General features: G+C 37.3%; 5 protein-coding genes across 6 annotated transcripts in view; 4 read left to right on the forward strand and 1 right to left on the reverse strand.

The window, feature by feature from the left end:
• Positions 1-1,970: 1,970 nt before the first annotated feature.
• LOC108677697 (nonsense-mediated mRNA decay factor SMG8) lies at positions 1,971-15,207 on the forward strand. The gene is made up of 20 exons (XM_018165962.2): positions 1,971-2,145; positions 2,537-2,696; positions 2,978-3,094; positions 3,468-3,619; positions 4,281-4,442; positions 4,875-4,976; positions 5,619-5,749; positions 6,128-6,322; positions 6,816-6,916; positions 7,292-7,369; positions 8,143-8,292; positions 8,894-9,084; positions 9,730-9,956; positions 11,340-11,708; positions 11,863-11,963; positions 12,256-12,361; positions 12,764-12,904; positions 13,269-13,449; positions 13,670-13,792; positions 14,355-15,207. Exons 1-20 carry the CDS (start codon positions 2,093-2,095, stop codon positions 14,551-14,553), a joined length of 3,039 nt encoding a protein of 1,012 aa, XP_018021451.1. The 5' UTR covers positions 1,971-2,092; the 3' UTR covers positions 14,554-15,207.
• A 1,006-nt stretch (positions 15,208-16,213) lies between these two features.
• On the forward strand, positions 16,214-22,647 carry LOC108677693. The gene is made up of 8 exons (XM_018165958.2): positions 16,214-16,821; positions 17,714-17,863; positions 18,359-18,456; positions 19,056-19,217; positions 19,523-19,649; positions 20,200-20,367; positions 20,591-20,826; positions 21,221-22,647. The coding sequence occupies exons 1-8, from the start codon at positions 16,737-16,739 to the stop codon at positions 22,307-22,309; spliced, it is 2,115 nt and encodes a 704-aa protein (XP_018021447.1). The 5' UTR covers positions 16,214-16,736; the 3' UTR covers positions 22,310-22,647.
• A 1,148-nt stretch (positions 22,648-23,795) lies between these two features.
• LOC108677695 lies at positions 23,796-30,752 on the reverse strand. Of its 2 annotated transcripts, none has more exons than XM_018165960.2 (2): positions 29,997-30,752; positions 23,796-26,527 (listed from the first exon to the last, which is right to left on the reverse strand). In XM_018165960.2, the coding sequence occupies exon 2, from the start codon at positions 26,519-26,521 to the stop codon at positions 25,553-25,555; it is 969 nt and encodes a 322-aa protein (XP_018021449.1). In that variant the 5' UTR covers positions 26,522-26,527; positions 29,997-30,752; the 3' UTR covers positions 23,796-25,552. The 2 variants fall into 2 exon arrangements, with proteins under 2 accessions (XP_018021449.1, XP_018021448.1); XM_018165959.2 differs by lacking the exon at positions 29,997-30,752 and adding an exon at positions 29,149-29,204.
• An 8,991-nt stretch (positions 30,753-39,743) lies between these two features.
• On the forward strand, positions 39,744-59,423 carry LOC108677687 (glycerol-3-phosphate acyltransferase 3-like). The gene is made up of 10 exons (XM_018165947.2): positions 39,744-39,987; positions 42,452-42,619; positions 49,571-49,696; positions 50,278-50,412; positions 52,598-52,834; positions 54,893-55,126; positions 56,973-57,088; positions 57,416-57,553; positions 57,820-58,050; positions 58,360-59,423. The coding sequence occupies exons 1-10, from the start codon at positions 39,835-39,837 to the stop codon at positions 59,075-59,077; spliced, it is 2,256 nt and encodes a 751-aa protein (XP_018021436.1). The 5' UTR covers positions 39,744-39,834; the 3' UTR covers positions 59,078-59,423.
• A 6,136-nt stretch (positions 59,424-65,559) lies between these two features.
• LOC108677685 (signal transducing adapter molecule 1) overlaps positions 65,560-66,496 on the forward strand; it is a 16,713-nt gene continuing 15,776 nt past the window's right edge. The window contains exon 1 of the mRNA XM_018165945.2: positions 65,560-65,709. Coding sequence (XP_018021434.1) covers positions 65,661-65,709 — 49 coding nt within the window. The 5' untranslated portion in view covers positions 65,560-65,660. The remainder of the gene's footprint in view (positions 65,710-66,496) is intronic.

A 66,496-nucleotide genomic window follows, 5' to 3' on the forward strand; every position in this document is an offset into this window, starting at 1 on the left:
TTCATTTTGCATTAGAACCAGTCTTTCATTTTCCTTCATTCAGAGTAGGGTTGTTGCCAGTTAGTTAGAAGCAGATAACAGGTTTATCTCACCTGTGGCACGAGACATTTTAGACCCGGCAACAACGTAAAGCAATCAGAACTCGAGTTGCGCATATGGTGATCTTTTTATAGCCATTCATTTCTTGGTACATCCTTAATGTGTCGGAATATGGTGTGTTTACTCTAGATTAAAGCATGGATACTACAACTAACCGGGCTGGGAGCGCACTGTCAATGTGGTACTCTGACTAATCTCTACTCTAGAGCCTATGCTAAATTTTGTATCCTCTATAGGCTTTACCTGCTCTGTGCCTTAACATTTAGCCATGTTATTGTTATCTTAAACCATTTTCTTTTATTTTATTTGTTTCTCTCTCCAATTTGTTTTTCACTTGTTATTGTTCTTTTTGCTGTTATTATTCTTCTTGTATTTTTTTTCTCGTGCATGTGCGTGTGTGTGTTTTCTGTCTCTTACAGATACAGATGTTACATGTCATATGACTATTAGGCACAATATCACAAAAACTATACCTAGTTTAGGCAAGGGGGAAGGGGCTGCATGGACCAGTTTCCACTGCTCCTCTAAGAATAAATGAGAAGTAGAAGACAGATCCAGCTGCAGCTGGATCCAGCTGCCTCTCATCCAGCTGCAGTGCCTTTTGCTGCTTGGCATTCAAGTGCGAGTGTGCGACCAACATTCCTGTGGGCCATGGCTTGGTGATTTGTATACAAACTGAACTACAATTTTGTGAAAACATCAAAATAGTTAGGTGGTTTTGCTTAATTGTTATTCATTAATGCCCAGTTATCAAAATGAACCAATATCATGTGATGTGTGGTGCAGGTGCTCCCTGATGGCTGCTGTAACCTTGCTGAAATGAAAAACCGTAGTTCTCACTTCTCACCAGACTCACCTCAATATGATTTTCACTAATGATTGGAAGTTAGCTTGAAAGTTGAGTTAGTTAACTGTAATGAATGTGCAATAGCTGTTTATCAAATTTTGCATAAACATGGAACTTGGTAAGTCAGTAGTCTTGTCAACTTCTCTATGGTTGGACAACTCCAGGACTTGGAGTTGTCCAATCATGGACCACCCAGGTTCACCCTCACTTTAAATTCTAGAGAATCGGGGTCAGACTGTCAACAAAAAGCCACCTGAAAGGCTGCAAAGGAGATAAAAACGCCTGTGCACTTTGACTGTTATCTATTTTACCAATTTGTAAAGCTTTACTTTATTTCTTAAAGGCCCAAAATCTTGGGAAACACATTTTAGCTTGACACATGCAGATATACTATAGTTAGAATTTGAAGAAAATTTGAGCCCATGATGCCTGATGGTGCCATGGTGGGAACTTTTTTCAAATTTAGACCACTTGGTAATTGGTGTGGACTGTGTACTGTGGAATGACTTTATTCTGAGTGTGTAAACTGCACTGTAAAATTCTATTGGGAAGAACTTCAAGGAGAAGTTTCCTAAAGTGATCAAGTTAGAATAATTTCTTCACATGTGTATTATGTGAATTTCAAGTAAAAATAGGCTATTTTTCCTACTTTTCACTAAAGAAACTCAGAAATGGCTGTAAGAAGTCAAGAATGGACCAATTTTTACCACTTTGGTTAGGTGGAAAGTTAACACTAAACACAAATAAAAAATACTAGATACATATTAAGATTATTAGCTTACATCCAAATAAATTAATATTTGCCAAAAATGGTGGCTCTCTACTTGTTAATGATATTTTATTATACATTATCTTAGAATAAAGTCAATGAACTGTGTTTATTATTATTATTCTACAAAGCATTTATCATGGTGTCTGGTTCAAACAAACTTTGTGTGCATGTTAATTGTTACACATAAGTTTAATAGCAAGCAAAAAGAAGTGTTTCAACTTATTCTGCTAAAACAAATCTCCTCTCCCAGTCTCCACAGTTACAATCATCCATACAGATCTTGACAGTCAATACTGTAACATTTAATACTTTAGTTTTAGCAGCAAAAATATCCTCTTTATTTTTTTGGTGATAAGGATAGTTAACTTGAAGCAATGAAGGAAATTTTTACTGGTCCTTTTCAGATACCTTTCAAAATAGATAATGGGTAAGTACTTGATAATCTGTTGATTAAGTTTTAATCAGAAAAATATAAAGTACATACCTTTTGATAAATTAAATGAATTTACTAAGGGGATAAATTTGTTATATTATTAGTTTTCCTTACTACTTTGAATCATTATTTGCATATATTATTATTGACAAATTATATCTTTTTTAAATATTGGATGCAAATGTCTCAACTTATAGATTAGAAATATAATATTGTAGGATTAAATATCTGATGAAAAATAAATAAACATATATAAATGCATAGAATATTTGATTCAATCCTAATTATTTTGCCACTAAACCAGTTTGTTTGTTTTTTCTAATTCTTTGCTATCTGAAATAATTGAATTTTCCACTTCTATTATCAATTTTGTATTCATGTGCAGGTCACTAATTGTAGGTGATGAGTCTGTTGCTGTCGTGTCCATTGTTGGACAAAGTGAACTGGAAGATGGTTGTGACAAGGCTGCTGTTCTTAGGCTGATGCTTGGCTATAGCATTTCTAAACCTCTGCATCTGCAACCTCTGCAGTTGGATGATTCTTTGGTACAGAATATGATCCTCTGAGAAAAAAACTAGTTCTAGCAAGCTAGGGCCTATATGTACATATTTACCAACTTGCTCCTCACTGTTAGGAACATTTACATAGCTTCAACTTTGCTTCTTTGGATCATGAATATAACTATGTTGATCCTAGGTAATTCATTATTAACATTTATTTATGTAACTCCAATGCAAGTTTTATGAGCTATGTAACAATGTGGTTTGTATTCAGTTGTTATTTTCCATTTAAAATTTTTTGTCTCCAATAATTGTCTTTATGACAGGTTCTCCTAAATGGCTGGTATGATAAATCATTGCGTGTTGTATTTCTTCATCTGGTGGGCTGCCAAGACCAGGCCTTCCTAAACTCAGAGGCAGTCAATGATTTGTATGAGAAGAAGGTAGGTAACAAGATAATTACTTGATTGCACCATCTTTATTGAATTAGTTTTTTATTGTATAAATGTGAGTTTTTGTTGGAAGTAGTTTTAATATAAATTTTTCATTTGGATTATAGTTTTAACTCTAATCCTTCATCATAAATGCGCTGTAATACCTCTAATAAATTTGTATGATTTATTGTACGTTTCCTCATAATGCTACTTCATGTTCATGTGATCAAAAGCTCTACATCCATTTTCTTCCATAGCATTTCATGATTGACATTTCGTCATTGACATTTTATCATTGACATCATATTTTGTTGCATTATAGTTAGTTTCTATTAGGGTGTCATAATTGAAGATGTACAATAACTCATATTACTGTTGACAGGACTCGGTAGCAGCAACTAGTCTCCTAGATCAGCAATATAAGCGTGCACTGCTCTTTGTGTTCTCCATGTCACATTTTGTATTGTGGCGCTTTACAACGCATGTTCTGGACACAACTTGCATTACCACTTTAAGATCTCTGCATGAGATTAGGTGAGACATCTTTGCTGCATATATGCATTATTGAATGACAATAAATGAATGATTGCATTATTATGGTAAAATTATAATAACATCTATATTCCAGGGCCCAGGCATTATCATCAAATGCAATTTTCCTAACTTTTTCTATTTTTAGTTGTTGAAACCTTAATTATTGAGTTCTATGTTCCAGGTGAACCATATTAATAAATGTAAAAAATGCCATTTACCCATTGTTGATTATTGATTCTATTAATTTACTAAGTAGTTGCCATTACTAGTACAAGCTTCCTGATATCCAATATTTGTTGACATGTGCTAGTTCTCATACAATATTTCTTTATATTTTTTGTTTAACTTGGAGGTATTTGCTTAGCAGAACTACGGTAACACAATATTTTAAAATTCGCCACCCATTATACATGAGAATTTCTATCTCACATTATGATGCTCTCCATAATTTCCTATCAGCTTTGCTCTTGCCTTATAATACATACCCAAATCAAATAATAAATTTCTTATCTTATCCATATTTTCTAGTTTTCCAGTTATTTGCTATAAATTCAAATATTTAAAGATTTTTCAGGAACATTGTGGAAATTGAGAGTCTTGTTATATCATAGTTACCATGATTGTTCAGTACGACGTAATATACATTGGCTATTATTGACAGAACTGAGGTGCTGCAGGCCGTGTCTTCAGCCCTGCAAGAAGTGGGCGATGTTCCACTCAGTTGGGTGAACTGTGGCCGCCTCTGCTGCCCGCGCCTGCTTTTCCTATTTTCTGATGCTTTCCTGGATGCTGAAGAACTGGCACATCAACTTGGCCCTGAAGGGTCTGTTTTAAACATAATGTATTAATTTTTTTGCTGTAGTTCTGAAGTAATTAATATGTTTGCTTGAAATGTTTCACATGTTGATTTGCTGATGAATGTTGTTTTTCTTGCTTAATTTATCAACTGGAAAAATTGATCTCCATTGTGGCTTGGAGTTAACATGGAAATTTATGAGACAGTAAACAGTATAATACGACTGACCTCGAACGTAGGAACTGTTATCACATTTGCATTCTTATTCTTTTGTGAGAATTATGCAGCTACATATTGACTTGTAGGGAGAGAGTGATGATTTATTTTCGGAGTATTTATGAATGTTTTTCTGAGGGGAATGGTGCTGCTTCACAACCGGTACTACTTTTCCATACTTCACCCATGCAATTGCGGTTAAATAATAATTGGATTAAATAAGTCCCGATATTTTCTTTCCAGGGAACCTGTGAGTGTAGACAACGCCCTGCGCACCGTGGAACGAAGCCTTGAGGACCAAATTTACAGACTTATGAGACGAACTTGGATAATCACAAACAACACGTATGTTATTTTAGTTCTGTGTTTGTTTCTATGTAGATTAAAATTCGTCACTTACCTTATAATTAATTAGATTCTTGTTGAGCAATGCATTTGTTGTTATCACTTTTAATAGCATTTGATTGACATAATTATTTATTAATGTTTAACTCCTTAATTTTTTTCATTTAATATAATTTTTTTACTAAATAATTCAAAAAGAGAGGCTTAATGTGAATTTAAATTCATTACTTCATTAGCACATCCAAATACTCACACTTTTGGTCATACTTTTGATCTGCTTGAACCAAATTTTAAAATTCAGTTTTCTGATTTGAATCAAAATCAAGTGTATATATAATGATTATTTGCATCAGTTGACACGGGTATCATAAAGGGAAGTTGATTTTTGCAAATTATCAATAAGTAACCAGAGATAGCCCATCCTGTACATAATTTGGGAATTGAATATAACTTTTTTGCCATTTTTTAAGATATGTTTCTGTTCTCGTTTAATTGCTTCAGGTAACCTAACTTGATTCGCAGCATATTTAATTAAGTCTAGTGGTGTGTGATTTTTCTATAAGGTTAGCTTTCCAAGTGTCGATTCATCATTATTATTTTTTTTAATAGTAAGAAATTATGCAGAGCATTCATTATTTACAGGGCAAACGCTTTAGTGTCATTGCCTCCACGCAAACAATATGTGTACCTCGTCTCCCGGCAGCAGCAGTCTATACCAACTCAAGATCAAGCCCTCTCTGCCCTGGAGCAGCTCTGCTCTGGATCTTTTCAAGGTATGTTATTATGTTGAGAAACATTAAATTTTAATCAATTGTTGTGTAAAAATTAGATTAGAAGTAAAGCATTTAAATGATGAATTTTTTTCAACATTTAAAAAGTAAATTTAAATTTTCTTTTAAATTTTAATGTTGACATTTAATGTAACATTTATTTTAAATATTTAAAGTAGATAGAAGTTTAGTGTCAGGAAAACCAGTCATTTCGGTTTTGGTGCATATGATTGGCAGCGTCGGCAGTAGCCAACCTAAAGTTGTGCAATCTACACGTCGTGATTACCGAAAATAGTTAATTTGTTATAAATGTATTGGTTTATTAAGAGTATAGTTAGTTTTTAATAAGTATAAGTTCTAAGTAATTATTTTGTTTATCAGAATCAGCAGCAGCAGTTGACCTGATGCGGTGCAGCTTGCACGCCCTGGACAACGCACAGCTGCTGGACGACAGCGGCGTGGCGCAGAGGAGCGGCGGCGGCGCTGCGGTCACCAGGAAGAAGCAGCGCGCCCTGCCTGACGTGCTCGCGCTCAACCTCCTTAACGCTCACATCTCTGACCGCGAGACTAATAACGGTGAGCTCGTTGTTCTTCACCATTGATATAGTTTTATGAATTGATGAATTTTTATTAAATATTCAAAAATTGTGGAATATGAGAATCAATAATTTTAATTTATGATAATGTCAATATTAATAATAACAATCAATCAATATTAATAATAATGAAAACACCAACGTGCTTCATTTTAGTGTGAATTAGCACCTGCATAGCAATGCGATCATTCAGGTTCCCTGAATCCCACAATATATTATTGACAATGATCAACTTGATAAGCACGACCCACTTAGTTGAAGTTTTCAAGCCTTGAATTTTATTTAGTTCAAACCTTTTATTTTCATTGTCATAACTTTCAACTATTCTTAGATTAAATTTCATTGATGAAGCTATAACGGCCGTTTCGGTATTGATTTATTGTCATTTGATAACCATTGAAGTCCTGATCATCTCAACACACACAATAATATTTTTAATAATTACCTATTGATTATAAAATTTGTTGCCACAGAGCGTCGTTTTTCAAGTTTCCTGCAACAACACATCAGCTCAGCTTTATCAGGAGGATTCGATGACAACGTCGGACGAAGCAACACTGTCCCAGTATTTGTTGTGAGTTGGTTAGGCTATTTTGTAATGTTGTGTTAAAAAATGCCTAATACAGGGCTTTTGAGCTTCCAGCGCTAACCAAACCCTCGCGTTACTTAGTTATTGTTTTCCTTATATTTGAATGTCATTTAACTAGCAAGTAACTTAGCACTTAGTTTGGATGGCTTAGCGTGAGAAAGCATAAGAAAAAAAAAATTCTATTTATAGATAAGTTTTTGTCAGTTATTCACTCATGGAAATGTCGTCTAGATATTGTTAATCGAAGGAGGTCTTCACATGTTGTGACTGATTTCATAAAATAATGATTTTAATCATTTTGGCTCAAATACTTGTAAGCCACCGCATCCTGAATATGAACCTCTTATCATTCCGTTTCAGTTACCTAAACTAGCAACGTGGCTCTCGGCTGCCAATCGTCTCTACCAGCTGTTCATCACTCCGGAAAAAGATGAAACGGTTTGCATTCTAACTTAGCTAAGTCGTGAATTAATGTCTACATTTCATTATAGTCTACATTGTATTATTTTCTACAAGGTACGAGAGTCTTCATGTCATTAGTGAAGTTAATAAGCTATCCCATATCCAAGCCTCCTGGCTTGGTAGTCTTCCATGCTAACGTTCTCTGTCAATGAGAATTGATTCTAATAGAATGATGGTCTATATCTCATTGATGAGGTGAAACGCACTGAAATAGTTGACTCATGGAATTAACACATTGTACACCTCAAAGCTTTTTTTTTTTTTTTGTTTTGATGTTCGTCCTGTCGCCTGCACCATTCATTTGTGATTCGTATTTCAAATTCCACGGAACACGAGGTGAAAGTTCCTTAATATCTCTTAGGTGGGAATACTGAAATTCTTAAAGCACTAGGGCTTTATTGTATTTCATGAATAACTTATTGAGATTGTAACTTCATTCCTAAAATATATTTAAAATCATATGAGACAAACTTTCTTATCTTCATAAATTATGATCGAAATTGTTGAAGTAAAAGTATTTAGTTTTAATATGCACGTTAATCATCATAAGCTACAGTTTCATTTTTTTAAAATCGGCCATTTGCAATGATGCATTTCCTACAAACTAAATTTTTTAGGACTTGAAAATATCAAAGGGTAAAAATGATCATTAATCACATGCACTGATGTTTATCTACCAACCATATATAATGTAATCATATATCATTATTGCTAATTTCCAATTATAATTTAACTTTCCAATGTTACAGTTGTCAGCAGACGTGCTAGAAAGGCTCACCCTGGAGAGCAGCGAGCTGAAATTCGTACGCAACACATGTCGTAAAGCCTACGAATCTGCCCTGGGCTTCTACACGTTCAACGTCCCCCAGCACTACCCCGTCCACACGCATCAGGACAAGGTTTTTTTCTTTGTTCTGAAATGCGATTTTTTCTTAAAATTTCCTAGGATTTATCCTCACCAAATAAAAGGAATAAATAAGGAATAAATATTTGCAATTTTTAATATAATGGATTAGCCTATTTTCAACTGAACTTGAAAATTGCCAAGCTAATTTAGTAGATCTTACCCTCTAAGTCAAACATGTTAATCATCAGAGATGGTCATAAATCTTAAATTTATACTTATATTATGGAAGCCGAATATAGCGAGAGCTGTTTTAAATTTGGCTGAATCAACCTTCAATGAAATTTAGTTTCGTTTTTTATTTTATAGCTATTGTGCAATTGTAAATTCGTTCCAATGCCTTGTTTCATTTCAATTGTAAATTTGATTGCATCTCATACTATAGAATTTCCATTGTCTGGATGTCTACAAACACTTGAAGTCAATATAGCGCACCGCATGATATCTTAACTCCATAGCATTTCTGAATAGTTTCAAGTACATTTTTGTCGCGGAAGTAATTGTTAAATGTTACAGCATCAAACTCGAGGCGAGAGGCTATCGCTTCATTTTCCTGTTTAACTAACGTAACCTCTGTCTTGTGTACGATCGCTCAGTTGCTGGAGAGCATCGCGTGCTACCGGCGGCTGAGCTGCGCCTGCGCGTTCACGAAGGAGTTCGAGGAGCGTCTCGTGCGGGAGTGCGAGCAGCACTGGCAGGATGGCCGGCTGGGTTGTGAACAGCTCAGCCTCACTGGACACATCTGCCAGTGCCCACGCCAAGACCACCCTACTCTTCTTCACGAGCCGTGAGTGTCTTACGTATTAAATATACCAAGTCTTTATATTAAAGCAGGAAGACCATCACGCGACCCTCCATGAGCCTTCAGTTGCCTGCGTGTTTAAGATACTACAGTCTTCATATTAAAGCGTGTCGACCACTCCACGTTTCTCCACGAACCGCTAGTCTCCTATGTGTTAGAGATGCTAAATTCGTCATAGGAATTGTACTGAAGAACTTTATTAAAGAGTAATCTCTGCTTTTCCCGCCTTACTTCTTCCTCCGCTATTTTACATCGGATTCATTTATTAGTAAAGTGTGTATCTTAAAGTTTATGAATGAAAAGTAAAAAAGTTTTCATTCATGAGTAAAGGTTCATGACCGAGAACTTGGGGACGCATCTTGTTTTGTTTGGTAAAATTGAAGATTTCTAGTTGAAGTTTTCATTTGACCATGTCGTACATGAAAACCATGTACGACATGTTGTTAGAAACTTTAACATGTGACCAGGTTAAAGTTTCTAATGTAACCATACATTTTTAGCATGTATACTTAATCATTAGCTAGATTTTTCTATTCTTCTGTCGAATCTTGATTAAATGTATTTAATTATTAGCAAATTTAGTTATTTTGTTTGGCTTTCAGTATTGTTCTTACGTATTTATAATTTTAGTTCAGGTAAGGAGTTGCCGGACCACAAGTTCGGTGCGCAGTTCGTGAAGCACTGCAACTGCGGCCACTCGAAGGGACGCATGCAAGACTCGGTGGTACTGCGCGCCCTCAACCACGACTTCTATGCTCAGCTGGAGGAAGTTTGCTGTGGTCAACTTGAGCGATATTGTTTCCCTAGTCGGGAGAACTGTGAGCCTCATGTCATGGATGGGCCGTTTCTACGTCCCGGTAAGCAGATATTGTTATACTTTTATCTATTTTATGAAGTAGGTTTTTTAATGAAATATTTATTTCTATCTATTTTATGAAGTAACAGCTGCATGTGAATTAATTACAGTTTTAACAAAGTAGAAAAAAACTACATGTCCTGGATTCGACGATTGATGCGAAATATCTTAGTTTGAATATAAGTAAAGGTTGATAGTTGGAAATTCCCACTTGAATTATTCTCAACAGGCATCATTCCTCGAAAATGCCCTACTGCTGCATTAGAAGTCATATTTTTTCATTTCCAGTTCATAAAAACGTTTCACGATTCATTAATATGCTTTCGGCAATACTAGACCTTGCATGACAATCGTAACGAGATAGCTGCCATTCACTTCGAAAAAGTCTCTGCTAACGGACTAAGTAATGATATTTTGTTAATGAAGATCCTTGAACAAACGAATAGTGTTTTAATGGCACTGATGCTCTGGAAAAACGATGCTTGTGGACTAAGGAATGGTAATTTGTCGATGCAGATCGTCTAGAAAAACGATGTAAGACAAACCGACCACAGGTTTTTGAATGACCGGTCGCGTCATGTAAGAAGTTCTGATAGGTACCCTTGTCATGCCCACCAATGAACGGACGCTATTTTGTAAGACGCTTCCTCACTGATAATTAAGTAAAGCTTCGGGCAGGACTGGATTCAAAACGCAAATAACAAAGCTAACGTGAAATATTTAAAGATGAACAGCAAACAAAAGCAACAAATCAGGCACGGCAATAGACGAAGCAATGATAATTCAGACGCACATGAGAACTATTAGTTGATTCGGATGCTTTAGGAATACTTATAAATCGGACGCGTACAGAGAGATGGAGCTGAGAATGATGAGGTCGTAGATACAGAAAACCTGGAATAAATATGTGAATTATACAAAGCTAGTATTTTGTTCACGAATTTCATAGTATAAACAATATATTTTAGCACCAACAAACGACACGATTTACCCTGGTGTAGGAATGAAAATCCTATAGCAGAGGGACGCCGGTCATGATCAGCAATATAACGGACAGCTACCAAAAATTAAAGCCCATGTCAGAGCTGTCAAGCTTGATTTTCGTGGTCTAAATTCAAGTAATAGGAAATTTTCGACCTAATATATTAAAAGATGCCGACGTACAAATGAATAGTAATTTGTTGGTGCAGGTCCTCGGACTGAAAAATGGTCATTTGCAAATACTCTGGAAAAACGGTGCTGATGAACTAACGAATGGATATTTTTTTTCTGACGAGTTTCCGGATAAACGATGCTGACAGACAAACGAATGGTAATTAGTTAACACAGATCCTCTGGAGAAACGATTCTTACGAACTAACGAATGGTAATTTTGTTGGCGCAGATCCTCCGGATAAAGGCGATAAATCCTCCATGCCTCGACGAACGCAGTCGGTGTGGGAGCGGATGTCGGTGCCCGAGCTGCCCGGATCAGAGGACGGCTCTGAGTCTTCTGCTGACGTTAGCGAAGTGAGCAAGATCAGAGACGAAGATAGCTCTGCTGACGAAGCAGAGCATTCATTATCTGATGACCATGAAATTAATGAAGACCAAGACAAAGAGAAGCAGCCTCTCCAGGACGATGAGACCGATGACCATGGTTCACACGAGCAGTTACCGGACGATGGTTACGAACCTCATCATCGGTCTGCGGAAACTGCCTCGAATTTAGCTGCTGCTATGGCTGAACTCCAACTTGACGATACTAATGACGGTGATTTCATAGTTAATTTTACTCTTTTGTGGAACTGTTATTTATAGTCCCAACCATTGTGTTTTTAGAATGATTTTCATCTACAACATTTGTACACGTTTATACCATAAATAGGTCCGCAAAGATTGTAACCTGAGCGCTTATTTGATTTCAGGAAGAGCCAAACAGGAACAATCAATTACTCGGGTGCATTCTCATCAGATCTTCACTGCTGACGAAGATGCGGTCCAGAAATCATCGTCTAATCATTTCCTAGTAAGGCCTTAATATTGTAAAGTCCAAAAAAGTCAAATTAACTCTAAGGCGGCAGATTTCGCGTCTGTGATTGGTGGGTCTGGCTTGATTAGCCCGTCACTGTTTGGCTGACTGAGTAGCAGACTCGTAACTATTGTTACTAGTTCATATATACGAGTTCGTACTAAATTGATAGTACGGCCCGTGGCTAATTCTTTTGTTGCCTCGGTCCCTCTATATGCCTTCGTTTTCCGTAAACCTATATACTTAATTACTACATTTCTTGAATTTAAATAATTTCCTCCATCACCAGCTGGATCCTATGGTTTCGTCCGACTCGCCTCCTGACTTTGTGCCGCTGTATTCGTCCTGGTCGTTGGTGTGTGTCGGTGCCTCGTCGCTCTATTCTCATACTATAGGTATCTGCTGTTCTCGTTGATTCTTTTCCACTAGATTCCATAATAGAAATACCTTTATTTTTTTAATACCTTAAGTACCTCTTCAAGGTTTCTCTTATCTCTTAACCTGGAATGTAAATCTGTGAAATTTTACATTTACTGATCTGAAGCGCTAGAAACCTCTCCCTACTACTACTACTACTACTACTACTACTGTGAAATTTTACATTATTATTCTCGAAAGGCTCGGTATATTCCCAAACTCAATTTATCCTTTTTACGATAAAACTTTTGAGCATCTTTTTGTCATATGTCCTTAAATTTAAAACCGTTTGTGAAAATTTATCATTAACTGAATATAGTTTAGTGAATGTTATTCTAAGTGTTTAATTGCAGAATTATAATTCTTTGCTTCATTATCAGGTATCATCGACCAGCCGGGTTTTGTAAGCAGTAGCAATTTTTTGTTGCCGTGGGACTACACGGTAAAAGTACACAACAGGAGCGACTGGCGAGCTATAGAACAACGGCTCGGCAGAAAATCGAAAGAAAAAATAAACATCAGTAAGTGAAGCATTCAAAATTTAAGTATATTTTTTCAAAGGATTCCAACTTCGCAAAATTGCAAAGACGAGTCGAACATTTTCTCACAAATGTCAAGTTTCGCAAGAAAACCATTTCGTAACTAAATTAAATTGTTGAATATAATAGGAATAACAGATCTCATTAGTTTATAGTTACTGCAGACACGTATGTGTGCGATTGTTAAAGGCTTCATTCAGTTCGTCTTCATATTTGAATTTTTTTTAATATTGATTAATGACATTTATTTACACATTTTTTGCTCCTCGCGAACCGTTACTCTGTCTGTGCCTAACTTTGACTTCAGTGCAGGGGCTCTAAATACAATATAATTTCTCCTCACCAGAAGGCAACGAGTTCTCAGTAAAAATCTTCATTGGCACCGAGTACGAGTGCAGTGCCGGCCACAGGTTCCTAATGTCGGGCCCCAAGACTCCTCTCTACTCGAAGCAGGGACACCCAACCATCTCCGGACGCACCATTGCTTTGTCCGCTATTTGTCCGCTTTATCATCCTTGTATTTGTCGGTATGCTTTCAGGCTTCTGTTTCTCAAGTCTCTTGATTAGATGTTCAAAACTGGAATATAAATCTGAATAAAGAACAGAAACTACAAGATTTATAGTTTCTGATGTCGCTTAATGATGAAATAAAGTTGGCCAAAAATCTAAAAGCAGATCAACAGCGACGCGATTTCTATAAGAAAAGTTGTGATGATCAATTCAGCTGAACATTTCTCCCTCCAACAGGGAGACCAAGACGCTAGGACTGCACTTGGCTCAGCTAACGCGGCTGCACGTGGTCACCCCCAAAGCGCCTGTCCATGTGATACTAAACCCTCGTATCCAGCCCGGCTCCGCCCCTTGCCCTACGTAAGTACATAACTGAGAGAAGTTCCCTGTCCTGCATTCAACTGTATTGGTCAGATTCATTGTTTATGGTCTCAGTCCTTTAAATTTTACGTACATATATTGGTCCGCATGAAACTTATCACTAGAAAAGGGCCATTCACAACCGTATTTAATGAGTAATATAATGGCGGTTGTAAATTTCATACATATCCTGTTGTGGAATCAATGAATTCTCTGTAATTCATTTACTGATAAATGCATGAGTGCCTCATGATTTTAATCATTTGTCATACAAATTTTTCCCTCCTTGAAAGACAAGTATTCTTTTTGTTTTAAGAAACATATTTTGTCGTTTAGCGTCTCTTTTTATGCCCCATATCGTCAAAATTAAGAAAATAAGTAAATTAATAACCTCAGTTTCAAAGGAATAGTTCAAGACTTGCATCATCGGAGTATTCCCTCGATCGACTGCTTATTGGTCAAGATCCAGTTATTTATATCTCTGAACTATCGATTTTGTGGCACTCTATAATCATGACGAATTATGAGTTTCCTGTGTCTCATAGCCCACTATTTTGTACAGGTATTTTCCGATTGCTGGTGGTGATTCAGGAATAGAGCTTCGTCCTGGCCACTATTGGGTGATGCGGTTGCCTAGTGTTTACGCTACCGACGCCGGGCCCTTCTATCCTCCCGATCCCAGCCAACAAGTGGGCGTCGAGAACGGGTGTCTCCTGCCTGGCTGTTTCTCTGTGTCTGAAGTCACGTTCAAGATCTTGTAGGGGGGAGGCTTCGCTTCAACGACGCGTATAGGACATGTTTTTCACATAAAAAATTAATTGTAAAGTCTCGCACAGTATCCGGCTTCAGTTTACGATGTTTTTCTTATAAACGTTCAAGATCTCGATAGGAGAGGCATTAATGATATTTGGAGTTAGCTTCGATTCAAAGAAGTGCATACGGGAAGTTTTTCGTCATTGGCCTTTTGCATTAGGTAATTTTCTTTCTCCTGGGTTACAGGAATATTAGGATTCGACTTATTTGTTGGGGACTATACTATCAAAAGCGATATAGACATTTTTCGCTTCTAGAGATGGTAAATTCAAATACCGAGGCCCCGCAATTTCTGAGGATTAAGGTCGCTTCTTTAAAAATGTTCGTTTTTGCGAGTAAATGTTGAATAATTCGGGAACTTTTTGTCAACACTGTACATAGGGAGTCTTATTTTCAAAATCGTGAAAGCTGAATTTTCCTTCTCGCTGAGGCTACACGTTTTTTGGGCATAATTCCCTTATACCATAAGCTACTTACGATAACTCTTCCGAGTGAATGTAAATGGATCCCCGGACCAGCTTCGTCTGGGTTTTATTTGTTGTGTACCTGATTGGTTTGTTGAAAGCAATACAAGTCATTATACGTATTGAAAGAGTTACGTACTTGGTCTTTCAATTACCTTGAAACCGCTCTTTCAGGTAACATTTCATTGATGAAATTGTTGAATAATTCATGAAAATTAACGAAATGCTGAAAAACATTTCATTAATGAAATGTTACCTGAAACTCTGAATTTTAAAGTGCTGCCGGTACGCATAAGTTTTCTTTAGTCTACAAGAAAATAGCTTCACAAATTTCGGATAGTAACTTTTCATCCTCAGACAAATCGACCAAATTAAATCGGAAATCAACTCTGCAGATTTTGCCCCATCTCTCTGCAATCAAAGCTGGCGTTAACTGAGCAAATTGTTGATTGTTACATGTTAGCCATTACTCCCATTAGGCAAAAATGAAATCTGCACGTTTTTTTTTTTTATTATTTACTACAAACCCTTGATTTCTTTTCCTTTTTAGCCCATTTTCTCATTTATGGAAAAAATGCACTATTGTGCTCGCCATGTCCGTCTGTCCGTCCGTGACTTCATGTTTTTGTCGACGAGAAACTGCGCTCTCTGTCACTCACTGCAGTGAGTACTGAGTTCTAATTTTTACACTCTTACGAGTAATGTTGAGCATCGTAATCCACTTCATTAGCTGTGACACTCTCCGTGCAGTTTCGGCTTAAAATAGTTGAGAATTTACGGATGCATATGTTCCGAGAAAACGTGGGTTACAGCGTTACGCTTGGGTAGCTCGCCGAAAAGCAGATCAATAAGAACGCGCGCAGCGACCGCTTTGAAGTGGCGACGATGCGCTGCTACCCTAGCAAACTGCCCTCCAAGCGATCGATAATGCAAGAGATCTGACGTGAACGAACACTTTCCCCCGTTCACTGATATTAAATTATAAAATTACATAAATATTTCAATTGCACGATGAAAATGATGTCACTAGCATGACTATCTCAGTCAAGTGTTGTTTACATAAGACATATGAGCAAGTTTCGTGCTAGGTGGCGGATACACGAGAGTCGTGATTGGCCTCACTCCCACGGGCTCGGGTCCCGGGACTCTGCGAGAATCCGTTCAGTAGTCGCATGTGACATTCATGTGGGGACTTCGCACAGCGCGTTTGAAGATTTGCACTCGTTTTTAATCCTGTGAAGAAATGGGATTGGGGATCATAGGTGACCGTGAAAATGCAGTATGGGCTGTTTGAGATATTTAATTATCGAATGACGCACTTCTTTTTTTTTCTGAGTACTGGAGTAATTGATGTTGTGAAAGACTTGCTTGCTTGTGCGTCATGCCTTCGTGCGTAGCTTATTGATGTGTAAAACTACAATTTGCCGGATCTTCCATTCATACGTTCTAATAATGGGGACATCCTACTTCGGTGGCAGCATCCTGCTTGAAGTAAAACAAGCTACAGCCACTGCCTGGACATTTATTGAACTTTGTTCAACCCCTTCAAATTGAAACCAAAGTATTGAGCAGTTTTAATGAGATGTTCACGGAAACGAAATTGTGATCTTAATTACTTATATTAATTTATATTATAAATTTCTCAAAAAATTTCCTGACGACTCACGATGACGAAGATTGTACAAAAGTTAGGTTTGGTTGGTTTAGCCGTCATCGCCATCTCAGCTCGATGCGTCGTCAGCTACCAAATCTGTGAGTATAAATAAAACTTGTTTCATTTACCTATAAATTAAGCATAGTAGGTATTCGGATTCCTTTCCTTTTTCGTATTATTACATCGAATTGACAAACAATTTGTTCTATTTTACAAAGGTAGCAGTTGAGCTTGGCGAACACGAGCCATTCTAATTTAATTTATTAAGTCCGGCTTCTTGTTTCGACTGCTCATTTAACTCTATGCGCTCTGTTAGACATATGAGCCTCAGTATGAAACTACAATTTCATACTTTCTGATTTTCGTCCTGAAAAGAGCTTGAACTACAACGTCATTACGACAGGTATCTTTTCTACATTTTCCTTACTTTTGATTGATTTTCAAGATTACTCTAAAAAAATACGAAAGCATTGCATTACTGACTTTTATTTTTATCGGTAGCGTATTTGATCGCATTGCTTATTATGAATTAGAGTAAGTTTGTGGTGGCTTATCGGTGCGAATTACTGTCGAAGAGTATTCAATCAAGTTTTTTTTTGCATCGTCATGTGTCGTTGAGAATTGTGATTGCAGGACAAGAGGTGTTTGTAAAATTTTATATTGCACTTTAGGGCTCATGGTGTTATTTATGTTGCGTATTAGTTTGTTGTGTGTTACATTCATAAAAGTTTTAGATCGTTTGATTTTATTGTGGCAGCTTATTAGGTCTCTGAGTTTTGTTGCGGCGAATTAAAACTTGGAATTTAGTTATAGTGCGTTAGGTCATTAGGCATTTGTTGTATTGTACTAGGTAGTTGGTGTTATTGCTATAGTGTATTAAAGCAAAAACCAATAAGGTGTCATTGATGTGGCGTATCTGGTCATTCAGCAGTACCATTGCAGCGTATTGTTGTGGTATTTTATATTACTAAAGCATTTTTTTGCGCTCAGATAACCTAGAAGACCCGAAAGTATGTAACGCCACAATCTGGCTGGACCGCGGCCCCAACTCTGCGGCAATCCTGCGCCTCACGTCACGACCTGCGTACGATGACACGCCGAGGTTCTGCGTCGTCACGTTCAAGGCCTCCAAACACGCTTGTCAGTCCACGATGATCAACAAAATTGTCGTAATAAAAAATCATGTTGACGATAAGCAAAATGATGATACAGTCATGATTTTTGTACGAAAATTTTGAGGCATACATTTTATCGTACATTCTCAACATAAATATTTTGAAACTTCTTGAATTGTTGTTAAATTATTATACATTATCTTTCACAACCTTCCTTATTCGATTTTAGAACCGGTGATACAGAAATCGAATTATATATTGAATTAGCAAACCCTTGGGATTTAATTGCTTGATTTGTAGTTTCTTTCTTTTCAATCGTGCTCTTACTATAGGAGTATGGAATATTTAGGAGGATGTTTTGTATATACTCAACATAAATTGTACAGTTCCAAGTATTCAATTTTTTTCTATTCACTTGCATTTTACAAACCTTAATAATCATCAATAATATACACGTTTCGTTACAATATACTTTCCTGTTGGAAACTATTTTTATGAAAGAATTTTCCTGCTTCAATAGGGTCTGGTCTGTTGGGTGTGCTGGAGAAAATAGACCTGCGTAAATACGACGACGTAGACCACCCCCACGCCCCGCCGGTCTGCATGGACTACATCTCGGTTAGTCTCCTGGGGGGGAATTAAAAAACGCTGGTTTTTAGTGTTGTTTTTTTTTTATTTGTGAAAATAGTTATTAACGCCTTATTAAACCCCACAGTTAATAGCATGTATACTTTTAAATGATGTTCATGCCTATACTATAAATTCCTTTTAGTAAAACATTATATTAGTCCGAAAAAATGCCAATGGACATGCGAATCACTTATGATTATTGTATTCCTACCTGAATTTCAAAAATACCATTCATTCTCCACGAGGTCTGATGAGTAAAGCCAACTGATCCACAGTTCATGACATTGATTTTTATTTAAAAAGAAGGTTCAATGGCTGTCGAGTCTTTACCTGTGTCCATAATGCCTTCGTGTCCCTAATTCGCCATTTTTTCAGTTTAAATTTTAAACAATTTTTTCGAGACACATTCGAACAGATTTTCACAACTATCATCAGGTCATTGTATGACCAACAAATTTTAATTGACTGATTAATTTGTTAATATTACCGTAGTATTTTTAGGGATGTTAATTATCCGCGCATTATTTACTATATTTACCTACAATATTTTCTCTTATATAATAATTTACACGGCAATGATGATGCAGATAACAAACCCAGTGGTATCATCGGACTCGATGCTACACTCAACTCCCTACCGACAAGAACAATGCGGTTCCTGGTCAGTGCATCCTGACCAAGTGCTGCCCACTATTGGCTACAGCAACGCTGTTGTGGGCCATTGTTCTTATCCGTCGTTGCAGTGCGAGGTCAGATTCAACGCTGATAATAATTTTTAAAAAGAAATTCGGAAACAATCGAAAAGGCCATAGAAGATCGTACCGAAACTTAACAAATAAACCTGTGATACCCAGTATACATTCCGTTTCTTAAGTACATAATCTTATTCATTCTGCAGCGCTGTGTGATATAAATAACAAATAAACTATTTTCTTCATAGTTACGTTTTATTACAATGATTAACACAATTGTTACATACTTTATTATTTATATAAACCTCATAAACAAAGCAAAAATAATAATTTATTCTTGAGTGACGTGCGTATTGTTGCAGCCGGTGCGAGAGTTGATGGTTCAAGTGGTGATCGGCAGACGACATCCTCGGGAGAACTCTTGGCAGAACACGCGCAACTTCAAACACAAGGGCTTCACTTTTGTTGTGACCGCATACAGCTTCTCCTGTCAGTAACATTCACGAAATTCATGTTTATTCAACGTGAATAACCGTTTCAACACAAATAAGAACAGCTTCTGTTGCCAGTAACATTCATGAATGTTTTTATTCATGTTTATATGTTGTAAATGACCATTGTAAGACAAATAACAGCTTCTAATATCGGTAACATTAATGAACGTTATCGAGTCTGTCCTTCATAGTGTGAAGGGCATTTTGGTCTGAACGCATAAAGCTTCTCCTCAGCCACATTTTCTATTTTTTTTTTTTTCATTCACGTTTCCTTAACCGGACTATTATTTTATCACAAATTAATAAAGCTTCCACCGTCAGTAATTTCACGATAGTTATACTACAACGTGAAGGAAACCCCTTTTTTCTTCCATGTATGCACTTGCCTAGGAGGACTTGACTTGACTTAAAATTAGGAAAAAAATTTTTGTTCTTCGTTTTCCTTCCCGTTTAAAAACATTTTTTATAGAATAATACGACTTTAAGATCGCATGGTTGTAACTCTCATTTCTTGTCGTTCGCTGAAAAAACAACGTATTTTTTAGACGGTGTCAACGAGTGCGCCAACGACCTAAGGTCTTGTGGGTACGAGGGCCGCAACAGTCACCCCGCGTACTGCGTTCACGACACGCTCTTCTGCGACGGTCACATCAACTGCGGTCCTTCGTACGGCGTCGTGCGCAGTACCGATGAACGAAACTGCAACCGCAACGGTGAGGAATTTCGTGCAGCGGTGAGAAACTTCGTGTCTAGAGTGTAAAGAAACTAAAGATGTCAAATGGAAAACATTATAGAATAACGCAATTTTAAATAGCTTTTATATCAGTATAATCGTGAAATTTAGCAGGGAAACCAATGTTATTATTTTTTTATTGTCATTTAATTCTTCATACGCTGTAACTGTTAGTACAGGATTAACCTTGCTTCTTTACACAGACAAGAGCCACGAGTTGATCGTAGCTACAGGACCATGGATGAGTGCAGGGGTGCTCATCGTGCTCATCATCGCGGCGTTCATTTATAGGAAGAGAATCAGGACAGCGTACGATAGCGAGGCGCATATTCAGCGCGCAGCGGCACAGCCACAGGCCCAGCCGCCTGACTTCAACTCCTACGCTGAGAGTTACGAAGTTTCTTCGAACGTTTCGACGGCCCCCCACATGGCTATACAAGTGAATTGACTTTACTTTTAATTTTAAATTAGCTTAACATTTATTATACTATTTCCTCTTCCATATTTATATCTTCCATTTCAAGTCCATAAAAATAGTTGCAATGCCGAATGAATACTTAGTTAACGTCTTCATTTTTTATAAGTTACACCCACTCACGATTTTTTATTTTTCATAAAAAACTATTCTGCAGTTGAGTAAATTTTTAAACTAGTGTGCGGTAAAAGATTGAATGTTTGTACATCGGTTCACCATTCTCAAAATTTATAATAATTATGGCCCAGCATAATATAATCTCGCCAAAAAAAAAAAAAAAATGCTGGCCATCTCTAAGCATCTGCGCAGATAAAAAATTCTTCGTATCCATGCTAATTTCGTGACCTATGTCTCCCAGGTAAGAGTTGTGTGCAACCCTGCAACGCAACCATGGCCGGCCACAGCGTCAGGGGCGACGATTTGGAAAGCAGATCATCCTCCTTCTTACGAGGCTCTTTTTCCCCACGGACCTCCTCAAGAGGTCATGAACATCGCATCAGAAGTTCGTCCTGCACAGTTTGTCCCCGCGACCGCAGGGACTTCGCATGATGCAAAGAGGTCTTCTTTTGTATCCAACGCCCCTCGCAACAGTCGATCATTTTCAAATGATGATCTCAGCCATAGAGTATCATCTCCGCATGAAGGCAATCCAAGTGAGAATACCACTGATGTTAATATTGAGTGGGTTGCAGCTACTCACGAAAACCAGAATCGAGGGGTGACGTTCCCGCAAGAATACCCTAGCCAAAGTGGGCCCTCTGCCCACACCGCCGACCAAAGACGAGTGACGGCCACTGACAGCCTCAATCAAAGATTGAAGTCTCCATCAATCGAGGGCAATGAAAGAGGTTCGACTTCACTCGACAACAATGAAAGAGCAACGTTTTCACATGCAGACACAGGACAATTGACATTTTCTGGCGGGGCCGATGAAAGAAGGACGGAAAGTCGCAATCGTTTAATTCCTACTGAAATCCCCTCTCCTGATGAGCATCAACGTGTGATGACTTCTTTCGCAGAATGTACTCAATTCAGCAACAACGTTAGGCCACATCCCAACTATCAGTGTTCAACGTTGAAACTTGACAGAGCTCAACAGAGAGAAGCGTTCATCGCTTTCGATTCCAGCCGTTCTTTGGACCGGAGAACAGCAATGCGAGCAAGCATCGCGCATCAACCTGTTGAATCTTTAGTATCTGAGCAGCCGTTCACTGCCCCAGGTCAATCACTCGCTTCGGGTTCAAATCCTTCACACGACACCCGCAGTGGTCAAGAAATATATGTTAACTTAACCTCTCTTCGTGATGGCATAGAGGGAAGCTCACTAAACACCAGAGATGAGGAGAGTCGCTATTGTGATTCTGAAGACCGAGAGCTGGACTGTCTCGAGTCCTCGGGTTTAAGGCAATCAACGGAGACCTTAGACAGTGAAAGAGAACAGTATTAGGAATTCTTCATTATACAAACTTGTTAATTTTCGGAACCAGAAAATAGCATTCCTTGCTTTTGATAAGGCACCATTCAAGATTGCGGTATTGAAACGTATTTGTTAGTTTCATATCCTGGCTAGGAGTTTCTATTTTGAAGTTCAAATTATCGCATTCTAGTCTTCGAGTGCCATGATACTGAGCAAACTCTTTAACCTATTTAACGGTTTGATGCCATACTTCGTCCCTTTCATGGTATTACTAATCTGTAATGAACAACTGTGCCATATCTATTGCCGAAATTCGTTTCTACTTCTAAATGTAAGGAGCACCAATATAATCCTCATAATAAATACAAACAGAATTTACCTTCGTTTCATCATCAGAGATTCGTTTACCATAAAATGTACACACCCCAACCGGTAAAGACAGTAAACCCTCAAAAAGATTATTAATAACTAGCGGGCTAACACGACGTTGCTCAGGATTGATAATCAACGCACTTACTTTAATAAACACACGAACAAACTTTTTTGAAGATTTATTGTTTTAGCAGTAACAATTTCCAGCGTAACATCAACACGACCGCCACTCAGACTCTCTCTGCAATAGCTCAAATTCAGTATTCCAACTACACCTGCAGGTCGAAATTACTTGGTTCACAGCGAGTTATTTATTGTCTGACCGCCTTGTCTGAATTCGTTTAGATTCTTAAGGAGCACTTGCTAGTCGCATTTAACATGAACGAAGTTTAATTGGTCTCAATTAGCTTCTGTCGAGATCGTTCACGACTCGAGTCTAAGTGGGCGCAAAATGAGGTCAATCCAATATTTGGCGGATAAAAGGGAAATGACGGATTAAGACAACCGTTGCAAGAAATTGGAGCACAAGGAAAGCACAGTAAGCAAGAGCTGGACGACGATTGAATCCTAGATACCAGAACCAGGCGCCGATCATTCAATCTAATCAAACCTCTCAAGTTCCTAAGAATTTCCTGGGAATATCGAGTTCAGCTAGTAAAACTGATCATGGTTTCAGTGGCCGGTTAACTTTATCGATCATCATCAACTAAATTGCCAAGAAACATCAATCTCTGTTTTGGGAATACTATTAGAAAAGAATGCGCTTAATCCTTATTTCCCAGTAAAGCAAAATAAATTAAATCAACAGTTTCCAGAGCATTCGCTGAACTCAGAACCTCATTTTTGTTGTTTACGGCAAAGTTTCGAGATGACCCGAAATGGTAAAATAGGAATGATTGGGTCAGAAGAGATCAATGGATGAGAACTTTAATAATGAAGGAAAAAACGCAAAAATTAATTAGTGATTATTGGTATAATGAGCAGTAAATAAAGCTAGCTAAACGGGAAATCAAAGCAGTTAGGGGTATCCCAATATAATACGTGTCTCAATGTTCACATTGCAACGTGCTCAAAAGCGGTCCTCAAAGCTGAAATGATGGAGACTTACAAGATGAAAGACACTGAATAGGAAAAAAGCTCGAGGGTTAGTATTGAAGTCATATTTAATTACACTATAAAAAAGTAAAACGCCAATACACCCAATAACTAAAAAATATAAATTAATTCGTAACTAATGTAACACAAATCATCTGCGAGCGCAACTGACAATTATATCGTGGGTCGCGTCGCCTAACTTATCGATGTAATACATAAGCGGCATCAACCCCGAAATCCTTCCACTGAAAAATCACATATTCGTCCCCAATATAACATCACAGCACACTAAAGCCACACACACAAATGTACATATCCGTGAAGAACTATAATCCCAACATCAATATTTGATTGGCACATGATTCACTTTTGCACTGCCAGCGAAATTTACGATCCGTAAAACAAAATCAAAGTAACAAATGGAGCTGAAATCGGCTTCTGGATATCAGAAGAAGATAGAAATACGCGTCATATCACTCTGAGTGATACAAACAGCGCAAAACCCAAGTCATATACTTGAAGTGAAACTTGCTTGAAAATCAATACAATTGGATTAACTGACATAATATTATCAACTTTCATATTCATTATCAGTATTGACATTACAACCACGATAAGATGGTACATATCATAAAGTTCAGTTGCGGTGTCCCTCATACTTAGACCTTAAGTAATTATATAGGGGAAATGAAATGGTCGTACATCGTTACACATGGGGGAATCAACACAAAATGAACAGCTAGGAAATAAATCATTTTACTATCATGTAATTTTTGGTTAGTAAATGAAAAAGATATTAATAAATACCGCTAAACTACTCGTACTGATGTTCCTATTAACCAAATAATATATTAATTGTAAGAATACAGTTACAGTAACTGAATACAGTCATAAAACTCTGCAGCTCCCAAGATACCAAATATCGATCACAATTGGGAGCCGAGCCCAAATTCGCCTCGTTGTGCACCAAGTTCCTTTAACATCGCGTGATCGAACAAGACGGGACTCAATCGCCTTAAATTACGATCAACAACACGAGTTGAGTCAACAATGTTCAAAGCCAAAACCAAGTTAACTCGATTGATTTGAACACTTCATTTTATGTATGATGCTAAGTTCGATACATCAGTCCTCCATTCAAGTTTTATTTTAGTTCTATATAATATATTTTTATACACCACAAAGCATACAAATGTTCTCAAACAAAAGTTTGGATACTATCATGATAGGCAAGTGCAATGAGGAAAAACTCGAGGAAAAGGAGTGTGTTAAACTATAAGCAACTCGGTGGCATCGCTAAATTCGTTAGGAAAAAGGAAAGATTGATAAAATGAGCATAAAAAAAGGACCTCTATTGAAGCTAATAATAATTTATACCAGTTGTTTGCATCAATGGAAGTGGTACATGAACTAATATACCGTCTTGCTGAGCTACTCATGATTAATAGCAAGAGATATACAAAATTTGCATCGTTAGACTAGAATTTAACCTCATGAGCATTTTTAAGAATGTGTGTGACAAGGGTTTGAAAATAGAAAATCGCACGCAGTGAATTTATGTTCATTATATTCTACACCAAATTACAATACCTGAGTTCAGAACCATTTGAAATAACTTTACTTGACGCAGTCTATAAATCAACGGCACTCTTTTCACTGCAAGCTGTTCATAACGATCTACGAAAAAAAACAGCATCTGACATTATTCCAATAATGATATTTCAGTGAAAAGCCAATTTAGATCTTTATCTGAATTGAACGCCCGAATTATCATTGGCGAAAAACCAATTTGCCAAAAAGTACAAGTTACGAAGTGGGTGCTCTGCTTCCCCTCAAACAGCGTAACAATTTATTTAGTTTTTCTTCGTCATTAATAGTAGTAGCAAGCAGCTTCAACTTCCGTTTTAACGTTTCATTTTCTCGAATAAGAGACTCTCTGTCTCTCAAGAGATCGCCGTGATCACAAGGCGAATTTGCACACAAGCCGTTTTGATTTAAATGATGTTTAGGGCGAACCGACCGGTTAGTCCTTCTCTGCGAATCACCGACAAAACCAGCACTCTGACCATACGGACTGCTACCGTGTGCAGCCACACCAGCATTTTGCAACTGCGAATGGTTCAAATTAGGAGTAAATTCTATAGTTTCAGTTGATCTTATAACAGTGATAGTCGGCACTTGTCCAACCCCGTGATTCCCGTAGGAAGCTGCCGTTGACGTTACAGAGTTCGGGGCATAAAACTGAGGTTGCGAATCCTGATTACTCATGCCGAACGAAGAAGCTCGCGAAAAATCTGCAAGTCGGATATGAGGACCGGTTGTTGGAGTTGACGCATTTGATTGAAGATTGTCATTTAGGGATCCCGGGCTGCCACTAACAGCGCTGGTATGAGAATAGCCTCCGTCTTGACGACTGGAATCAGCGCTATACTGACCAGCTGCATGTGACGAGCCCGGGCCAAGCTGATTATGGGTGTTATCTACGGAAGATCTGCTGATGCTAAAATTCATTGAGTGACCGGAGTAAGGAGAGTTTTCGAAGTCCTCGGGATTTTGAGTACCCATGATGGTCGAGCGTAGTTCGGGAGCAGCCTCAAGCAGAGTACTGAGCAGATTGCTGTCGCCTCTTCGAATGATGTTTCCACGGACCACTTTCAACAAAGGGCTGGAATCTTCTTCGGATGATCGATTGTCGTCAGACTTCAAGTGGCTATTCGATGGATTAATATTCACAAAGAATGTGTTGGGTTTCGCTAGACGAAATTCGGCCACCATTACGACCTGAAATCAAGAAAAAGCAACTTTAGTACCACTCAATTACACCAAATATAAACATATAACCGAATATAAAAATAGCTTACATTGAAATGATACCATCATTCCGAATTTAGATACGACACGTTCTGCAGTTAAACGCCAGCCGTTGCAACATTTGTTTAAAAAAGCCAGCCCACTCAGCGCCTCCACATTTCCGATTACTCATGCCACTGAGGCACTCTGAGTGAATGATTCATTCACGTTACGCCATCTCGACGGCATGAGTCGGCGAGACACACGTGATTTCATGGGCAGTGCGTTGTTTATGAATTATTCCGTCTGATTATAATTACAGCTTGGATGTTTCCTCCCTCCTACTCTGATTACACTTCAAGATTGCATGTTTTATAGAACATGAAACAGAAGTTATGATAGAGAAGCTCGATGGAAACAAAAATACTAGTTTCAATTATTGAAAGGAAGAATTAATAGCATCCTTCCTTGATGAAAACAAGACCAAAATGTAATCTCATTAACACAATTTTTTCAGTAAAGTCGATCACCAACCAGTCTTCAGCCATCACACGCTCCAGTCTTCAGACACTCCGAGCACCATTCTTGAGCAATCGCGCGCACAATTCTCAATATATAAAACTCCATTGCTCAACAATAACATATTTCTGGCTATCACACATCATCCCATGATCTCGCTTCTATTATACATGCTTAAGGGCTTTCAAAAGAGCAATCATCCAAAGCGACGCAGCTTGCGTCACCACACTCAGGTTTCCAGCTCCTATGTACAGGTATGAACGGGTAGGTTGATGTCAGGAAGTTTTGTGTTCTCCGCCTGTCTGGTTTCACCTAACACAAAAACTAAATACAGAGTCAGTTCACTCTGTGTAAGAATAAATGCCAAAAAATAACATATAATTACATAGTTCTAACCATAGTTCCAACATTAGGTAGTTCCAACCTCGTTGGAACTACGCCAACTTTCAAAGATAATTTGATAATTAAAAATAATACATATCAAACATGGTAAAATTGTACAAATGAAGTGTTGATATTGATTTTGATTATCCCTGACCTCACTAATAGAGGTGTGGATCAGTACGTCGAATATCCCTGTGAGAAACTTAGTGCAGTAAGACATGAAAGGAAAACGTTCAATAATAATAATCGCTGGCTACAATTTCAGCCACGTCAGCTACAAGTACAAGCCGGCAGGACGTGATGGTTGGCCTTCCGCCTTTCATACGTGTTCGTTCTTGTCCGTGTTCGAGCTGAATACAGCAGGATAGTTCAACGTTACCAGCACAGTATGAGCAAAATAAAGGCGAATCTAACGAATCAATTACCAATAGCAAATGAAGAAGGTTCGTAAAATGTTTACATAAATCAGCAATAATCAGTAAAAAGAAACAGGGTGTTTCCGCCATAATTTAAGCGTAGATTATGTTCCTCAAGTAATTTCAAAATAACGTTCACTCTGAGCTTACAATTTTAAAAATGGACATGTAATAATAGTTAGGTAGGTATTTAAATTTCTTAGGAAAAAAGATCGGCACCTGAGTCTGGATGCAACAGATCGAACGACGATTAGGCGGCATGAACCTTATTTCATGATTAGGATCGCTGTCATTTTGCAAGAAGCGACACTAAACTTAGTCTTGACTAGCCACGGGTTCAATCCAGGTTCAAATGTCATTCAAAAATTAATGAAATCACATACGAATCATGGTAGAAATTAGTAATATTGGCAGGCGCGACGCAATTATTCATACAAAATTTCTACGGTATACGAGATTCTTTTTAAACCATAAATACAATACCGTGAATACGATTCTCAACACAATGGGAGTGACGCAACACACGACAAAACTCCGTTGTCTGCGACGGAAATACAATTAATGATAATAAATAGAACTGTACTGTGTACTTGCTGTAATGTATACCAATACCGATACCAGGAAAACGAACATACTTCGAGTGAAAACTAGCGGATTCGAAATAAAGTTAATATTAAAAGATCTTCTAATCAGTATCCATAACCATAGGTAAATTGAATATTAAAATCCTAAACAAGCGCCTAACATTTCTTCCAAATACATGAGACATGACGGCAAAAATTAAAAGCAGTTTATCATATAGGCTAGTATAACTAGGTATAATGAGTCTAACTGCCAATTCAATCCAAGTGACGCGAAACTATCGGACCATGATAGGTATATAGGCTAAATCAAAATTATGCAGTTAAACTATTTAATGTATCGTGTAAATGCACCACTCCGCCATGAGATAATTTTCGTATAAACCGAATAGATAACACTTGTTTATTTAACGTGTTCTAATCTAGTATTAGTATTACTAAATGTTATAAAGTAAAATCGCTTCATCTAAATAAACGTCAGCTTATCACCAGCAATATATATGCTACAGAACTGAAAGGTGAAAGATTTGTTTCAGCTAATAACTATAAAAAAAAAATTGAATTAATATTCCTACCGAAATAAATGAGGAAATGCGCATTCGTGAATGAATACCATGCGCAAAGCTCCATCATGTCCTGCGACTCACAATAAACTAGATCACACGTGCAAACAAAAACAAATATTTGCACACTGATACATAGCACAACATACCTGTCCGTCTTAGACGAAGGCTTGGATATGACTGGCTAGCTGCTAGCTGCCTCCCGAGGTCTTCACACGACCTCAGTCAAGCGTCACCAGCGACTACATCACGACCACGCCCACAAACATACACCTCAACTAACAGCAATATTTCCTAACTTAAGGCATATTTCAAAAAAATGGCGATCCATAGAAGAGAAAAGAAAAGATTTTCAAAATCCTAATGGGTGCTTATGCTAAGAAATTTTTAAATATATCGATTGTACAGACGTTTCGTTTGGCTTTGGCTAAAATTATGCTGCGTGAACGCGCGAAGATAGAACGTGTGCACTGCTGGGACCGAGTTACACGTTCGAACAGGTATCGTGCGTAGTGAATTGTCTCGTAAAGTCTAGTCTTTTCGGTATAACCTTGATAGTAAGCTACGTGGAATTTCGAGGCAGGGTTTTCCTGTTCTTAATGAACAGTTTGTGGGAAGTTCCATTATCGATTCGTTCTGGATTCCGCAAATACCAAGATACTTTTCTTATTCTTACTCGCTCCAAATGTAAAGACACAGATAGGAATATAGCGTCGCAATTTATCACAAAATTGTTTGATATATTATGAAACTTATTCTTCTTTTCTTCATTTTTAATGCAACGTCGATATTTCTACTATTTATAGCAGAGATACCATATCGCAAATTGTCACAAAATATACACAGATTTGTTCTGAGAACATAACATTTTTAATGCAACATCAAATGTTTGTGATATTCGTGGCAGATAGACGGTCAATTTCGCTCACGCCAAACATGATCCTAGTAAAATTTTAAATGATAGCATAACTAAGAGAAAATTCAAATTGACACTCACCGTTAAAATGTTCCTTCTGCGTTGAAAGAAAGATTGGTTGAGCGATGAAAACTAGTTGATCTCGTTCCAATATGACTTTATGATACGTTTTCGAATCGTTGAGCTGTGTCGCTTTGGTTGAACTTTTCAACGCGTAGGTTGTTGAATAAATGCAGGAGTACGAGAGGCCGTTTACCTGGAAGAACAATTATTATTTTAGATTCGCCTGTACAGAGTCTGACTTGGAAACAGGAAGCAAATATTGCCGTTACCTGCAGCATAAGACAAGCAGAGCCAATAATTATGAAATTGCAAACGGATCATACAAAAATAAAAATACTATCTTCGAAATTGTTTCTATTTGAAAATTTTGAGCAAGCAGAAAAATAAACGTATACTTGAAACACGGAATTAAGAGTTTGGATGATATACGAAAATGTATTTAGTTGAAACATGAAATGAAAACGAATCTCAGAATTAATATTAAATCCAAACTTAAATCCTAACCCTCCGTCTATTTAAGGGCAACAAGAGTCAGGCCCTCAAATACGAAAAGCATTGACGAGGGTCGGCCGATGGTTTACCCTTTATTCAGATATTATTTACGAAGGTTAACGAGTCCGTAAACGGATGGTAAACGAATTTCAGCTACTATCAGGATCAGATATCACATTGAGATTTAAAGTAAATTGTCAAATAGTTCGTGCTGTTGAAATAAGGCTCATTCGGGTAATCATCAATATTTATTCTAACAGAAAATAATATCGGAAATGATGGTAAAATGAATAATTACGAATACCGTCAGTTGAAATTCCAAATAATTTAATTTGAAGTTTCGTTACTTTTATTTTGACGATTGCGGCGACATTGTATATGGCCGGCCACCTTCACTTAAATTAAATTATGTTATATTATATTACATTATATTATATGATATATTACATTACATTATACGAAATAATATTATATTACATTATATTATATGATATATTATATTATATTGAAGGGGGCAGAGGGGCGAAGGTGGCGGGGCCCTTGAATTCATGAGCGGAATAACAACGAAATATTCGAGGTAAAATGCTTCAAGTATTTACATATTAGAATTCCGTAATGATTCAAATAATGCATGAAGATTTTAAATGCTTTAAAAATATAAAAGAAGAAAAATCTGTCGTTCCCAGAAATTATTGTGAATACAGTATAAAAATACCATCTATAAAAATTAAAAAGCAGAGGGTAAATCAATGTTGCCAAAATGATGGTCGCGAGAGGAATGATGGTCTCAAGAGGAATGATTGTTGCGAGAGGAATGATTGTCGCGAGAGGAATGATTGTTTTGCTAGGGGAATGATTGTGGCGAGACAATCATTCGCAAGAGGTCGCGAGAGGAATGATAAGGAATGATTGTTGCGAGAGGAATGATGGTCGCGAGAGGAATGATGGTCGTGAGAGGAATGATGGTCGTGAAAGGAATGATTGTTGCGACAGGAATGATTGTTGCGAGAAGAATGACTGTCACTAGAGGAATGATGGTCGCGAGAGGAATGGTGGTGGTGAGACGAAGAGGAGAGCACGTGCGTATAAGCTCGCCACGTCGAGGAGACTGAGACCTTAGGCTCACCACGTCACCAGCAGCCGAGGAACAGCGGAGCGGACGGTGCCACAGCAACCCAACGTGATCGTACCAGAAACCAAATAGCTTCTAAGAGACGTAATCAGTTAGTCGATCTGTAAGAAAATAACATAAAAACAACATTTAGATTGTTTTTAATGCTGTTACTTATCCCAGAACATGGAACGGAAAAAATGCGTGCTGAAGACGAGAAAATATTATTTTTAGGTGAACACAGGAAGGTCATCAGCAGCTGTAAGCCGGTGCCGTTATGTTACATACCGTCATATTCTGTCACAATATAAAGCTAGTCACATTGTCACAATGTAGAGATTTCTGTACGTTAGATTCACAATTTACACAAAATATATTATTTTTCCCATACAATAAATATGAGGCAACAATAATAATATCCGAAGCACACTCGTCATGAGCATGAAAGAAAAAACCGCCGCTGTTTCACCAAACATAATTTTTCTGCATTAGTGAAATTTGACATTCGTATAAGAAGTGGCCTTATTCAATTGCTTCAACCGCAGACAATAATCTGTAATGAAATACATCAACATAAATTGCCTAATTCATCAACCATAAAAGAAGATCAGTATTCAAACTCCATTAATATTTTTGTTAAGCCACCGGTATGAGCTGTAATCTTCAAAACGAAAATTCGTACGTAAACAAGAAATTTCCGATGTCAGATAAGAACAAAGATAAGATCTTTTAGGACGCTTTTACGGTAAAACTTCAATACCCATAGAGAAGGAACCAATAGGCTGAGGACATTTTCTGAACTGGTTTTTGTAATCCGCCTGACGGACATGAACAAGTACATTACTGATAAAACGTGATGAATGCCCGTAAAACTGAGGCTGAGGCCATTCTTGTTGGGCCGTGTCTAAAATATTGAAATTGTAGGCGGGATACTGAGGTGGAGTGACTGGCTTTAAAACGAAACTAATATCACGCTTGAGATAAGATACAAAATGAACAATAATCTTTCCAAATGATAGATATGAAGATTGATAGAATTGATAAAAAATATCTACACACATATTATCTCTGACCGACCTACTGCAATGGTTACGTAATTATCAATAGCATTTGAAGCTATAAGTACGATGTTTAAAGGAGCGTTCGGGTAACAATTTCAAGGAATTATTTATAGTGTCACCATTCCGCGCCCCTTCACAAGGGCCCCACATGACGTTCCACAACATGACGTTCGTGGGATCGATTAAATGAGGCTTTGAAATCTATTGCGCCACGTTCAGACACGTACCTCGTACCTCGAGCATTGCACCACTTTCTGACACGTACCTCGTACCTCGAACATTGCCCCACTCTCTGACACGTACCTCGTACCTCGAGCATTGCACCACGTTCAGATACGTACCTCGTACCTCGAGCATTGCACCACTTTCAGACACGTACCTCGTACCTCAGCCTGCCAGATCAAAACTAAACAGTAAATAATCGGTAGCCAAAGCACCCATGAAGTTCACAACATGGCGAAATGTATTCATAACTTGGGATATGAAACCTGACTATTCATTCCACGAACTCAATCATTATTTCCCTCTACGTAAGCATTATTCAGTCTTATTTGCAATGCAAATTTTGAGACAGTAAAATTGAAGCTCAATTATCTTACGTACATTTTACATGATCTCATAATTCACGGAAGTATTGGTATTAAAATTTGGAGAAACGATACTTTCAATGCCCAACAACGGAATTCCATAAGGCTGAAATAAATGAGTTAACGAAGTACACGATTTAACGACACCGCCAGCGATTCGTCCTGGCTATTTGGTTAAGTTTGGAACGAGTGCGCATCATGGAAGTAAAACATTAATTTTATTGAGCTAACTGCTTTCTCTGAACACGTTCAACCAAGTTAACTTGCAGGCCTTGGAGACCCCATTGTGTGAGTGCTGCCAAGCCATGTCTACAGCTTCACTTCTTTGATTTCAGAATCCGTTGCGCTCAAAGAGGACATTAATTTAAATTATTATAGTTTCACTTGGATAAATCAACAATTAACTAACTACAAACATTGCACATTGAGGGGCATCACTTAAATATTTAACTATTCCAAGAGCAATTCAGTTAAAATTAAATCAAAGACGCGAATGGTAAATTTTGAGTTTCAACACTTCGAGCTATATGACAGCTTCTGGACGCTGCTTAATTTATATTTCATTTGATTTCAAAACTTTTTAATTTGTAGTGCTTGCACTATAAATTTCTGGCTTTATTGAATTTAAGTTTAGGAAAGAGCGCTAAATTTTGAAATGTTCAAATGATAGCGAACACCCACGGTCTCCAAAGCCGCAGCTCGACGGAGCGCCAACAAAGGGCGCCGGAAATTCTGCTAACCGCCGTAATGCCGCGAGGAATGCTGAGCTGTTGCTCTACGAACAGCGCCGTGAGACAGGTTCAAAAACTTCTCAGGCACGCCTACATATGCTTCATATAAGGGCTCTAGAAATTCATTAGAAACTTGAATTCAATCTTATCTATGGGAATTATTAAATTTGGGTTACGGAAATTTTTTTCGTTCAACGTAGACATTTGTAGACAAGCCTGAATTCGTTCTTAGCTTTGATACGATTGAAAAGATTGAAGAATTTCCAAAGCAAGCTCATGTTCGAATACTTTTCAGGTTTTCGAAGAAGCGCTTCTAGGTTTTTAGGACATTGAGAGCTAAGGCACACTATATTGCATTAATAATAATGCAATACAAATAATAATATTGATAATAATAATTTCCATAATTGAGCATAAAATTTAGGGGGCCTAAGAATATTTTACGAGACTGAAACCTCATAAAATAGGCTCCTACGCCACTACTTCGTGAGCTCCGCAATGCGCGCCTTTAAATGCATTAGTTAAATTAACTGATCATGTTCGTACAATATGCGAGCTGGTAATTCACGAGACATTGCATGTACGACCATGTCTTTCTTTTGTTCAACATACGTTACATACTTTGTTCAACATACGTGCAATCGTTACATACTAGAAATTTACCTGATAAAGGTGTATAAATACTTAATATTACAATGGTTGGGGAGCCTCTGTCAACAGAAATGATAAGTCAACAGAAATAAAGAGTTGCCAGATTCCATCACACGGAGCCGTGCAGTGAACTCGTGCGAGGTTCTTGCTCTCGAGCGGCAGTGGCGTGTCGCAACGAGTTCCCCATCCACACACAAGAGCAGTTCAGCTTCACCGAGTACAGATTAGACCGCTGTAGTTTCACCACCCACACAAAATAAGACCTCAGCTTCACCACCCACACATAATATCACTTCAGCATCACCAACCACACATAATATCACTTCAGCTTCACCAACCACACACAATATAACTTCAGCTTCACCAACCACACACAATATAACTTCAGCTTCAGCATTAGCTTCACCAATCCCACACATGAGCTTTCCAGCTTCACCATAACTCCAAATTACACCAGCGCTCCACAAACCATACAGATAGTTTCATGGCTCCATTAATAAAGTCTAAATGGTTCACAAACTGAATAAAACATCTTTGGCCTGTCGAACATAGATCAATATTCGTTTTCATGCATAAATACAATGTTTTTATCATAAAACGATAAGTATTTAATACTATTTCCGCTACTTGGATCGATAAATTGATCGCTCCATAATACATACGATTATACGAATAATATTTCCGTTGTATGGATTCATCAATATATTTTATTTTGTCATCCTTAGAATCCCTTTTATTTTTACGAATCTCTCGATATAGATATATATATATGGAATATCTCGGTAAAATCAATGTATTGAATGGTGTTTTTCTTGATAAATAAGCCTACTCTTACCATAACAAGAATATCGTTTCTATATCCTATCCATGATACAATTCTTGCACAAAAGAAAATTATGCATGATGTTATTGATGTATGTCAATAGGTACATCATGTATTACTATTATATCTCCCCTAACCAAATGGTTCAAAAGAAAACAGCCCGAACGCAGGGGTACCTAAACTAAAAGTTGAGCCGACTTGTGAATGGCCTCGCTTGAAGATGCAAGGAGTAACCCAATGATATAATTCGAATATCGCGGGTAGACGAACATTGTCACTTGAAGCGTTCAAATAGTGATAAAACAGAAGTATTTCCTGACATCCTAATAACGGTTAACGAAAACCATATCACATTACGCACGGTAGAACCAAATCTAACATATTTCAGGATAACATAATTTGCCGCAACATTGTTTTAAATGAGGTTGGACACAGATGTATGCTATCTGTTTTATGATTGATATTAATTACCCGTTTAAATTCAAATCTATGCAAGTAAAATGAAAATTTGACGCATGCATATTATTGAGGAATTGTAGGAAATTTGTCATTTTGTGTCGCTCGACTTCGTAAATTTCACTGATGTCTAGATATGATTTTGCTATGTTAGAACTTCATGATTTCCATGTAGTTTTCAATAAATGCCCTTGTCATAAAATCCTCATCATTACTATAATTTTACTAACTTTTACCTTTTGTTTGTAATATTTCACAAATTAAGTTTTCCATTTTATTAATCCATCAAAGTTACCGGTATCATGTTTCATTTAATCAACAAGGTCCTCTGATTACGTGCCTTATTTGTGTTGCATGAATTTGTATTGGAATTGATTTTTCGTTTCGAGAATTTATGACTGATAGAATTATTTATATCATAAAAATTTACAAGTGAATATTTGACATCCTATGAATAATTCTAGTGAAATTTTATATTCATGAATTCGTGTTATTAAAATATTTAAATCAATGCACGAACTTTATTCGCTTCATTAACTCGTTAATGAAAAATCTGAATTACATTATTCTTAATATTACGTTTTAGTACTTGTATGCTCTTTAATTGATTTCTTTCGCATTTCTCTTTTGATGCGTTTTAGTATTTTGCACAATAATAATAATAATAATAATAATAATAATAACAATAATAATATTTTAGAACAATAAAAGTGTTGCGTTATAGTATTTCAGTATTTAATTTTGTCTCGACGTATTCGAAAAGTGAAAAAAATAGTTTTTAATGAGTTAGAAACAAATTTTTGAATAAAATGCTATGGAATCTTCTTCACTAACAAATAAAAAACAAAATTTTTAGACAAATGTACATTTTCCTGACGTGAAGGATTATAGTTGATCGCCCCGAATTAAGTACACGTAAAAATGACGGGCTTTAGATAGTCTCTAATAGCTCGCGGTCTGGAACGGCTTTCGGTGAACGGGATGACTTAAGAAGATCTAAAGGGTCTGCGATGAACGTGATGATTAGAGGAGATCGCAAGGGTCTGCGATGAACGTGATGATTTGAGGAAATCGCAAGGGTCTGCGATGAACGTGATGATTAGAGGAGATCGCAAGGGTCTGCGGTGAACGTGATGATTTGAGGAGATCGCAAGGGTCTGCGGTGAACGTGATGATTTGAGGAGATCGCAAGGGTCTGCGGTGAACTTGATGATTTGAGGAGATCGCAAGGGTCTGCGGTGAACGTGATGATTTGATGAGATCGCAAGGGTCTGCGGGGAACGTGATGATTTGAGGACATCGCAAGAGCCTGCATGCGGTGACCGTAAGGATTTGAGGAGATCGCAAGGGATTGCTAGGATTTACGGTGAACGTATTGATTCTAATAGATCGTAAGTGCTCGAAGTGGAGGCATGGGTCTGCGATACGCCTTAGGCTATGCGATGATACTAAGGTTTAACGTGCGTGATAGTTAGCATTCCAGCATAGAGGCTGCGAATGTGTGACCCCAGGATTTGTTTCTGTATTTATTCACTGTCTATCACATTCGGAAGATCATTAAAATGGTTCAGTTTAATAGAAAATTATTTTGGCCTTTAAATCTTCTTAGACAATACAAAATTTTTTATTTCAATGAAACCCAGTTTAAATAATTTATTGAAGTAGGTACTTAAAAAAGTAAGTAGGACCTAAAAGTTAAAGTCAAGAAAGTATTCTAACGTTACGGTATATCGTTAGACTGCTAGACCAGCCATCATAAGCACAAAAATAGCAAATTACCTTCAAATAAAACCTGATTCGATGTTAGAATTTTTTGGAATTGAACGGTCCAGATGATTGAAAAAGAAATATTATTATGTGCTTTGATTATGCAGATGAAGAGGAAGACGGAAAATTGAAAATGGTATCAAGTTTCTTTTACGTTGTGGTTCATGTTATTGGTCAGTTTACAAGGAAAATTTTATTTTTATAATCATTTACTACATTATATCAACAGTTAAAAAAATACTTATATATTCCAGCTACCTGCAATAATTTAGTCTGCGGGAAAAATTATTCTATTTTAGTAACATGCACAGCAACAAGTAACCTCAGGCTCAGATCTCCTGCGAATATCTTCAATTATCTCGAAATATGTAGATTATTGTCGCTCGAACACAAAGAATAGTTTCCTATATTACAATGGTAACATCACGTAACTTTCTGTTACCACGACCTACACACGACAAGCTGCAACTCTGAACTACACTCATCTACCGAAATACCTCTACTGGCGCACGACTCGGCCATGGGAGACTGAACGTAGTTTGAACTACGTTAAATACTCTTCCCAGCCAACGGTCGGTCGTCTGCAGTGTGGCTGTTGGGAAGCCAACCCCATTTATTTCGTAGCAAACAAGAATTTCGATGCTATCAAACTAACTATGAAGCACACTTCTGACTTGAGTTTCTAAATGTTTATGGAAAAGTATACATTTTGTTTGTTATCTATTCGACTTTGTTCAGAAGGTCGAAAAAGTTCAAGTTATTTGTAGATTATAGAATAAATGAGAAATTTAATACAAATGATTTCCCATTACTATTCCTCCTTAGGATTTCACATAGGTAGTCTTGGAGAATGTCTTCCAACCTTAGCTAAACGTTACTGTTCTTGAATTAATAACTGCCAGGCAGCAAAGTGTGGTTTACACTTTATACAATAACAAATCCCATCGAACAGCCTAAATTTTGATTTTAACTACATCAGATTTATGTCGATTATTTGAGCATAAAATTAAAATGAATATCTATGAGACACGTTAAGTTTATATATTATTTAATGAAAAATTATTATTCAATATTTACACGTTGAAGATTGCAGACAAGCTTACTTCACTTCCAGTGATGCCATCACTCCCACTTACGATGACTGTGATCTCGATCGAAACACAGTCGTTAGTGCAACCGTCACGGCAGAGAAATAAACATAGTTTAAACGAATATGTCGGACGTTCAACTAAATTGACAAAATGAGCTTAGATTAAAAGTTCTAAAATAAGAATAAATAAAGTTTTCAAATTTTAAAATCGCGATCGTGATTTGCGATAACAGTCAACTTAAGTATGGAAATCGGAATTAAGTGTATCGTTGTCCTATATTAACATGGGCGAAAAAGTAACAATCGATAATATTAAAGACTTTAGATTTTTCAGTCATCTAACAAAATTGAAACGTAACGATGAAACGAGTTCCGATTGTCGATATAGGTTTAATTAACGACATCTGTTTACGTTTTATATATATACCCTGAACCTGATTGAATTTGAACCGTTGAAATGGACGGAATTACGCGCTGCGTTCGTTCTAGCACGAAACCATGTAGACTTGAATATTGTCACAAGTGACAATATAATGGTTTTGGTCACACTTGCTTTTCATGCAGGTGTCGATCCAGTCGATATAAATGCGACAGTCTCTGATCATCTCATTATGTGCTGGAACTGTCTTTGCCTATAGACCCATAGTTGAACACATGTAATAATAGTTTTTAATGCTATTTAAGAGCAGTATCAATCGTTTTTGTTTGATTTTATCCGAAAAAAGTAATACTTTAAATCTCATGAGCGCAGCTGATAAAATATATGAGCTAATCAAAAATTGCTCATTGTAGATACCATAAAAATATTTACTCTAAAAATGTACATAGTCAATACAGATTTTTTTTCCATCACACCCCATCCAAAAAAAAGAATTTTCATTCTTAAAAAAACAATTTCAAACTTGCAAATTTTCTTCAATTTCTTTCTTGGAAGAATTTTACGTCAGGCTGCAGCACATGAGGGAAAATTCCCATTAGTCCACTGCAACCCTGTCTGTTAATACAGAGTTGGCTGTTGGACTTGGTTGAGGATCGTGAGTTAGTTTGTGTCTGATGCTAACGTAGTGCGTATGAGAAGTGCGTCGTTATGGCGTTGGCCGAAGCAGCGTTGTCGCTGATTTTTGTGTTTTTAGTGCCTCCTTTTGCAATGATTTTGATATTTGTTCTAATTACTGCAAGTGTTGGAAAGTCAATCGGATTACGAGAGAAGTACGTGAAAGGATTGATTCAGATTTTTGAGGTGAGACGTTCACGCATGTGTAATTTAAGTAAGGAATCAGTATAGAGTAGGCCTAGGTATATCAGGCAAATTAGAGGAAAAATTTTCTTCAACATAGATCTAATACTAGCAACAGTGTCTTTAATCTTTATGTCAAATGCTGACTTCACAACAACTATTTCAGAATCAATATTACATAGCCTAGTTTAGTAGTTACCATCTAATTAGCGACACCAGAAATGCATTGAAAGCAACATCTGATGCAGATATGATCTACGTATCTTATTCTATACTATAGCATAGTGACAAACCAGAGATTTTTTAGAATCAGGTAATTTTTAATTTCCTCATTTACCTAAGATTTAAACCAATTCCTTATGTATGATAATGTTGGTATCCAGATTCCAGGATACTTTACTGGTCTAGCCTACCTACTTATAGGACTCAGAAATGAACTTGAGGGATAGTTTAAAAACCTCTCTGCTTTGCCACTATGTAGTATAGTCTATGCTATAGGTATAAGACTATAACTAAGAAGCCTTGGCCTTGGGAGGTTTGTGGTTGGCCCTTGGCAAGACAGAAATATTTCTCATCATTACTGAGTGAGCTTGCTAAACTTTGTGCAGTTAGACTTGGAAATTAGAATATCAACTTCAATGCTTCTGAAATAGAAAATGCTTTTGTGATGCCAAAACTGGGCCAGGGTGCAGACTTGCAAGCAGCGATGCCATGTTATAGATTTTTAGCCCGAAGCATTGCTATTTGCCAGCCATTTTCAAGATGCGTTGCAGGGTAATTTTTAATAGGGTAAACGCGGTATATTCCGTCATCGTGGGTAATTCTGTCACCTCTTTAGTTTTTCCTTTATATTAAGCATTGTTTTAGTTCCATGCGTTTGTTGATGGTTGAAATGGTGACATCATACATTTGCGCGTTGAACTAATGCCAAAACACTAGGTCTTGCCACGTGTTTTACGACGCTCAATGCGGTAGAGAAGTGCAGTATAAGTTCTGAAGAGATGCATTGTGATGCGAGGAAGTTCTCCACTTAACCGTCTTGGCCATCTAGAGGGAAAATATTGAGATCCAAAGAGAGACGATGCATGCTACCCAGTGAGATCATTGAAAAATGTGTCAAATTTGACAGTTGACCTTGCTTTACCAAATAGTGAATAACTGTTTGTGTAGGAAGAATATTATGGTTTGAGACTTTTAAATATGTATGTCAATATATTAGGAATCCTTTAAGTATACTTGTATTCGTTGATTTCAAGTGGTAAATAAATTAATAGATGATTAAGTTGAGGAATGGATTTAGACACATGAAAACTAATTCCGTCACAACTTGAATTGGACACAAATCAACGAAAACCTCGCAGGTTAGGTCCAGTTAGGAACAGGTTCCATTAAAATTTTCCGATGCCGACCGCCAAAAATGGATTTCAGATTCGTAATCTACACCCCAAAAAACATATAATTAAAAAAAAACACCCTTTTTTTTGATGTACTTAATCTGCAATAATACCAATGCTTTTGTGATGCCAAAACTGGGCCAGGGTGCAGACTTGCAAGCAGCATCGCCATGTTATGGATTTTTAGCCCAAAGCATTGCCAGCCATTTTCAAGATGTGTTACAGGGTAATTTTTAATAAGAAAGTGCTGCAACTGCAAGCAACTTTGATAGTATATCCCATAATAATTATCTTTGTCTCTGAGTCTCTCCACTCCATGCACTGCAACACTTACAGTTACACTCATTGTAACTGATTTCAGGACAAGCTTCACTGCATCCTGACGATGACCTGATCCATCCAACGTACCAGAAAACCTTTGCCTACTGTGTACAGTAGTAACAGTACACTTGCGGTCTTTCAGATTTGCAGTAATTGCAATAAATTCAAAGTTATTTCTAAAATGCAATAATTTCAATCCAAATGTGTAGGCAAGTGCCAAGATCTTCTGAAGGCCAAATTTAGCTGCTGATGCATTGCCAAATATTTTTTTTTTATATTCATGCACTTCCCGCACCCTGGAAACCAAGCTTAGAACTGCAAATCTGAGAAACATATGGTTCTAAATGACAGTTGCCAACTTGCCATTTTAGAATAGATTTTTCCATGTGAGATAAACTTAGACTCCAAAGTACAAATGGGAAAATTGTGTAAAAGCTTGCCAAGAATGAGAGAAAAACTTCACTTATTCAATAGACAATAGGCCTTCCAAATTCAATAGGCCTAAACAATTTTACCTGTTGCAATAGGTATTGCCAAGTATCTTTAGTAAAAATTTGAAAAAAACAGCATATTTTTTATGAAACTTTCAAAAATCACCATTGAAATGATATATTTGTCTGATTTTTAGAAGAATCTGCCCAATATTTCATATTGACTTAGACTTCTGTATTTAGGTTTGTTGTGATATATGTGACATCATGCCAAACTAACTAATGTCTGAAAAAATTTGAGGATTATAATTTTTTCCTCAGTTCTGCAAAACTCGTCTGGCTGCCCAAAGGAAACTGTCCGAACATGAACCTTGTGATTCTGAGACCGAGTCATCAGAAGATGAGCGGCTCATCAGTGAAGAGGACCAGACAAGCTCCAGCAATGAAGTCATCACCAGAGAAATTGTCCTGAGACCAGGTTCCAATCAGGTGGGCTGATGGATTGTGCTTAATTTTTTTTATTTTTCAATAATATCAATCACTTAAATTGTGAAAAGAATGAAAAGTTGTTCATTCTCTTAGTGACAGAGATAAGCCTCACCTGAGTAGAGGAAATCCTGGAATTTTCAATGTATATAGCAATAGAACACTATATACAACCCATGTGTGTATATAGTGATATGCTATGTATATAGCAATAGAACACTATATACAACCCATGTGTGTATATAGTGATATGCTATGTATATAGCAATAGAACACTATATACAACTCTAAAAAACAACCCATGGCTAGTTGAATTAGAAAAATATCCACCTATTAAAAATTTCCTATACCTTACTATGCCCCTTAACTTGTCCTATGGCCATTTAGAACCTATTATAATGCAATTAAATGAAAAAAAATGGATTACCTGACATCTCCTTCATGCCGAAATCCATTTAGAGAGTTTTGCAATTTTGTCTAAATTCATGGGTGCTGTTTCAGCAATTTTTGTCATCCTTGCTAGAGGAATAAATGTAAAAACTACTAGAGTTACCGTAAAATGGGGTTACTTTGACTCCCAGGTTAACTTTGACCACTTTTTGTTTTTTCAACAAAAACCCCCAAAACTCAAAAACTATTTGACATAGAAAAATTTTGTCAATGGCCATTAAAGGCCTAATACTGAGGCAACGTAACACAATAGAAAGATTTAAAAGGTTTGCATATCTAATAGGTTAAAAAATTAAAAATGTGACCCACAAAAAAGAGCTATTATTTACAGCCTGTAGGAGCACCCCCTCCAATTTTTTATTCTTTGGTTAAATAACTCCAGGTTTTGATGCATTGTAGTAGAACTCTTCTAGTTACATATGCAAATGACAAATTTTATGAACGTGTCATAGTTTGCAAATTGGGGGCGCCACCCCCCAATGGGGGAACTCTGACCACCTAATGGCAGCCGGGACGGGGTAACATTGAACGGCTTGGAAATTAAGTTAAAATTGCCATAGGTATCTATATCACATATTTTATGTTATTTCCAAGGCGGTCAATGTTACCCTGTCACGGCTGCTATTAGGTGGTCACATTTCACCCATTGTGGGGCGGCGCCCCCAATTTGCAAACTATGACACTTTCCTAAAATTTGTCATTTGCATATGTAACTAGAAGAGTTCTACTATAATGCACCAAAACCTGGAGTTATTTTACCAAAAAATAAAATTGATTTTACCTCCCAGTCAAATAAACCCCAAAGTGGGGGGTAACAAAGATCATCACTTTTTTTTTTGAAATTACATCAAAACTATGAGAGGCAGGAGCCAGCAATTTATGGTGAGTGAAGCTAGAGTATAGACCTGTATATTGCATGTTTCAATTTAAGTATAACTTATCTAGTAAAAAATGGCATTTTGAAAAAAAGAGGTCAAAGTTACCCCATTTTATGGTACAAGCTGGCAATTTTTGAGTATATACACTAGTAAGTAGGACTTGTGAGGTTTGGTACAAATTTCATGGTGCTAAGTGCAGTTCTTCAAAAGATATGGGAAAAAACTGATGAAGGTTTTTTTACAGTCCCAGACTATATGTATTGCTGTGCTCTGTGCAGTACTGCAGGGCTTTTTTAAAATGTAGTCTGCCAATATCGTAATGTCACGTGACATCTTTTCACATAAATTTTATTGATATTTGCTTAGATGTTTTGTTAAAGTCATCAGTAAAAGTATTGCAGGTGAACCACATTGACTTAACCTATCATGAGACATTTAAAAATTATGATATTTAAATCCAATTTTTAATTAAACTATGCTTGTATAGTTTTTCCTCTCATGGCCCCATTTGTTGATAGTACCTAAATTATTGCCATCTTAATTGCTTTGGCCCCAACTTCTCTAAAGTTCTGAATTTTCTATGACACTACTCACACTAGTAGTACAGTCCTACAGTAATATGTACAGTCTTCTAGTCCTAAATTTATACAACTTCTGATTGGGGTAATTGTGATTTGTTGATTCAATAATGTCATATTCAAGCAGGTTTCTTCAATTATCATTGAAAGCTTACAATTACAAGGTGTTTGAATCAATTCAATCGTTATGAGTTACTACTACCGGTATATCTAATTAATAGCTTGAATTTCTCAGCAGGAGTTGAGCAATTTTATGATAAGTGTTGTAAATAAGTTATAAAACAGTGTCAAATATTTAAATGTTTATTTTATGAATGTTCAAGCTCATTTGATTCAAATTCTTGCCATAAAATCAACTTGTTTTCCATTGCACAGCCAATAAACATCACCTCATGAGTGTAAAGTAAATTAAGTAATCTCCTTACATTACATCTATAGTATTATTTCTGGTAGCCAAAGTGCAGCTTACCATTTTTGCATTGATTACATCTTGTAAGGGATGGAATTTCCTGCATAATTCTGATAAGAACCTCATTTGTTACTAGAACTACAGGCCAAAACTAGGCTCTATATATGTTCTAGTTGGTGGATATCAAAGGCTAACCATGGACTGAGCAAAATTAATGCTTAAAACTTTCTATTGGTGGTTTAATATTCCTCTTCTCGAATTTCGCAATGTTATTTTTTTACACAAAAGCAATCCAGTCAAGTTTAATTTTAAATTTGTTAAAGTTTTGTCTGTAACATGAGCAGGCAAACCTGATACAAGTAAGCACAAGTTTGTAGTATCTTGCTATGACAGTTGATGACCTGTCAAGGTTGAGGGATGGATCCTGCAGTGATGACCTTGAATAGTTTGCTGTATAATTCTCTATTGACAACTCTTGCTGTTGCTGAGCTGATTTTCCTTATGACTGATAAGGTTCGTGGAGCGCGGTGCTCACAAACCAGTTTGTGGCTAACCTATCTGTGTGTATATCTAATGGGCAATTTACATGTTGCTTCTTATGTAATGCATGTGTATGTATGGTTGTAGTGTGTATAAGCATTTCTTACGAGTATGATTTCAATAATTACTTTGTGACTGATATACGTACCCATTTCCTATCAGTTGATACCAGACTTCATTATCAGAGGTATCTTGAACTGTTCTCTATAAATAAGACTTCGTTTTTAGTTATCATATTGCCAAATAATTTCCTTTCAAACCAGAAACTACAGCTGCTTTCTAATGTTTGATTTCACAAAGTGGGCACTCATTAAAGCTGGTTTCCTAACTGAAAATATTAACTAACAAATCGATGATAATCCTACATTTAGAGCAATAGCATACATTCTTGGTTTATAAGCTCCTTCAAAATTTCATCGCAGTCAGTTTCTAATTTCTATTTTTTTTTGTATCGTCCTGCTCGAATTTTCGACGTTGGTAAAAGCAGTGGAAAAAATTAAACTTGGACGCCAAGATTTACTGATTTACTTTGCTCCCTTCCTCAACCTAACCATTGCTGTAGGGATTTTGTTTGTCTGAAACTAACGTTATCAGGCAATGAGCGATTATCTCTCTTATCACTGGCGTCGGGAATGCCCTGTCGTACGGCAGCATCTCTGCTCAGATCGGCCTGTGTTAACTGGCCTCTTGCTTTTCTCTTTGCCTTATAATAGTTCTGCATGCTTATTTATTTTGACGCGTTACTTTTTGTGTGTGGACTAATTTAGATGCCTCTGTTGAATGGACATTGATCATTTGAGCTACCTGACCTTTACTGGAAATAGCCAATTGTCAGCTGAACGTGTAGAAAAATGTTCACTTCAATCAAATGAAGATTTTAGATAGGTATTCTTTAGACGTGAGAATATAAGGGCAGCAAACAATATCGATGTTTTGTTATCCATGACCTTTTGTCAGTTACATTCAACACTTCTTCTCGGTCAATTTATTTTACTGCAGTTCTGGTAATTCAGTTTTAGGCTTTCAACCTCACAATTCTTGAATATTCTGCAAAGTTTTCGGTAAGAAGGCTAAAGACGTCCTACTTTTCTTGCCCTGGAAATGTGAAATTATTAAACATAAAATTCTTCTCCGTCTCCATCTATTTATGGTTATTTTATGGACTTGATTTTCAATACGGTGGTCCTAGAGTTTGGCCGATTATGAATGCTGGTCTGGTGCCTGACACCACGGTATTAGGTGTATGTTTATGCAGTGATCATGGCAGTACAAGAGATGTCTCAGCCTATCTGCGTGCCCGACGCTGTCATGAATGGGTTCTTCACAGCTCGCTCTTATCACACATTTGGCTATCAATGTACTCCGACCTCTTCGCTTCTCTCTGAACCCTAATAGAGGTCCATGTCAAACCCTGGAGGCTCACACTATCCTTAAGTTCATATCTAACCTCGCAACATGAGCCATCATCAGCATTTTTTAAAGTGCTTGGCGTTAATAGGAAATCCCAAAATACTTAGAGGAATCTAGATATACAAGTTAGAGTACTATTCACGGAAGCTTGTATTTTAGATAGTTTGTACGCGTGGGTTCGAATGCCATTATTCCAACTAATACATGCATGGATGCAGATTGTACGATGAAATATTCATCGGTCGATAATCGTTCTCGAATCTTATTAAGTGTGTAAATGAAAGGGATGGCTCGGACCAATAAAGCCCCGTCATTAATCAAGAAAGATTGTGGGATTAATTTACTCGCTCGTATATGAAACCTATGTACCAATAACTTGTTAAGTCGTCTTGCAGTAAAGCTTATCAGAGTGAGAACTTTGTGATAAAAAAAATCTATATATACTATTTACTATTACTCGGGCTGTAATATTATTACAACGTCTTTCTAATTTTCTCATGTCGCTTAACGCATTATTTTTCCGTCTCGTACTTGGATCTCTTGACTCGAGTTGATAGAATTACGTCGTTAATTCTTCCCTCGTATATCTGTGCCCATTGGCTTCGTGTAGTGTCGTATGAGCTTACCATACCCTGCAGCACCCAAGTAATAGATGCTTTGTATAAGAAAACCTTTCGTTTTCATAAATTCTGACCAAGTTTCGCCATCAATGAACCTATGAAAAAGTAGTACTGTAAAAACTTATTTTTTAAGATCCAAAATTTACTAACGAAAAATATGAAGTTCGTCATCAAGCAGTCGAGTCTCGCGCATTATTGAAAAATATAACTCAGTACTCACTGCAGTGAGTGACAGAGAGCGCATTTTCTCGTCGACGAAAACTTGAGGTCACGGACAGACAGACGGACAGACCGACAGACTGACGGACGGACATGGTGAGCACAATAGTGCATTTTTTCCATAAATCCATAAATGAGAAAATGCGCTAACAAGTAATCATTGATAGCTGCAGCAGGCCATATATTTCTATATCAGATCGGGATATTATTCTGCTCGATGAGGTAATTATAGGCTAATGACATGACCAATACAGTATATAAGTAGATTTATTGCCGATTCCTAACAATATTTGCCATCTCAGTCTGGGTACTTGCGGAACGACATCAGTACAAATCAATACAAAATGCAATGACAACAAAAAAATAGAGTATAAAATAGAAAATAATAGTACAAAATACAAAAACTGTGTGCCGCATGTCGCAAAAAATAATTATTTTCAGGAAAATTTCGGCGTCGATAAGAATTAATTGTCTGACTTACGAATCTGCACAAAAATTTCGTCTTCCGAATTCTTGTTCATTATCAGCTCTGCCAATTATATTTCAAATGGTTTCGTTAGCGTGTATTCTTCTTGTTACCAATACAGTAGCAGCTGATGGAATCGATTCCCGGAAGTTGCTAAGAAATTCGCTTTATCTATCAACCTTGTCTACACGGTTTCGAATTAAATACTAATTTTTTTATTAGATTCGTTGTAGCATTACTGCAGTAATAATAAATTTTGTACTCTAACGTATACAACTGCTATTAATGTGTTATTAAGCTCTCAAAGTTTTTATTAGTTAAGAGTGGCCAGATTATCAAATGAATGTTATCACTGTACGCCTGGGGTTATCGGGACCTGAAGTATAATGTTGTTTCAGTAACAAGGCATGACCGCGTGGTAATATTTAGTGCGGGACTTTAACTAGTAATAGGAGGAAATTTGTTTACTATAGACAAACCCAGTTATTTATTCTACGATGCACAGTGTACACTCACCGCATAAAAATAGGGTGGCTGCATGAGCGTATATAAAATAAATGTTTCGATTAAATAACCCTGAAATAGAGGTTCTGCGTCTATATATAGATGACCTACAAGACAACTGTTGCCAGAATTCCGAGAGGCAAAAAAGTATTCAAAGATAACCTAGATCCCGAGTTAAATGACACATGACTTTTACACGTGTTTGCTTGTCCTTCCTTAGAATTTGCTTGCTCACATGGTATTTTGCTTGATAAACTTCCTTCTCTCCATTAATTATTTCAATATTGGCTAGTGGTGTTGTGTGGTGCGTGTGATATGATTTGATCGCCAGTATTTTATCCTTGGTCAGAGCGATATGAATTTTTAACCGAGCTTATTCACTTAGCTGATATCGTTAGAGGAACGAACGGTTGTAGTTGCACTTGAATGTCGGGTTGAATTAATCATTACACACCGCACTTGCAGCGTAACTACCAAATTTTACATGCGATAGGGGTTATTGTGGGATAAATTTTCGTGATTTTCGATATTATTTTCAGTATCATGTATCAGAACAGCGATGTTCGTTGTTTTGCATCCAGAAATATATGCATTCTTCTAACTAATTATTGCATGACCATGTTGCCTACCCATTTTGACGTCCTTATTCTGAATCTGGGATTTAATTGTGAATTTACAGAGATTTTTCTTTATTATTAATTTACAAAAGAGCATCGCTCACTTCATCAATTGTTGTTTAATCTCTTTTATAGACTCTTTGTTCGAGCGAACAAATATATCCGAAATCATGGCTTAGGGTTACAAAAATTACCAAGGCCGTATGGCTTTCAACAGAAATGGTATTATCAAAACATTATTTAAGGCTGGACTCGGTGTGCAGTTTCAGCGTTCGTTTTCGACGAAGGAAGACTTCAAGCTGTGGGACCCGCTGTACTATCTGCGCACTGGCATCGAGGCCATCGTCGACGATGAGGTCACCAAGCGATTCTCGGCCGAGGAGCTCACGGTCAGTTCTTAACGTCTCGGACAAATTTACGGTCGGACCCGCGGCCGGTCTCGCGGCTGCCGGACTAAAAACCTAGAAAAAACCTAGCCAAGCAACGAAAACCTCGCAGATTAGGTCCAGTTAGGAACAGGTTCCATTAAAAACACAAAAAACCTAGAAAAACCCATAAAAACACTAAGAAAACCTTTCGGCCGCGAAACCGGCCGTAAATTTGTCCGAGACCTAGTTCACTTTCTTATATATACAGAACTCGTCCTGCGCAGCACTTATCTGCGTTTCAAGGAAGCTTATCTCGCTTTGGAATTCTACGTTGGATTTAAAATCCCAGTGCACATTAAGCTCAAAATTTAGCTTTTTGTTTTGTTCATTTATGTTTTTTCAGAAGCAAATCCCGCTTTGAAATTATAGTGAACTAATCGAATCCCTGTGTGGTATACATTCAACAAACAGCTTTGTCATTTTTAGCTTATTTGCGCACTTCTGGGAGCAAACCTCGCTTTGAAATTCAAGTATGATAGACACTCAACATAAATATCATTTTTTCTATTAGTATTTAGTAAATTGAAGACTTGTATCTGCAGTCCTGGAACTTGCTGACGCGCACCAACAGTCGGCACCAGTTCGTGAGCGTGCGGCTCACAGCCATCTGGGTGCTGGGCTTCATGGTGCGCTACTTCATCCTCCTGCCTATCAGAGTCGCCATCCTTTTCGTTGGGGTGAGTCCATGCTCAATTTTAATCAATTACGTAATTTTAGTCAGATATATAATTTTATATCATTGTATCGTTCCGAGTGTAGGAAGAGGAGTCGCCATCCTTTTCGAATTGGAGTGAGCCTATGCAAAATTTTAATCAATTGTATAATTTTAGTCAGATACATAATTTTATATCATTGTATCGTTCCGAGTATAGGAAGAGAAGAGTTCTATTTATGCAGTGTGACCGGGGTTGAACATGGATGACTTTATTCTGCCGTCTATTTAATGAGTAAGTAGTTTAAGGTCATTTTAAACTTTGATGGAAATATTGCCTAGATCTTCTAAAAATATTAAAGTGGAAGTTATTTAATCAGGGTGTATTTCGTACAATTTATTCCTATTAACATTATCTCTAACTAAGGTCAGTTGCAAAATTATCTACATGTTTTATATCTCTTGGTATCTTTATATATTTAAAATAATGATTTTTCTACATTATTTGTATATGTATCAGGATTGTGCATTTGTATTAGTTCTTAGACCGTTTTTTGCGCATAATTATTTGTATCTTCTGTAACCGCTGCTTCTGTTTCAGCAACGACCTGCGCTGGGGGAGAACAGCTCCAGCTGTCGGCTCTCACTCCTGAGAATTAATTACATTTTTATCTGTTATATGTAAAATTTTATATTTCAAATATCAATTTCTGAATGCCTTATTAATTTAATTATATCCCTATCCACATATTCATGTTACTGATGTACTTTCGGAGCCGAATTTTGTCGGTACATGTCATTGATTTCTTCAACAGATTTTAATGTCGTCTACAGCGGCTGTTCTTACTTTCATCGTGTTCATCATTCCATATTCGGCCTCTAGTAGATTTTTTTCGTGCTGTTTGTTTGTAATTCGGAATTGGAAGCGAGAAGGCCTGTACTCTGGGCAAGTGGCTGCCGAACTGTGATCGCTGCCACTTGTGGTATAGTACGCCAGTTGTTTCTGGCTATCCGCGAAAATCTTGCTACTATTTTTTTCTTTGTTTTTACGTAATTATCCGGAATTCTTCTTGCCTGAAATGGAATTAGCTAAGCACGCTCTGCGATAGTTGCCAACAGCTACCCATCTGGTATCAGTACTCCTCTATTAAAATATAATAGCTTATTTCATAAAATTACTCATTATTTGTGATTAGTAGAATAAAATTCACCAGGACTTTCATACTTGACTAGTACCTACTAGTACTATACTTGCATACAAGAAGTTTGGAAGTCACTGCTTCAGAAGATGGATGTTGAATCACGTATGAAACATTATCGGGTTTTATAACTGTCTTTTTCCTTTACCCTGACTTGCTCTCTACGCTGAATATGCGACGTGCAACTTTAGACTTTGCTCGTTGAACTTAAATGCTGAGCTCTTATATATGATTTTTTCACTTCTTTTATGGCGTCGTAAAAAATACTATGTTTTAATCACAGAATTTAATTATAAAAATTTTTACTTGCCACTATGTCTTTAAATCTATTTCTAAGAGAAAATGATAGCGAGATCTTCGTGAGTGCATTTCGGGTATCCGGTACTTCAACTTGTCTAGGTCATAATCGTTATCATAGAACAGGCAAACTGACCCCAGATATGCTCTCCCTGTTGAACGCTGTATCTAATTTGATTTTAGAGACTTTATTACTAGGTGATTTCCATTGGGTTTTGTATGTTCAGTTAAGTTTATTCACAAACGACCACGTGTTTTTCCAAACGATACCTTTTTTTATGTCTCTTTGTGATCGCTTCACTAATATTTTTTCCTTTCGAACCTGCAGTTCCCGTTCAATCCTCGGTTGTTTGCTACTTCTAGTTGTGTATCAGAAAATAAATTATTTTCATATAGTTTACGTATTTAATTGATTACTTATTAATTTTTTATGATATAGAAATTGAAGTCAAAGATTTATGTTGTAGAAATTTTCTTGCCGCTCCAGCTTGCAATTTCACCCTGGCTTTGCCCTTTTGTTGTTTATTTTATCCCCAATATTTTACCCTGCTAAGTTGTTTTAAGTTCTCCCTTTTATTCTCCTAAATTGTCGACCGCTCATTAATGTGGTCGCTACACCCCTCCTGGGTCGCGTCCCAAACCCTATACTCTTGACGGAAATTATTTATATTAACAAATTAAAGTATTAATTAATTACACAACGTCAACGGTTAGACGATCTACCTGGTGCTGGGCTGCGCTGTGATTGGCCAGATGCCGGACGGGCGCATCAAGCGCTGGCTCGCGAATTGCATGTTTCTCTCCATGTTCCGGATCATGGCTCGCGGCTTCAGCAACGTCGTCTATTACCACAACACTCACAACCGACCGCGCTCTGATGGCATCTGCGTCGCCAACCACACCTCACCTATTGACTGTATTGTGCTCGCTCAAGATGGATGTTTCTCCTTCGTTAGTATTCACTATAAATTTTATCAAACCCTGCCATCGAGCATCTATATTCGTTGTAATTCCTGAACGGTTTGGGGATAACTGCCTGTTTATTCACTTAGAAATGGTTGATGTCTATTAAATATATCGGTTAGGCAGGGAGAATGGGCCGTTGCGAGCTACTCAGTTATTAGGAATCTAAAATTCGGGCGGGTCACCGAAAGGTTGGTAACATCACGTCAATTATAACCTAATAACCAGCTATTTGTTGGTATTTATAAACCGCTTTTCGTACAGATATTCGTTGGATTCATAATTATAATTCATGTGGATTTGAAATTTTTTGTTCACTATCTGAAAACCAGGAACTGAATGCACGAAACATGCTTTGGGCTCTCACCCCCGTACATGATAACGTAAAGCACGCCATTAACGCTGCACGTGTTAACAAACATACCGTACTTCTTGCATATCTTTAAGACTGTGACGTGATCACATGGAAGTCATCATGGAACATCAACTGAAATCATGCGTTTTGTGGGCGGACTGTCGTTATAAATGCATGGGATCATTTTTATGGTGCCAAATAATCGATACATTCTATTTCATTTTACCTCTTAGCTGTATACTTGCGTATGGGCTGTGGGGTGTTAGTGACTACATAAGCCATTCAAACCGTTTTTGCAACTGAATTTTTTGTAATTCTCAATTTTACAATTCAGAATTTCAATTTTTTATTTATTAATTTCCACCTTTGTTAGCTGTAATTACTAGATTAAGTGGAACACATTCTTTCTCTTTTAAAGGGAAGATATTAAACCTTTTTGACCTCTCGACATAATTCTTTTTACGCCAGCTCATGAGCGTATGTTTCTCCGAACAAACTTTAACAACACTAGACTTATTCCGCCTCCACAATCTCCTTGTACTCTTTAAGTCTCTGGAAAATCGAATTTGTTGCTAGTATTAATTAGATCTTCCAATCTTCGTTCATTTGTAATTCACGAATAAACCAGATTCACCAAGCCTTCTCTGTTTGTCTTCAGTTGTTCCAAAGTTACTTTTTCCTTTACGTTCTGTTTGAAGTGGCAAGTTTCCGGGTCTTTATGTTGTTTTTCTTTAATTTAGCTTATGTTTGATCAGAAGCTCTCGTTGAAATCTTCATCTATCTTTAAGCTAAGCAAATTAATTTTTCTGAGCAGGTCTTTTCCACATCTGATGTCCTTACTAAAGTTACGAATATTCTCCTCACGCATTTAAATTTGTAATGGGTCTCAGGATATTGTAATTGTATTGTCGTACGAGCTATACCGGTAGAACGTTGTTCACGTTCCGCGGATTCATTTATGTATTCAGTTATTAATGCTGCGGCGGTATCGAAAGATTAAACATTTTCAGCTCACCACTGATAACGAAGCCCTTGGATCCACGACAAGATCTTCCTTTCCACTGTCTCAACTAACTTTCTACACAAACCTTCATATTATTAGTAAAATTTCTGCCTGATGTGAAATGGTTTTCTAACTAACGCTTTGTGCTGCTTACTTTCTTCGGCTTCTGTTTCTTTTTTGTACCTACAGAAATGTTCACGTAAGGGTACTTCTTGTTTTTTGTACAATATTTAAATGTATTTTGCCATGCCGTGTGTACCCCTGGTTCCACAATTATACTAGAACTTAACTACTCTCGAATCATCGAATTTTCATGTCCCCATTGCTCATCTTGTACAGTATCCGGTACTGATGTTTTATGACTGACAACTTTATTCGTAACTGTGATGCATTTCCCGACCTTATTGTATAATAGTGCCGTAACCTGACTTTTATTGTATTGGTTGATTAACTGGTATGCAAAGCAGCACCTTAGTTATGCTAGCGGTCTGCGCTGGGCTGAGACTTGGAGCCGTGCTTTCAAAAATAGCTGAGAATTCGTAACTCCGTCAGCCAATCACTGACGGCGTTTCAAGCTAAACACACCAATCACATATGAGAATCGGACGCTTATGTGTGCTTGAGAGCGATTTTTGAGAGTACGGCCCCTGGACTGACGTTTTGGTATTGTTTTGTGTGTCTGTGGTAGACGGGAGTGCTGTTGATGTGCACATACGCCGTCGGGTGCCTGAGAGAAGGCCCCCTCAAGAAGTCCTGGAACTACTCGTGGACAATACGCTGCTTCGATGTGCTCAGCGGCGCTCTGTCTCTCGTCTGCACCTACCACAACCGAGAGAACCTACCTCGCAACGGCATCTGCGTAGCCAACCACACGTCGCCTGTTGATGCCCTAGTGCTTGCTTGCGATAATACGTACGATCTGGTGGGTCCTTTGCGCTCTCTGCCAAGACTACATTCCTTCACTTGCTGGATCCCCTGAGCATTGAGTGGCCATTATATGTTGATCTTTAGATTCTAGTTGGCTCGTGTTATGTGGCAAATCGTTATACCTGCCCATTTGTAGGTATAACGTTGCTTATTACGTTGTTTATTTTGCAAGTTGTAATGACAGAACTGCTCGATTTAGTCTTTGTGTTCTTACATCAAACCTACGTCCTCAGCCACCTTGATGACCAAGTGGACTAGAGCTTGTTTGCTGTATCCCCAATGTTACCTTACAGGTGTAAGCGGTCTCTAGGGACGTGTGATGAGTGAACCTTGATTTTTTTGTGAAGCGAACGAATCTCATCTCCGTATTGTCAGTTACCTTTTCTAAAGACGTTATGGTGACGCTGCTTGTTTAAACAAACTCTGAAGCCTCCGTTTCCGCATTGATATTAAGCGCTGTTCATGGATTGACCCGCGATCTGATTCCTCCTCTATGTAATTGTGATTTTTTTGTGCTTTAGAAGCCCTAATATGACTTCAAGGTGAATGTGAGGCTATTCATTTGCTACGCTTTCTGCTTGAAGTTCATGCTGAGGTCCTTGGTTTATTCTTGGCTCCATATACTCGAATGAGACTCGAAAATTTTGTTTTTTAACCATTACTGCGACATTTTTTAGTCTCTTGTCATTCAGGTTAATTAAAACCTGGCAAACTATCCATGTTCCTATCCTATCTATTTTTGAAAAACTCTAATTTCTAATTATGATCGGTTATGGTATGTAATGCTATTTGCTGCATATATCTCTATAAACTAGGTGCTTGTATCTAATTCAGTGTTCAGCCAAAATGCAAGCAGCTTGTACTTTTTGTGGGATTTTCATCAATAAATCTTAATGTTTTATCTAGTATAGTTTTTAAATAATTTCGGCGTCTTGTAAGCCTCTAACAATTCTTTTTCTTTTGTCTGATGTTCGTTGCTGTCATAGTACGAAGTGCGCGTGAGTTTGTGAAGTGTTTCTTGTCTCATGTAACGCTTGCTGCTCACATCTCTTTGGGTTTCCGGACTTGCAGCGACGCTGATAACACTTACACGTCAAGGCTTCACTGAGTGCATGATGCACGGCATGTGGATGTCATGAAAGATAAAGAATTTCTTACAACCAATAAAATATCACTGCTGCTTTTAAATGACTGCCACATCCGGCAGTCCATTATACGTAGTCGCTACTCTGGTCCTGCAAAGCTTGCTCGCTAACCTTACGTGTTGCTGGGCGCTACTAATTAATTGTTCCTGGCTTGGCTTGGTGTTTGTCCATCAACTTAACTTGCCTGTACAAGTCGTCTGAAGGTACGTAGGATTCAACGAGGATATCTTAGGACTAATAATGGGGATTCTCCACGTCAATATCGGAGACTTTTTATATAGGTAGATAACTAGCGCATATTTATAGCAGTTATTCGGAAATATTTTTATAAGTAACGCGATTTAAATAAAGAATTTAAATGAGCATTGATTGTTGAAGGGAAGAAAAATTCATTAGACCGGGTAATTTCATTTTTTAGACCTTTTAATGTGAAGCAATTAGCTGTAGTTGCCCAACCTTTTTTAAAGTAACAATTGGCGAACATTTCTGCGGCCGGCTAAAATGGGCATAAATTCCATCTGCCTTAAAATTTGGGCGTTAATGGGTTAAGCATCCCTATATTTTTCGGCTCAATATTTGATAGTTGTGAATTACAAATAATTATGATTATCCCTTCTATACTCAATACCCGTGACTGCTAATACCCCCCGTGACGCCCCACGGTCTATATACCCACTACTCCCCCCCGTGACGCAGGTGGGGCAGAGACACGGGGGCTTCCTGGGTCTCCTGCAGACGGCGCTCTCGCGCGCCTCGTCGCACATTTGGTTCGAGAGGAGCGAGGCCAAGGACAGATATGCTGTCGCCAAGAGGTGCCCTTTTTTCACATTTATTATTATGCTCTTATATTGGAGTTTGTGTAATCTTGTGGAAGGATAATTCCTGTTTATGGTAACTTAGAATCTCCGCCCTAAGCAGTTTGTTAATGTTTTGTGTTTGTTACGTTACTATGCTGATGACTAATTATCAGCCCATGAATAGCATCATCTCTCTAAAGCACATAAGAATTTAAATGAGCATTTAAAGAGTTGAACTAAGAGCTTAAAGAATTTAAATAGGCATTTTTCTGAAATTCAAAAGAGCATTTTCTATGGGAATAAAAAAAATTGACAGATACGTGAAACTCGAATTTCTTTCAGGCTGCGGGAGCACGTGGAAGACCCGAACAAGTTGCCTATCCTGATTTTCCCCGAAGGGACGTGCATCAACAACACCTCTGTCATGCAGTTCAAGAAGGGTACTTTTGAAGTGGGCGGCACCATCTATCCGGTCGCCATCAAGGTACCTTGACTTCTCGTTTGCTGCTTGAAATTTGTCCGTGTTTTTGGAATATAATCTATAGACATTTTTGGACGAATTGTTAAAAAGTCTCCCCTGTGATTCTCGAAATCGTTCGGCGAGTTATCTAATGGCCTTCTTATCGTCAGTTATGTGTTTCAAATCAAGTCATAATTAATATTATTCATACAGGTAATCGTGTCTCAAACTTGCATGGTTTTATGTTAATCATGAAATATCCTGTAGGTTAACGTAAAGCTCTATAAAAATATGATTCGTTTTTCATGAGTATCAGTCCGACAGGAGACGCCTTCTGGAACTCGAGCGAGTACGGCATGATGAGCTACATCCTCATGATGATGACGTCGTGGGCAATCGTGTGTGACGTATGGTACCTGCCACCCATGACCATACGTGAGGGTGAGACCAGCATCGACTTCGCCAACCGCGTCAAGGCCGAAATCGCGAGGCAAGGCGGACTTGTCGACTTGATCTGGTGAGCAAATGAGTTGATGGAAATGATCTATGTAGGTGGTGCAAATTACTGCAGTTATATGCTAATGTGTAATAAGTATATACTCTTACTTTATTGTTTATTTTTCGAGTTATTTAGCCTATTTTTTGTTTAAATACTACGTGTTCCCGGTCCCCCATATGATTTTCCTGACGCCCATCATTAACTGGATATGGCGCAGTACCGTTAATTTCCATAATTAAGCGAAGTACTTATTTTAGATTTCCAGCTAATGTTTTCTCTTTGATCACTACAAATATTTTGTGTAATTACTATCATCGCGCTTCTCAGGGACGGTGGCCTGAAGCGCAGCGCTGTCAAGAAGGAGTGGCGGGAACAATACCAACAGGAATTTTCCAGACGCCTTCGACTTCACAGCCTATCTTCATCTGCCGCGAGAAAAGCCCGTCTCTCAACGCCCTCGGCTCTCAAAAACAACAACAATAATGATACTTCTTCTGCATCATCGGAACATCCGACCGTTGATTCTTCTTCAACGGACAACGAAAGGGAAACGCCTGTCAATGAATCAACGACAAACGTAGCGCCATCAGCGAGCTGCCCCACTGTTAATGGAGCTGATCCTCTTGACAAGGGGAAGGATGCGCTCGTCAATAACGCTCCAGTATCAGCGAATAGGAAAAATTTGCCCACAACCTCCAATGATTTGACTATTCAAGATAGAAATTTGTCAGTAAATGGGGTAAATCTGACGAATAGCAAGGATGGAGTTACATTAAATGATACGAGTGAGCTCAAAAATCGTCAGAAGCATGCCAATGACACAGTCCCATCCCTGAACGGAGGAGGCTCGCGCGTGTCAGGCTTAATTGTCAACGGCTCGTCGGACCCGCCAGTTAACGGGTCCGGGTTGCAAGTTAACGGGTCCGGGTTCTTTACCTCCGACCCAACCGTGGTGTCCAAGAAAGACCTTCGCCTTGCGCATGATAAAGACCACCTCGTACCTGGTCCCGTCACCGCCTCCATCTTGAGAGAGAAAGCTGAATGACATGAAGCTATCTTTTGAGTTGTTCTTGTTTCTGTAAAAAATTGTATTTGTGTTCTTGGACTTGAAGTCGTTATAGAGATGGCGGGAGTGCCGTATACATTAAATTTTTTGTGTGTGATGTGCTCAAAGCCTAGAAATTGTTGAATTATTTCCAAGCATGGGCGAGTGATATTGTAACTGGAAAGTTATTGCTTGACTCATAAGTTACATGAAGTAAGCAAGCTCGGTGTTCAACACACATTTAGTGGACATTTTTGTGTCCAAACTAAAACCTGTCAATGAATTTTGTTGAGATTAGTGCCTAGGGCGTTATAGGAACCATTTAGGATAAAGTTTAAATATTTTATTCAAAAACTTAACCTAACTGGACCATGATGACCTCGAGTGTCTTGGTATCTTGAAGCTGAGCTCATTGATAGTCGAATTCCAGGACCTCCATTTTTGGCCTAAAGTCAACTTGGAGATAACGCTTAGCTAACCGATTTTTATAAAAGCCGTAATAACGTCTAGGCATCAAGACGGTCAAATGAGCAATGCAACCCCACTATGTTTACCATTTACATTAAAAAGAATCTTCCATCTGTAAAGAAAAAAAATGTTTCAATTAAAAAGTTTGACTTAAATTTGAATAGTATGTAATGTGATGATTTAAATAAATAGACTGAAAACGGTTAAAACGCCAATTAATTTATAACGCTGAGATAATTGTGAGTAATAAACTTTAAGACAAGCATTTTTTTCTACACAAAAGCGTGTAGGTATTCAATTTATTGTGTTCGGTAGAAAGTAATATAGCAAAGAAGCGAATGATATTTTCTAAATGAAGTATGTAAGGTTAATCTGATATTTTGTATTACTTGAAATGATAGATTTGTATCGCACAAACTTGCAATGAATGCATTTAGGAACTAGACCATTTGTATGCCGGCTAAATGTGAAGTTGTAGACTTGCACATTTGGCCAAGTGTATGAAAATTTGAATTATATTCATTTTTCATTTTTTTCACGCATAATTTTCTTTTCGTTGTATGCGATTAATTTTTTTCCAATTTTGCACACTGGTGAAAGTTGAAGTAATTGCTGCATGAATCTAAGAATGATTTTTCAATTTATTTTGATAGAATATTCTGACGCAACACAGCGTGAATTTCCTCACGGTAAAACTATTGTGATTGCTAAATAAAAGATAAACAAGAGGAAAGTTACCGAGCAATTGATTAATTTTTCATTTATTTAGCATGGTATATGCATTTATTCACAACTCATGTTATCCAGTTTATTACAATTACCTTAAATGTACGTGCATAATACTCATTATACTCAGAAGCTGTAGTTGGCGAGCTGCTGGGTTATCGATAATTATTTTAAATTTATTCTGGCGATAGACATAATCTATGGGGTGTCCTGTGTCTGTTATAGGATAGTATGTGCTGATGAATCACACGTATATCTTTTTGAGAAGCGGGCAATTTTGTACTAATACTTGGGTAGTTCATTAATGCTTTGTTTTCAGCTTTTTAGTGCTTTTAGTCTCAACCGTTTTTTTTCTTTTTGAGATTTTCATTGTTTTTTCTTAGGATAATAAGTACGTTCCTTATGTTTATCCTACATTTAAAATACCTCGATTTTGCTCAAAAATCTTCGGTAGTAGTAGCAGCATATGATGCGACATGCACAGCAGTAGGCCTTGTTCATACGAGTTTGTGTCATGTTAGCGAGGCACACTTCATAATGTCTAAGAGAAACGTAATCTCTGTTTAGTGTGGGTTCACACATATCACATATGTTACGTATGTTTTCAAGTTCCTTGCAATATGCAAAAAAAAATCCCACTTCCAAGAGACTTGGAAGTGTTTCCGAATAATAGTTGTGTTATTGTATACAAGAGTGAACTCCTTTTATGTCCTTTTCTGTAATTTTTTTGTCACGTTAAGGGCCATGAGTAACACGTCTATGATCTGCTATCACTAATTTCGATTGAGCTTTCAGACCGAGACGTAATTTCAGTTAATGGAATTGCAAGAAAGCCTGAGAATTAAATTTTTACTTGTTTGTTAACGATATGTAGTCGTCAAGGCCTTGGTTTGTGTGTGTGCTTGTTCATGCATTAGGATTTTCAAATTTTTGTAACTAATTTGCATATTTTTCGACGCTTCAGCGATTCTGAATATCGTTTATGAACTTCTCAGCCGGACCTCCGTTCATCATTGTAATCAAGATTAACGTCACAGTTCAATTCGTAACAATCGTTACTTATCTACTTATATTATCGTTACGAGTAACTCAAGACTCATGTGTCTTCAATTTTCAAAAAGAACTCTGGCCTTGTAGTTCATGTCTTGCTCGTATCATGAATGAAAGCGTCTTTACGTCCTGCCATTAATACGCGCAACTTATGGCTGAGATTCTGTGTATTTCAACGTCTTCAATTAGGTACCGACTCATGTGGTATCAGTAAAATTATTTCGGTGCAAAACCCACTACTAAGTCTACCAAATTATTGTAGTACTGGGGTTTCCCATAGCTGTGTTGAATAGCTTATATAGACAATTCTGGGTGTTCCTTTCTTAAAAAAGTGTTCTATTCTTTAGTTGTTACCCTTGTTTGTTGGAGGATTGGGCTTGTGATTGTCGCATTATTGGTTTGTGGAAGATTTCCATTAAGGCTGTGTCTAGTCACTAGTGTTGATGACTTTTGAATTATGAAGATCGATTTACCCTCGTTATTACACGCTCGTGTGCAGAAAGCAGTGCTCGATCGCCCTCAGAAATTCGCCACTGTTAACTTTGCTCTACCTTCTTGATGTTGGCTAGGCATCGCAACGTAAAGCACTCTCAGCTTTACGTGATTTTTTCCTCATTTCCTCTTAATTAAAAACTATTATTAAAAAATTACACTCATTCAAGAATGAATCAGTTTCTCGCCCACGTACAAATGTCTTGAGAAAAGTCAAAGAATTCTTCCATTTGGTATTTACTGATATCGCTTAACCTAGGCTTGAATTGTAGATATTTTCGATAAGTCAATATTATAATGATGTAATTATTATATAGAAAGAGTACAGCTTTCAAGAGTATCTATTTGTAACGCTTGTGATGTGCTCTGACAATACCCACAATTGTACTTGTATTTCATAATTTGTACGTGTACTGAAATGGGATGAGATCGCACTTTGTCTCTGAACTTATAATATATGTTGAAGGTCTCTTCGTTACTATTGCTGTTCATTGACGATAGTTCATTACGACGTATGCATATTGTGATGTTCAGCATGACACATGATAATAGAAGTGACCAGCTTGTAAACTATATAGTTACGTAAAAACCTGTCATGAATAAAATTTAATTGCACGATTTTCTGTTTACTGAATATTTGTTGACTCCTTGTCTAACTAGTAGCTGATGGACTGTTGGTTGTGGCTTGAGATAATACGGAACCATCGCTTGGCTTTGAATAAACTTAGCTCATTTACTTTAGTACCTAATGCATCATTTGCCATTAAAATATTAACAATAACAATCTACCAATGACGCTATAGTTCAATTTGTCTTTTATGCCTCCTAATGTCAATCAATTCTAGGAATCTAGAAAGGAACTCTTCTGTTGCAGGTTTCATTTATTCAGTTACTCAATTACATTTTATTATCAAATTCATGGAAAAAACATGGGATCGAGTGTAAATGGAATCACGGCTAATTTAATATGATTTCATATTTTCTTCCTTGAATGAGCTTGGTTCTGTAAAGTGAATGCCATCGAGTTATTTAAAGCCTTGCTTTTGTGTTCCCTTTTTCATTGTAGGAATGTCGATCTGTCTCGATGCCGTTTCCTCTAAACTGTTACAGTGATCTGTCATCACAATTTCGTGTCTGCACTCGACTAGTTTGAGAGTAGAAGTTAGACGGTCATATTTTCGTATTCGTGTTCACTCGTGAGTGTCACAATGTACAGTGACATGTATCGTTTCCTATAACTGTGGTAATTAATGTTCGGTGAATGTGCGTGTTATCACATCGTGACTTACAGCTCTCAGACAACATACTTAATAAATGTAGCCTCAGTAATTAGCTTTTGCTACTTTTAGTCTTGATGTCCGTGTTCACTGTGAAGCGACCATCCTCAGCATTTGCCCATTATTTTACTTGTTGCTTGGTAAATTTAAGAACAACATGTACATGAAAATAAGCCTGCTGTAATTGTTGACATTTTTGTTCTCGATAGTTTTTGCTTCATTTGTGTTGCGCTACACAAGTCGATTGGAATTTGTCCTAATTTGATTCTAATCATGGCTAAGCAATGTCACAAGCAACATCTTATTGATATTGTAGACTTACTCTGTGCATTCGAGTGCGTTCAGGAGATATTTTTATTAAATACACTAATTTTTGGTCAGGTATGCTTGCATTCAAGGCACGTAACATAGGATGGACTTCTTTTGGCAGTTATCTACAAAAATGGGCTTGTCTTAGTGCCTGACCTCTGATCTGATCTTGACTCTACCGTTTTGCCTTTCTGCATCTAAAAGCATACCAGATATTATCTCTACTGATGAAGTTTTGTATAATTCAAATCACAGTTCTTCGTTGACTCTAGTCTGACGTTGGTCAACTTGACCTTGTATTTCTTTTCATTTCTCCCTGTTGTTTTACCTAGTTTGTGTAGAATTACCATCGTTTCAATCGGGGAGTAGAACATACTAACGATGAACCAGAAAATGTCGTGTGAACCTATGCATTTAAAATAAAATAATAATTAATTTACCTCTAAGATAAGTCTACCTCTAAACCATTTTAATTTCTTCCTTAATTATGATTGAACAGGTTCTGTTGAGCACAAAAATATTTCCGAATTTAAGGCAGATTTGGTCCTATGTGTTGTCATTTTTATTTCAAATATATTATTATGATTAGGAAGAAACGAAGGTTTTGTTACGAAATCGACCTAGAGTGCAAGGAGGTAGAAAGACTTATTCAAATTGAATTCTTCGTGTTATTCATGCATGGAATAGCGGAATAATAGGGGTATTGTAATGTCTGAAATTGACGAATTAATCTGTTTGAAGTTTTTCGGTTATTGCTGATGTAATTTTCTACTAGTGTAAATTGTATGTTGAATTATATTTGTGTGACATGCTGTGATCTTATGATTCATCTTCCCTTTGATGGCCATCTGTTACTTTATTGTCGATCAAGTATTGTATCCAACATGCGTTTAGTCATCACTGACATAAGTGTTGGAATATTTGTCTTGGTGATAGATTTTCGTATGGATGAGGATCATTCTTCGATTTTTCCTATCTCCGGCAAATTCTTGTAATGGAAGCACTAAGAAGATCCCAGTGCTAACGTCGATGCTCGCTTGAGGCAGTCTATGGGAACAGGATTTGAAAGTCTTTGAGCTTATACGCCAGCATTTATCAATCAAAGCACTTGTACGTTTAAATTTGGCGGGACGGCTTACTGACATATAGTAAACTCCTCAGCGATTGCTTGACCCCTCAGACATCTTGACTTTCGGTGCGAGATAGATAAATAACTGAAGCGCTAGTAAACATTTGGTCAGTGATTGCCAAGACGCCTCTTTGGAGCCTTAATACTGCAGTGATAACGGCATCGCGCAGGCCTCTATTCGTATACTACTCACTCCAATGCAATAATATACATGCTGTGTAACTGTGCCAGCGTTAAAAATTTGACCAGGTTTTAATAGATGGGTGCTGTCTCGAACCTTAAACTTGCTGCGCTTGCCCCAGGCTACGTCGTTGATTTAAACGCGAATTTTTACGACGCGTGCGGGTCCCTAACACGAAATAGCTGCTTCAATTTAGGCGATTTTGATATTGCGGCTAACCCGAGTATTCTTTATTAAAAATAATTTCTGCTATCCAACATATATCTTCTTCTGAAGCGTAAGTTACTCAACTCTCATCTCAGCTGTTGCCGCTTGCAACGCACACGGTTGTTTTAGACATGTTAGTAGGCATCAAACATGTCGCCGAGGAATTGACGGAGCTGCAATATATGCAGCGCGCACAAGCTTTCAGCCCAGGGTATGGTGGCGTTTAAATTCGGCTAAGAGTATAATTACATTTGTCCATACTATCTTGAATTTAGTGCATTGAATTTTTAGGTAGAGTTGTCAAACAACACCGAGCGCTCCGACACTTATTAGGCAAATTTTTTTGGAAGAAATATTTAATGCTTTTCTTCCTGGCATAACTTTGCAAAATGGAAATCAATCTAGACCAAATCAAATAACAAAGCTATAGTATATATTAACACTAGGCTATTCATTCACATTACGCTTATCCGAACGTTATAGGGATGTTATTTTTATGCTTCGTTTTAACTTAGCCCACAGCGGCTCAATAAATGCTAAGTTAGATATTTCACTTATTACTCTAATTGAAATGGATAGTAATAATGTTCAAATGCAGCTCAAATAACAATTGATGTTTCATGTCCGACTTTCTTTGATTACTTCTAAAGATTAAGAACTGTATTTCAGTCATTTGAGAATGAGTAACGTATGAGATATGGTTGTGGTTTGTGTTGCGCAGCAAAGCAGGTTTCTCGTTGAATAATGATGGGTTTATTTTCGGCTCCTGCAAATAAGCTCGAACCTGAAATAGGTGAGCATTTCAACAATGTTATTTTTCTACTCATTTCGTGTGGACATTGCTGCTTATAATTTATCATAGAAAATAGGCTACATTAGATATGGAATAAAGTGTTACAGAAAAAATATAAGTTTTTAGTAAATTTTATCAACATTTCAAGGTTTTAATGAAAAATTATCCTAGAAACTACCAAAAAGTATTTTGTTAATTGTTGATCAATAAAAAAATAAATTCAGTTTGCTGCAGTATAAGATCGGAAAAGAGATGTGATTTATTACTCTGATGAATAGAATAGGCCAAAGGCCATAGCCATAGGGTAACTGGGTAAACGCAGTATATTCCAACATTGTGGGTAATTCCGACACTTCTCAACTTTTTTCCTTTATATTAGGCTTTGTTTTAGTTCCACGCATTTGTTGATGGTTGAAATAGTGACGTCATACCAAGCCTTACTAGGTTAACATAGGGTAAACGCGGTATATTCCGACACTTTAAGGACGCATCGAGAAATGAAAAACTATTAAAAAAAAACCGTATGCGTTACGTAAGTTCTGTTGCTTTCACATGACTCTCAAAACACTTCATTACGCGTCAGCAACGATGAAACGTCACAAAATGTTGCCATATTTATTAAAAAGCCTTTAGAATGGAAACCTATCAAATACCTATATTCCGTCACTTTGTGTGGCAACATCCGACACGTGGTGAGTCGTATTGCGTCAGCGCTTCAAATTTAACTGATACGTATTGCCGACATCCACGTGTTCGAATTCCGTTTGCTGTGTGAGCTGTATTGGGA

Source organism: Hyalella azteca, unplaced genomic scaffold (genome assembly GCF_000764305.2).
Source record: "Hyalella azteca isolate HAZT.00-mixed unplaced genomic scaffold, Hazt_2.0.2 contig3725, whole genome shotgun sequence".
Lineage (NCBI taxonomy): Eukaryota > Metazoa > Arthropoda > Malacostraca > Amphipoda > Hyalellidae > Hyalella > Hyalella azteca.

What these genes read in the sequence shown, in the direction of transcription:
- LOC108677697 (XM_018165962.2), top strand. Translation starts at nt 2,093, where the DNA reads ATGAAGGAAATTTTTACTGGTCCTTTTCAGATACCTTTCAAAATAGAT. An exon ending in TGACCGCGAGACTAATAACG is followed by an intron (nt 6,323 to 6,815) that starts GTGAGCTCGTTG and finishes TTGTTGCCACAG; the next exon opens with AGCGTCGTTTTTCAAGTTTC. An exon ending in ACACTGTCCCAGTATTTGTT is followed by an intron (nt 6,917 to 7,291) that starts GTGAGTTGGTTA and finishes ATTCCGTTTCAG; the next exon opens with TTACCTAAACTAGCAACGTG.
- LOC108677693 (XM_018165958.2), top strand. Translation starts at nt 16,737, where the DNA reads ATGACGAAGATTGTACAAAAGTTAGGTTTGGTTGGTTTAGCCGTCATC. An exon ending in CAAGGCCTCCAAACACGCTT is followed by an intron (nt 17,864 to 18,358) that starts GTCAGTCCACGA and finishes CTGCTTCAATAG; the next exon opens with GGTCTGGTCTGTTGGGTGTG. An exon ending in GACCGCATACAGCTTCTCCT is followed by an intron (nt 19,650 to 20,199) that starts GTCAGTAACATT and finishes CGTATTTTTTAG; the next exon opens with ACGGTGTCAACGAGTGCGCC.
- LOC108677695 (XM_018165960.2), bottom strand. Translation starts at nt 26,521, where the DNA reads ATGGTGGCCGAATTTCGTCTAGCGAAACCCAACACATTCTTTGTGAAT.
- LOC108677687 (XM_018165947.2), top strand. Translation starts at nt 39,835, where the DNA reads ATGGCGTTGGCCGAAGCAGCGTTGTCGCTGATTTTTGTGTTTTTAGTG. An exon ending in TCGCCATCCTTTTCGTTGGG is followed by an intron (nt 50,413 to 52,597) that starts GTGAGTCCATGC and finishes GTCAACGGTTAG; the next exon opens with ACGATCTACCTGGTGCTGGG. An exon ending in AGATATGCTGTCGCCAAGAG is followed by an intron (nt 57,089 to 57,415) that starts GTGCCCTTTTTT and finishes AATTTCTTTCAG; the next exon opens with GCTGCGGGAGCACGTGGAAG.